At 42.3% G+C, this 71,634-nt stretch overlaps 2 protein-coding genes across 6 annotated transcripts; both read right to left on the bottom strand.

Moving 5' to 3' along the window:
• Window positions 1-11,507: 11,507 nt before the first annotated feature.
• On the bottom strand, window positions 11,508-46,251 carry LOC112132108 (sulfotransferase 1C1-like). The gene is made up of 4 exons (XM_054547872.1): window positions 46,029-46,251; window positions 40,778-40,897; window positions 38,652-38,749; window positions 11,508-13,133 (listed from the first exon to the last, which is right to left on the bottom strand). Exons 1-4 carry the CDS (start codon window positions 46,204-46,206, stop codon window positions 13,098-13,100), a joined length of 432 nt encoding a protein of 143 aa, XP_054403847.1. The 5' UTR covers window positions 46,207-46,251; the 3' UTR covers window positions 11,508-13,097.
• A 777-nt stretch (window positions 46,252-47,028) lies between these two features.
• On the bottom strand, window positions 47,029-67,604 carry LOC100460941 (sulfotransferase 1C2). 5 transcript variants are annotated; one of them, XM_054547869.2, is made up of 10 exons: window positions 67,326-67,574; window positions 66,877-67,037; window positions 65,854-65,979; window positions 64,159-64,331; window positions 63,622-63,753; window positions 56,696-56,793; window positions 52,899-53,025; window positions 52,325-52,419; window positions 51,996-52,176; window positions 48,782-49,243 (listed from the first exon to the last, which is right to left on the bottom strand). In XM_054547869.2, the coding sequence occupies exons 4-10, from the start codon at window positions 64,307-64,309 to the stop codon at window positions 49,131-49,133; spliced, it is 897 nt and encodes a 298-aa protein (XP_054403844.1). In that variant the 5' UTR covers window positions 64,310-64,331; window positions 65,854-65,979; window positions 66,877-67,037; window positions 67,326-67,574; the 3' UTR covers window positions 48,782-49,130. The 5 variants fall into 5 exon arrangements, with proteins under 5 accessions (XP_002811793.5, XP_054403844.1, XP_054403845.1 ...); XM_054547870.2 differs by lacking the exon at window positions 65,854-65,979; XM_054547871.2 differs by lacking the exon at window positions 66,877-67,037.
• Window positions 67,605-71,634: the final 4,030 nt, after the last annotated feature.

The following is a 71,634-nucleotide window of genomic DNA, read 5'->3' as shown; positions in this document are numbered from 1 at the left end:
CAAGTTACGTTAATTATCTATAAAATATTAGTTAGAGAAACTTTCTATAGTAAAAAGTGAAATCTATAATGGCAATTTTAGCAAAAGATGAACAGAAAAACTAGGTTATAAGTGGGAATAAGGAGCAAGGCTAGCAAAGATAACTAGAAATTTGCAGAAAATTTGTAAGTCTAATTTTAATGATTGTATTATGTTGGGAATGGGTGCTTGGTATCGCAAAAATCAACACTGAGACAAAGGATCTCTCAGCAAGCCTAGTTTACTTTCTGCAGAAAGGGTGCTGCTCTCTGGCAGTCTTGCCATGAGAGCACACATGAACAAAGGAGACGGGGTCGTTTATAACCTGACATGTCCACCCTACTGCTGTGTCTGGTTTCCTTTGGCTGGAACAGGACCTCACATTCTATACTCCACTCGATTGGCTAGCAACTTAGAACTTCCCAAAACAGGCAAATTGCAGAATGCTGAGAGAGGCAAAAACACTTCCAAATAAAGAAGAGAAATTGGCTATGATCTAATGCTTGCTTGGAGCGGTTCAGGCATGCCAGGGCAAATATCTAGGCTAGAATGTGGGAGCTAAGAACACAGAGTATATTGATTTCTTTATTATGGCTAGCAGATATTTAAGAATATTAGCACAGGACTTTGACTAAATTTTGCTTCTAAGAGAGGTTACTATCCATTCTCAATTAGACTGGGAGGAAAGTACCTTTGAAGAGGAACCTCTACTTATTTCATTTTCTACATTTTAGCAAATAGTAAAACAGATCTGAGATTCCCCTTGCTTTTCTTCCTCTGTCCTCTCCTTTAGATTACTGCCATGGTCAAATGAAGGGAAAAGAAGTGATTCATGTTAGAAAAATTGCACATATTGGAAAATAATTAACATTTTAGGGGATGAGAATTTGCAAATCTTTCTTATTAAAAGCAGACTTTAAAAAAATTAGATAATGAAGGATAACAGGATTAGGATTCTGAGGTATCCTCTAAGTGAGAACAACTTTTGGTAGTTTTTAGGTGCTTGCTTTTTCTCTCTATAGGTTCTTTTATCAGAATCACTAAAGAACTATGAATATGAAAAAAAAAATCCAAGAATGTTTCCTATTCAACTAAGTCTTCCTGAAGCTTATTTATTTATATTATAAATTGATAAGTGGTAGTTATATATATATTTTGGGGATATAGCAGTAATCAGACACTCTTGGGTGCCTGAACATTAAAGATTTTTGGGCAGGAAAAAGGCAACAAGGCAGTGCTTAAACAATAAGCCTTTCAAAGAATTGGAGAAAAACCTTGGAGGAAGGAGAGCCAATGAAAAGACAATTGTTAAGGCACGCATCAGTGAGGGCCTGGATTTGACTTTTGACAATGGAATTGAAAGGAAAGAGAGATTCAAAAGACAGGACACAAGAAAAACAGACAGGATTTTATGACTGACTGACTGTGGAAAGAAAAGTAGATGTTGCTAACAGAGCCGGTTTAGAAGCCAGCTTCATGGAAAAAGGAGAAAAGGAGAAGCTAGCACGAAGCTTTGAAAGCCAAGGCAATGAAAATATCATGAAGACCAAAGCAGAAGTGGTTTTCAGGAAACTGTAGTGAAACACTTTAAAAGCTGCAGGTAGGTGATATGAGCAAAATGGCAGAATAAGAGGTCCCAGGCTTCACTACTGCCAACAGAAAGTTCAACTAACAACAAAGAACACCTTGGTAAAAATCCCAAACTTTGGGTATAAGCTGGAGTTTCCTGCATTATCCACAGAACTGAATAAAAATGACATTAAAGAGATAATAGAAATAGTTTCACATTAACCATGTCACCCTTTCCACTCCCCCAAATTGGCACAGTGCCACACAGAGGGGATTCCCCAGGACCCATGATTTCTACAGTGAGAAGTAGAGCCAGAGGAGGACATCCAACTTCCCTAGTCTTCTGAGATGCTTCCCAGAAAGCCCATTCCAGTTTTACTTCATGGGAAATACAGTGGGAAACAGCATGGCCAGAACACTTGGGGTTAGGTAGAAACAAAGCAAGGAGGTGGTAACAAAGCAGTATTGGTGGTAACTCTGTGTACCTGTCAGTGGTGGAGCCCAATCAGAGATACCAGCTAACAGATGTGATGTAATGCTCTACCTAGCTTGAGTCTCTAGATGGTCAGCCTCTATGACCCGCCTTAGAACCTACCCAGGGATTCCACTCAAGGAGGAAGCTGATCACTGCAGCAAATTTCAGTAAAGGGTAGGGAGTAGTTCTGCCACACCCAGAAGTTCAAACAGCATTTGAAGCATCCTCAAAGCCCATCCCCAAACCCCACCCACAGAGGGGGACAACTGATGCAGCAAACTTTGGCAAAGAGCCAAGGCTAGATCTGCCACACACAGGAGTTTAAACAGTTCTCAGCCCAACCTCAAAGTCCACCCCAAGGACTCATTTAGGCAGGGCAGCAAACCTCGACCATCCATTGCTATTAAGCATAGCAGCTGGTCCCATCCATCCCAATCAGTGACTCCACCTAATCTCAGGGTGGACACTATTTAGCTGCTGAACTCAAATATCAGTACCATCTGACCAGGGAATACACCCTGTGGCCCTGCTTGATTAGAAGCCATTGTAGTGCCAATTGACCGGCTCAGCTTGATGGCAGAGCTCAGCCAGTAGTTTTGCCAGATAGCAGAGCCTAGCCATCTGTCCCATTTAAATTCAGAGCAAATACAGGAGTCCAGCCATCTGGAGAAGCTGAAAGTAAGCTCCGCCTTCCCTGAGTCATTACCAGCTGACCCATCCAGGGATGGGTCCTTTTCTAATTTTTTTTTTTTTTTCAGAATGGAGTCTTGCTCTGTCACCTAGGCTGAAGTGCAGTGGCACAATCTCGGCTCAGTCCAACCTCTGCCTCCTGGGTTCAAGCGATTCTCCTGCCTCAGCCTCCTGAGTAGCTGGGACTACAGGCGCTTGCCACCAGGCTCAGCTAATTTTTGTATTTTTAGTAGAAATGGGGTTTCACTAAGTTGGCCAGGCTGGTCTCAAACTCCTGACATCAGGTGATCCGCCCACCTCGGCCTTCCAAAGTGCTGGGATTACAGGCGTGAGCCACTGAGCCTGGCCCTAATTTTGAAAGAGTTTGAGAATAATTGGTGTTAATTCTGTGAATATTCGTTAGAATTCACTAATGAAGCCCTCTGAACATGAGTTTTTCTTTGTTGGAAGTTGTGTCACTACTGACTTTTTCTTTGCTTATTATAGATTTATTTAGGTTTTTTATTTTTTCATGAGTCAGTTTCAGTAGCATGTGTGTGTCTAGCAATTTGGCCATTTCTTCTGGGTTATCTAGCTTGGTATAAATTTGTTCATAGTTTTCTCTTCTAATCCTTTTATTTCTGTGAATTCAGTAGTATGAAAGATGTGGGACCTCTTTCATCTCTGGTTTTAGTAATTTGAATCTTCTCTCTACTTTTCTTGGTCAGTCTCTCTAAAGGTTTGTTAATTTTGTTGATATTTTCAAAGAATCAAATTTTGGGTTCATTGATTCAATTGTTTTTGTATGGTTCTATTTCTTTTATCTCCACATTAATCTTTACTATTTTCTCCCTTCTTCTTGCTTTAGGTTTGGTGTACTCTTATTTTTCTATTTTCTTGAGGTGGGAGAAAGGTATGTAATGATGCAGAGGTGATCCACCAGTGGTGGTGGTAGGTGGGAAGGAGGAGGAATAGACTGAAGGAGTAGGGTCATGCTGAAGCATTTTAACTTCATCCTAAGGAAAATGGCAAGCTACTGAAGGGATTTAAGTGGAAAAGTGAGAAAATCAGAGTTCTGATTTAGACAAATCATCCTAACTATAGTGAAAAAAAAAAAACACCAAAAAAACAAAAACAAAAAAACTGTCGGAGTGGGGGAAGATGGGAGCCAGAGTCCAGCATCTTGAACCTTAGAGTTGGAAAGGACATTTGCAAGTGTTCTAATCCTAGTCCTACTTCCCAGATGGTGTAAGAATCTCCTCTACCACATCTCTATAGTTGGTGTTATACTTTTTCAGCCTAGTTATCACCACCTAACAGGTTGTCTATTCCATTTTTATCAGCTCTGTTTTTAGAACTTTTTTTCTTATCCTGAGCTAAACTCCTCACTGCAGCATCCATCCATTGTCCAACTCTTGTTCATTGGAGCCATACAGAATAAGCTCATTCTGCTTTTCATGACAACTTTTTAAACAGTTGAAGAATTATATCTTCCCCAAGTCTGCTTTTTTCCAAGATTCTTTAAATGTTTCTTATGCTACATAATTTTAAGATCCCTGTCACTTCAGTTATCTTCCTCTGGACACACCCTGGTAGGTCAAGATCTAACTTATTCTGACGTGCCAAGGAGCTTTCTGGAGGAGTCTTAAGGATTTTCAAGGTAAACAATCCTATCATCAGCAAACAGTGACAGTTTGACTTCCTCTTTACCAGTTTGGATGCCCTTTATTTCTTTCTCTTGTCTGATTGCTCTGGCCAGGACTTCCAGTACTATGCTGAAGAGGAGTGGTGAGAGTGGGCATCCTTGTCTCGTTCCCATTCTCAGAGAGAATGCTTTCAACCTTTTTTCCATTCAGTGTTACATTGGCTGTGGATTTGTCATAGATGGCTTTAATTACATTGAAGTATGACCCTTCTATGCCAATTTTGCTGAGAGTTTTAATCATGAAGCGATGATGAATTTTGTTGGATGCTTTTTCTGCATCTATCAAGATGATCATGTGATTTTTGTTTTTAATTCTGTTTATGTGGTGTACCACATTTATTGACTTGCATATGTTAAGCCATCCCTGCATCCCTGGTGTGAAACCCACTTGATCATGGTGGATTATCTTTTTGATATGTTGTTGGATTTGGTTAGCTAGTATTTTGTTAAGGGTTTTAACATCTATGTTCATCAAGGATATTGGTCTGTAGTTTTCTTTTTTGGTTATGTCCTTCCCTGGTTTTGTTATTAGGGTGATGCTGGCTTCATAGAATGAATTAGGGAGGGTTTCTTTTTTCTCTGTGTTGTAGAACAGGCTCAATAGGATTGGTACCAATTCTTCTTTGAATGTCTGGTAGAATTCTCCTGTGAATCCATCTGGCCCTGGACTGTTTTTTGTTGTTAATTTTTAAATTACCATTTCAATCTCGCTGCTTGTTATTGGTCTGTTCAGGGTATCTAATTCTTCCTGATTTAAGCTAGGAGGGTTTTATTTTTCCAGGAATTTATCCATCTCTTCTAGGTTTTCTAGTTTATGTGCATAAAGGTGTTCATAATAGTCTTGAATGATACTTTATATTTAAGTGGTGTCAGTTGTAATATCTCCTATTTCGTTTCTTAGTGAGGTTATTTGGATTTTCTCTCTCTCTCTCTCTTTTTTCTTTTCTTTTTTTTTTTTTTTTTTTATGAAGTCTCGCCCTTGTTGCCCAGGCTGGAGTGCAATGGCTCAATCTGAGATCACTGCAGTCTCCACCTCCCGGGTTCAACTGACTTTCCTCCCTCAGCCTCCTGAGTAGCTGGGATTACAGGCACCTGCCACCATGCCCAGGTAATTTTTGTATTTTTAGTAGAGACAGGGTTTCACCATGTTGGCCAGTCTGGTCTCTAACTACTGACCTCAGGTGATCTGCCTGTCTCAGCCTCCCAAAGTGCTGGGATTACAGGAATGAGCCACCACGCCCGGCCTTCTCTTTTCTTGGTTAATCTTGCTAATGGTCTATCAATTTTATTTATCTTTTCAAAGAACTAGCTTTTTGTTTCATTTATCTTTTGTATTGTTTTTCTTTGTTTCAATTTCATTTAGTTCTGCGCTGATCTTGGTTATTTCCTTTCCTCTTCTGGGTTTGGATTTAGTTTGTTCTTATTTCTCTAGTTCCTTGAGGTGTGACCTTAGAAGGTCAGTTTGTGCTCTGTCAGTCTTTTTGATGTAGGCATATATGGCTATGAACTTTCCTCTTAGCACCGCCTTTGTTGTATCCCAGAGGTTTTGAGACGTAGTGTCATTATTGTTGTTCAGTTTGAAGAATTTTTAAATTTCCATGTTGATTTCTTTTTTGACCCAATGCTCGTTCAGGAGCAGGTTATTTAATTTCCATGTATTTGCTTGGTTTTGAAGGTCCCTTTTGAAGTTGATTTCCAGTTTTATTCCACTGTGGTCTGAAAGAGTGCTTGATATAATTTCAATTTTCTTAAATTTATTGAAGGTCCCTTTTGAAGTTGATTTCCAGTTTTATTCCACTGTGGTCTGAAAGAGTGCTTGATATAATTTCAATTTTCTTAAATTTATTGAAGCTCATTTTTTTGCCTATTATATGGTCTAACCTTGGAGAAAGTTCCATGCACTGTTTAATAGAATGTGTATTCTGTGGTTGTTGGATGAAATGTTCTGTATATATCTGTTAACTCCATTTGTTCCAAAGAATATTTTTAATCCATTGTTTGTCTGTTGACTTTCTGTCTTAATGACCTGTGTAGTGCTGTCAGTGGAGTATTGAAGTCCCCAGCTGTTATTGTGTTGCTGTATGTCTCATTTACTATTATTGTGTTGCTGTCTATCTCATTTACTAACCCTATTAGTAGTTGTTTTATAAATTTGAGAGCTCCAGTGTTAGGTGCATATATGTTTAGGATTGTGATATTTTCCTGTTGGATAAGGCTTGTTACCATTACATAATGTCCCTTTTTGTCTCTTTTAACTGCTGTGCTTTCACGTTTGTTTTGTCTGATACAAGAATAGCTACCCTGCTCACTTTTGGTGTCCATTTGCTGGTGTCAGAGTATTCCCTGACATCCCTTCAATCCCTGGTCACAGAAGTGTGTGGAGTGCAGGTATAGAAAAGGAAAAATAGGGCCGGGCCCGGTGGCTCATGCCTGTAATCCCAGCACTTTGGGAGGCCGAGGTGGGCAGATCACGAGGTCAGGAGATGGAGACCATCCTGGCTAACATGATGAAACCCCGTCTCTACTAAAAATACAAAAAATTAGCTGGGCATGGTGGTGGGTGCCTGTAGTCCCAGCTACTCAGGAGGCTGAGGCAGGAGAATGGCATGAACCTGGGAGGTGAGGGTTGCAGTGAGCCAAGATTGTGCCACTGCACTCCAGCCTGGGCAACAGAGCGAGACTCCATCTCAAAAACAAACAAACAAACAAAAAAATATATATATATATTTGCACCTAACAACAGAGCCCCAAGATACATGAAGCAAAACCTGACATAATTTAGAGAAAAAGACAGTTCAACAGTGATAGTTGGAGACTTCAATATTCTATTTCCAGTAATGAACATAATAACTAGATAGAAGATTAGTTAAAAAAAAAAAATTAGACTTGAAAAACACTATAAATCAATTAGGCCTAACATATCTATAGAACACTCTAGCCAACAACATGATGCACATTCTTCTCAAGTGCACATGGAACATTCTCCAAGATAGACTATATGATAGATAACAAAAAAAGCCTCAGTAAATTTAAAAGGATTGACACCAGGTAAATATATTCTCCAACCACAATAAAATGAAATTAGAAATCAGTAACAGAAGGAAATTTGGAAAATTTACAAGTGTGTGCGAATTAAACAACACACTCTCGAATAACCAATGGGTCACTGAGAAATTCACAAGGGAAATTAGAAAATACTTTACTATAAAAGAAAGTGAAAACACAACATACTCAAACTTTTGAGATGCAGGAAAAGTAGTGATCAGAGGGAAATTTATAGCTATAAATTCCTACATTAGAAAGGAAGATCTCAAATCAAATTACCTAACTTTCTACCATAGGAAATTAGAAAAACAAGAGCACACTAAACCTAAAGCAAGAAGAAGGGAGAAAATATTGAAGATTAGTGTAGAGATAAATGAAATAGAACATAGAAAAACAATAGAATCAATGACCCCAAAATTTGGTTATTTGAAAATATCAACAAAATTGACAGGCCTTTAGTGAGACTGACCAAGAAAGAAAGAGGGAAGACTCAAATATCCAAAACTATGAAAAATTTTGTGCCAAGTTAAATAACCTAGATTAAATGGTCAAATTGGTAGAAACACACATCCTCCTGAAACTGACTAATGAAGAAATAGAAAATCTAAATAAATCTATAATAAGCAAAGAAGTCAGGCATGACAACTTCCAACAGAGAAAAAAACTCATGTTCAGATGACTTCAACAGAGAATTCTACCAAATATTCACAGAATAAACACCAATTCTTCTCAAACTCTTCCAAAAATTAGAAAGGGAGAGAACACTTTCTACTTCATTCTATAAGGCCAACATTACCCTAATACCAAAGCCAGAGAAATAAATAATGTGCAAAGAAAACTATAGACCAATATTCCTTATTAAATGCAAAATTCTCAAAAAAAATAAACTGAATCCAGCAGCATATAGAAATGATTATACACCATGATGAAGTGGGATTTATTCCAGAAATGCAGGATTGATTCAACATGTCAAAATCAATGTAATGTACAATATTAATAGAATTATTAATAATTTGAAAAACATAATTTTCTTAATCAATGTAGAAAAAGCAATTGACAAACTCCAACATCTTTTCATAAACAAAATAAAACAAATTAGTAATAGAAGATGTTCTAGACTGAATAATGATCTTCTTAAAGATATCCATGTTCTAATCTCTGGAACCTGAAAATACTACCTTGTGTCCCAAAAAGGAGTTTGAAGATGTGATTAAATTAAGGATCTTGAGAAGATTTTCCTGGATTCTGGGTGGTCACTAAGTGCAATCACATGTATCCTTATAAGAGGGAGACAGAGATTTGTCCACAGAAAATAAGAAGGCAATGTGACCATGGAGGCAGATTAGAGTGATGTGGCTACAAGACAAGGTATGCCAGTAGCTACCACAAGCTAGAAGAAGCAAAGTACAAATTGTCTCCTAGGGCCTCTGGAGGGAGCCCAGCCCTGTTACAACCTTGATCTCGGCCCAGTGAAACTGATTTTACACATCTGGCCTCTGTAAAAGAGTAAATATGTATTGTTTTCAGCCACCAAGTTTGCGGTAATTTGTTGAGGGTTTTGCGGCCATAAGAAATGAATGTAGATCTATTAGTCACATTACAAAATCCAACATATTTCCATGATAAAAACACTCACCCATGTCGGAATAGAAGGGAACTTGTTGATTCTTATAAAGGGCACTTGTGAAAGTCCCACAGTTAACATTATACTTATGGTGAAAGAGAGATATTTGCTTTTAAAATCTGGAATAAGGCAAGGATGTCTGCTCTCACTATTTCTAATCAACATTGCACTTGACGCCCTAGTCACAAAACTTGCATAAGAAAAAGATATCCAGATTGGAAAGGAGGAAGTATAACTATCTCTATTTGCATATGACATGATCTTATATCGTCATGAGCCATATGACATCTTGGTCAACAATGGACTGCATATATGAAACTGGTTCCATAATATTATAATGGAGCTATATAATGGAGAAGGGTATACCATCCAGGTTTATGTAAGTACACTCTGATGTTCACTCAGTGACAAAATTATCTAATGACAGATTTCTCAGACATTTCCCCATCATTATGCAAGGCATGACTGTATACAGAAAACCCTAATGAATCCCTTCAGAACTATTACAGCTAATAAATAAATTTAGCAAAGTTGCAGATTACATGATCAATATACAAATATTCATATTTCTTTACACTAATAATGAACAATCCAAAAATGCAATTGAGAAAATAATTCCATTTATTATAGCATTGAAAAGAATAAATATTAAGAAATGAAACCATAAAACGTTGTTGGCCAGGCGCGGTGGCTCATGCCTGTAATCCCAGCACTTTGGGAGGCTGAGGCAGGCGCATCAGGAGGTCAGGAGATCGAGACCATCCTGGCTAACATGGTGAAACCCCATCTCTACTAAAAATACAAAAGATTAGCCGGGCCTGGTGGTGGGAGCCTGTAGTTCCAGCTACTCAGGAGGCGAGGCAGGAGAATCACTTGAACCCGGGAGGCGGAGGTTGCAGTGAGCCGAGATTGTGCCACTGCACTCCAGCCTGGTGACAGAGCGAGACTCCATCTGAAAAAAAAAAAAAAAAAAAGAAAAGACCTCTAAGAAGAGCCTGTGGTGTGTGTGTGAGGACGGGTCAGCAGAGCAGCTGCACTTCAGCACTTTCTCCTGACGAAGTTTGATCACTCCTTTAGTCTCTGCATTTTCTCCTTAATGGCTATCATCATACCAAATTTGCCTTTCTCTAACTTAAGTTGAGAAAGTTTTCCAAAACTAACTTTATTAAAGGGAAACAAAAATCTGAAATAAAATAAAATAAAGTACATGGAAATGGGTGATTTTATTAATCTGAAGATTTTTATTCAGTAGTCTGCCTCCATGGGCTGGCCCAATTCCCTGGCTCTAAGGCTTTGGATCGCCTTTCCTGCATGGGTCCTGTTAAAGTCTGTGTCCTTCTAGATAGGATTTCTGCATTTCAATCACGAACTCTGAGCCACATAGTTTGTTAGAGTCGCAACCCCAATGCCTGCAGGGGCAGGGCAGTAAGCAGGTGGAGTGAACTTGTTGGCATCTAGTGAGTACCAGCCCCATTTATAGCAGGAGGCCATGGAGCTCTGGGGGCCATTGGTGCCAGAAATTGGGAGTTTATGGAACATCTCCTGACTTTTACATGTTGACAACTAATTCAAAATTTTTTAAAAACAGCACATCTGCAAGCCATATTCAACCTAAAAGCCACTAGTTGGAAACCTCTGCTCTAAGTGGAGAGCTAGGTGGAATTTTGTCTTTGAGACCAAGGTATTTTCCCTAGGTGGAGTTTAGCCTGGCTCCCACAGCCATGATGTTACTCCAAGCAGTATTAGTTTGCTATTTCTGGGTCCAGAGTTTGAGCTCCTTAAGGGCGGAATCTAGAAGCTTCTCACCTTTATACTCTCCTCAGCTCCTAAGGCATATGCTTATTTATCAAAATCATGTAATTGTGCATTAAGAAACAGACCCAACATGTGGTGAGAAGACTCATATTCATTTCTCTGTAAGGAGAGACCAGCAAATTGCCACATGCTCCCCCTTCCTGAGGTTTTCAAAACAAAACAGTTATATGTGAGAATGTGTGTTGCAATTCCAAAGTTCTGTTTTGAGACAATCCTTAGTAACACAGGACTTGGTGTCAAAAGATTTTAGTACCCACATTGGGTTACATAAAATTAGAATTCTGCATGTTGCCTAACCATTTCAATGCCCAGTGGTCAGAGGAAAATAAACGCAAGAACAAGACTTATAGTTCATTCTGTATCTCCCCACAGAAGCACCTTGAGGGTAGGGGCTGTGTCTGATTCCTCCTTTCCTCTCCAGTATCTGGCACTAGGTCTACAGAGTCAGCTGTGAACCTGTAATACTCATTATTAATAGTATTAATACTTTTAATACTCATTATTAATAGTATTAATACTTTTAATACTCATTATTAATACTATTAATATTTTTAGGTCTCATTATTAGAAGTATTATCTTAGGCAAGTGTTCTTAATCTCTTTTTGACCTGCCTCACAGCACCCATGGCCATAGAAGCCTCCAATTGGTCTCAAAGCCCCCCCATCTGACTTTGTATAGATCTTCAAAGCCCCCCCATCTGACTTTGTATAGATCTAGAGATGCTACAGTGTGTGGGTAGGCTGCCATGACCAGGGGACTCCCAACACACAGAAGACCACAGTCCTTTCCTTAGATCAGCTTTAATCAGAAGTTAGCTCAGAGGTGGAGCCAAATGTGGATAAGACAGCCCCACCTTCCAGGTTAAGACAGGTTTTACATTTTGCTGACTGGTCTGCTGCTTGCTCCCTGGACGTGCTCGGTCCCCAGAGGGACACAGGGAGGGATGAAGAAAACCTGACTTACTCGGGACCTGTTGGTGCCAACCTGATCTTTGGATACTCTGAGAACAGCTTATAATGTCCATTTCTGAGTTAAAATTTACAATTCTATAAATAGCAAGAACAAATTTTACTGCCTATTCAGACTTGTAATTAGGTTTTGCAAAGAATTTGGGCATCCCTCAAACAGGGAGGCTATCATTGACTTACCGTGAAGTGAGAACAGTCTATGACTAGGGTTAGGGGTCAGTATCTCTTGGCAGATTTCTCCCCCTAGAAGCAACCTATAGCATCAGCCTATCCACACACTTTAACATTCCTAGATCTATACAAAATTAGATAGGGAGAGCAAGCTTCAAGATTAATATAAAAAAAAGTAGGAATCTGAGGAAGTTAGGTGGGTGATGACTTTTCAGACCCAACCTTTCATGTCCTACTGATATTTATTTAAAGCAGTACCATTTGCCTGAGATGGAGGTGTTTGTGGTTGGGCAGGCTGGCTTTGCTAATTTTAAATCCACCAAAATATATCATTTTGGCATTGACAGGTGTATTAGTCTGTTCTCATGCTGCTATAAGGACATACCTGAGACTGGGTAATTTATAAAGAAAGGAGGTTTAACTGACTCACAGTTCCACATGGCTGGGGAGGCCTCAGCAAATTTACAATCATGGTGGAAGGGGAAGCAAACATGTCCTTCTTCATGATGGCAGCAAAAGGAAGTGCTGAGCAAAAGGGGAAAAGCCCCTTAGAAAACCATCAGATCCCGTGAGAACTCACTATCATGAGAACAGCATGGAGGTAACCACCCATGATTCCAGTACCTGCCACTGGGTCCGTCCCACAACATGTGGGGATTATGGGAACTACAATTCAAGATGAGATTTGGGTGGGGACACAGTCAAACCATATCAACAGGAGCAACCAATTTTTCTGACATGGCAGTAACTCATTACACCCATTGTTCCAGGCCCTGTGCTCACACAGTGGCCTCCTTCATGTCATGGTGGGGTTGAGTTGTTTGCACATCCAACTTCGCCCAAACCCCTCTTCATCTCGGGGTATGCCTGCTACACCCTCTTGGTGCTTTCTCCTCTATATTCCTTCCATTGTTGACCTCCTGGGTGAACAGGATTTGGGTTTTTTTTTTTTTTTCCTCTGGTGTCTCTTCTCCTCCATCCCTCTGCCACAGCTGCCATACCATACCCCTGATAAGATGGGATGGGATTGGATGACCTCAGGAAAGTGGGACTCGGAATCTCCCTCTTGGGCACTGGAGCAAAAATACAGAAAGAGATTGTCAGTTTGTAGTGAAAATGGCCCATCTAAGGAAAGTGTCGAGGAGGCAGAAAATAGGAAAAAATAGAAGAAATGCTGGGGAGGAGCAAGAGGAAAATGGAATCCCTACTTGGCTGGAAGCAGCAGTGAAAGGGAGCCAGGCAGACCACAGAGAAACGAAGTTTCATCAGCCTAGGCTACCACTTCCAGTTGAGCTGCTCTTGTCCTGTCTCCTCCCATGAGTGCCTCTTTTGCCAGGATAAATTGAGAAAGTCTGTAGCTTGCATCCTGTCTAAGCAGGGCAGCTGGGTGTAAACCCTGAGATTTGTTGTGGGTTCTCTCTTTGCAGAAAGATGTTCCCACATGGGTCTGCTTATCGTAAGAGATCATATTTTAAATAATCTTTACTTTCTCTGGGTGAAAGCCACCTTCTCTGGAATCCTCTCCTTTATATTTTCCAGCCTTTGGCCTTGTTTCTGTTGTATATAATTAGCCATAGACATTTTACCTTACCTCAAAGTAGTCTAAGAAGAAAGGGAGAAGACTGGGGTCCTGAACTTGGGAAAGAAACAATGGAGAGAGGGTCTTAGCAGAGCGAGAGAAACAGCCGCAAGCCAGGGACCCAAGAGGAAGAGGACTGGGTAAGGAATTTCCCAGCAATTATTGACTGATAAATTGAAGAATAATGAGGTCTGTGTTAGATTTTATTTCTTCTTATTTGATGCAAATACCTTAGATTTGTCCCAATCTTCAGCAAAGGTCAGCTATAATAGTTTTGCATTTGTGGTTCCCTGGCAGTGTGGGGAGGTTGTTCTCTATTTGGCTTAAGAGGGGCAAACATGTGGTCCAAAATATGTAGGACAAGTGGCAGGCAGGCAAAGGGGATTTGGGATTGAATCAGCTGCAAGACTTGAGAGCAGGAGGTGAAGAGCCACCTCCAGCAGAATAGTAGCTCCCTCCATCTCCACTTCTTCTTTCCTCCACTGGAGTCCTTGGAAGTCTCAGAGAGGTTTACCTGTTGAGCATCCTCCTTTTCTTTTTCTTGGTATTTTATTGTTGGAGACAGGAGTAAATTGTGGGTTTTGAAACATCTTCATAGGGGGCTGTTTAGACCAACCCTGGGCAGCTAAATCTGGATTTAATATTAGAGATTAATAAACTTCTATCAAACTTTTATCTTGTTTTAACCACTGGATTTTCTGTTAACTACAGACAAACCCAATACATTGAGGAGAATACTGGAACTCCTGTCATGTGTGACAGGTGCCTGAGTTATTTTCTTTTACGTTATTCCAAATTTAAACCCCATGTATTAAGCAGTGTTATTTAAAATAATGGTTAAGTAATTTTCCAAATTCAAAAGAGCCTTTTAATGGCAGCTTTATTTCAAACCAAGGAATGTCAGCTTTAAACCTACAGTGTTTCCAGCATGTGAGAATGTCTCTGATGAATAAAATATCTGATGCTGGGCACAGTGGCTTACACCTGTAATCCCAGCACTTTGGAAGGCCAAGGTGGGTGGATCATTTGAGGTCAGGATTTCGAGACCAGCTTGGCCAACAGGGTGAAACCCTGTCTCTACTAAAAATACAAAAATTAGGCTGGGCGCAGTGGCTCACACCTGTAACCCAGCACTTTGGGAGGCTGAGGCAGGTGGATCACCTGAAGTCATGAGTTCCAGACCAGCCTGACCAATATGGTGAAGCCTCGTCTCTACTACAAATACAAAAATTAGCTGGGCATGGTGGCGCATGCCTGTAATCCCAGCTACTCAGGAGGCTGAGACAGGAGAATCACTTGAACCCAGGAGGCGGAGGTTGCCGTGAGCCGAGATTGCACCATCGCACTCCAGCCTGGGTGACAGAGCGAGACTCCATCTCAAAAAAAAAAAAAAAAAAAAAAAAAAAAAGCCGGGCATGGTGGTGCACACCTATAATCCCAGCTACTCAAGAGAATCACACTCTGACTTAACCTGGGAGATGGAGGTTGCGGTGAGCCAAGTTTGCACCCCTGCACTCCTTCTCAAGAATAAAAAAATCTGGCAATAACTAAATAACTATACCAATTAAGCCCATATTACGTGCCAGGCACTTTATACACATTAACTTATTTAATGCCTCCAACAACCCAGTGATAAGGTAAACCACCAACCTACTTCTCCCAGATGGTATAGAAGGACTACGAGGTGGATAATCTAGCCAAAGATGCCATCTAGTGGGTAAAGACAACTGGCCTGGAGCCTGGAAGGCCGGTTCAGCACCATGCCCTGCTGCTTCTGAGGGCCTCAGCCTGGCCACAGACCCACAAGACCCCCATGGATTTTTGTCCTTTTGTATTCCTGTCTGTGGAACTGTCTGCTGAGCCTGTCTGGAAAACAGGGCAATTATTTGCCCTGGATTTTGCTCTCTTTCTCTCTGAGGAGAATTAGAAGGTGAGTTGTTTTCTCTGGCTCTTTCTGGGTGTACCATGGGTGGAAAGTGCCAGAAACTGTGCTGATTCTAAGAGTTCCTATATATTTTGACTCAAGCAAAGATCCTAAAATAATAATATTTGCTAACATATCTTGTGTTATTCATGATATTTCTTTCTTCTTCTCGTCATCATTTTTTCTCGAATCAAGATATAGTGAGGACCTAAGTCTACCAGTCTAAATGATGACAAGTCTCACTTGTTTCTGTGTTCTAATGGGACTACTTGAGTGACTTGCATTTTGCTGGCTTTGGCTTCTACCTACCCCGCGGTGAGAGCGCTGCCTTCCACAGGGCTCTTGGTTGAGTCAAGCTGGGATTTAGTGGGACACACTTCTGAATGTCAGACACCACACCTTCTATGGATGGCTCTGCTGCTCCTCTGCCAGAGGCACAGTGACAAGATTATGTTCATCCATGAGATGTCTGAATTCTTATGTATACAGACATCTGATGTGCTGTCTCACTAACTCGCCCATGAATTCATTAGGCATCCCTGCATCCATCCATCCATCCATCCATCCATCCATCCATCCATCCATCCATCCATCCATCCCTCCATCCATCTATCCATCTGACAGGTGCTTGCTGAAAACTTACCAAATGCAGCGGACGATAAGTGAAAAGGCAGTGAAAAGGCAGACACAGTTCCTGCTTTCTTAGAGTTCACAGCCTTTTGGCAGAAAGCATGGCCAAGGAGCTCATTTGTGGATGAGAAACCTAGGTGGAGAGACAAGGTAACCTGCCAGCATCCTCAGGCTCTTGGCCGCACTGCGATGCCCATCCTTAGTCTCCTCATCTCATGCCCCTTCCCCATGCTGGTGTTTCCCCAGTCTGCCTGAGCATGGTAATCCTCTCAGGTGCTTAGGTGCATGCCCAGGCTGCTGCTCTGAGAGTCAGATTCAGTCTGTCTGGAGGGAGGCAAATGGGTGAGAATTAGAAACCGACCAGGTGCATCTGGAAAATGCTGTGTCACACCAGAGTTTATGAGAAGGTCATGTGTTGAAGACACAATATCTGAAATGATAAATAGTGAACTTCTCTTTCTCTTCTGCTTATGCTGCCACAGATGCCTTCAGCTTCTCCCATAGTTCCTTTCTTAGAAAGATGAGGGTAAAAACTAAAAAGGCTTTAGCTTCCATGGAGATACTGCTTTGCCTCATTCTATTCCAGATTAGATAACCTTGTGTTGTATCCTAAACTTTGATTAAGGAATTTCAAGTGAAATTTGTATAGAATCTCTAACTGCATGAATCTCCCTGCATGAGTGACTTTTCCCCCCTCTCTTTTTTATCATATGTATTTAAGGTATACAACGTAATATTTGATATACATAGTGAAGTGGTTACTACAGTCAAACAAATTAACATATCAACCATCTCACATAGGAACCTTTAAAAAAATTATTGTGGAAAGGGTACCTAAAATCTGTTCTCTTAGCAAATTTATAGTATACAATACAATATTACTAACTATAATCCTCACTGCATGAATGACTTATTGGCTCTATCCTTGGCTGAATGTGGGCAAATTAGAGAATGAGAATAGAGTGAACTCATTGGTACAGTAGAAGAGGGGTGGTAAGTGTTTGAAGTAAGTATTTGTAGTTCTGTAGACCCACAGGGTGGTACCATTGGGAAAGACCCCTGCTTACATTCAGGCCACCAGATATTGCACAGAAATGAGAAAACTAGGACTGGAGATGCTAAGGCACCAGGTGAAGAGTACATATCCAATGTTGGGGAGTCCATACTAGAACCCAGCTGTCTTCTACTCTATAAAGCAGGTTCATCAAGTTTTACTGCAGTAGACAAATAAAGGTTGACTGTATGAATGCCATTTTCTTTTTGTTTTCATTTCACCCTTTCGATTTCTCTTCATTACCAAAAAGACAAAAAATAACAAATGCTGGCGGGGATGTGGAGAAAGGGGAACCCAAGCTGAGGCAGACTGGGGAAAATCCAGCATGGAGCAGGGGCAGGAAGCGAGAAGACTGGGGTGGGGATGGGCCTCGCAGTGCTACCAAGAGCCAGGGGAGTTCCCCGTTCTCCACACCTTCGGCGGGAATGTAAATTAGTACAGCCATTATCAACAACAATATGGGGGTTCTTCAAAAAATTAAAAATAAAGCTACCATATGACCCAGCAATCCCACTGCTGGGTATGCAGCCAAAGGGAATGAAATCAGTATGTTAAAGAGATATCTGCACTCCCATGTTTATTGCAGCACTATTCACAATAGCCAAGAGATAGAAGCAACGTAAGTGTCCTTTAATGGATGAATAGATTTAAAAATGTGTTATATATACACAATGGAATATTATGGAGCCATAAAAAGAATAAAATCTTGTCATTTGTGACATCATGGATTAACTAGAGGATGTTATGTGAAGTGAAATAAGCACAGATGGACAAATACTGCATGATCTCACTCATATGTGGAATCTAAAACAGTTCATCTCATGGAAATAGAGTTTCTCACCAGAAACTGGTGAGAAGGTGAGGTAGGGGAGCTTGGGGAGAGATTTGTCAACGAGAACAAGGTTGAAGTTAAATAGGAGGAATAAGTTCTGGTGTTCTGTTGCAGAGTAGGGTGATTATAGTTGACGATAACGTATTGTATATTTCAAAATGTCTAGAAGAAAGGATTTTGAATGTTCTCACCACAAATAAATGACAAGTGTTTGAGGTGATGGATATCCTAACTACTCTTATTTGATCATTAGATAATTATTCATATATTGAGATGTCACACTGTACCCCATAAATATGTACAATTATTGTCAATTAGAAACAAAATAAAACTTAAAAACTCAGATGATTCTTTTTCCTTTTTAACCTTGTTTCTCCCTTTTATCTATGTATTACAGTTGTTCTGTGTGTTTCTCCTTCTCCTCCCAAATCCCTTGTTCTTGTCAGTGGCACCGTGTGAGATACTCCCTTTGGACAGATGACTGAGCTGCAAAAGAGGCAGAATGAGTGAAACCGTTATCTGTGAGGTGGGTCTATTGTTCATTTTATTAATCTTGGGTCCTGCTTAGGATCCTTGACCTCATTCTTTAGTGCCCATCTACCTCCTCCCCTGCCTTTTCTACGTGGTCTGAGGATTCTTCTGTTACTCCAGCATTGGCTTTAGAGCAGGGGTTTCCTTTCTCAATTTAGGAAGCTGGAATCCCAGATCTTGTTCTGCTCATTTCCTCTAGACTTCCTTCTTCTTTTGAGTTGTGGCTATTTATTTTCTGCCTTTTCCACAGTTGGATGCATAGAGGAATATGAGTATAGAAGGCACCAACTCTTTTATTTATTTATTTATTTATTTATTATTATACTTTGGGTTTTAGGGTACATGTGCGCAATGTGCAGGTTAGTTACATATGTATACATGTGCCATGCTGGTGCGCTGCACCCACTAACTCGTCATCTAGCATTAGGTGTATCTCCCAATGCTATCCCTCCCCCCTCCCCCCACCCCACAACAGTCCCCGAAGTGTGATGTTCCCCTTCCTGTGTCCATGTGTTCTCATTGTTCAATTCCCACCTATGAGTGAGAATATGCGGTGTTTGGGTTTCTGTTCTTGCGATAGTTTACTGAGAATGATGATTTCCAATTTCATCCATGTCCCTACAAATGACATGAACTCATCATTTTTTATGGCTGCATAGTATTCCATGGTGTATATGAGAAGGCACCAACTCTTAGTAGGACTCCCCTGTTGCTCCCCTCAACCTCCTGTCGCTCCTCCGTTGCAACTCCTCACCAAGATGTTTTCCTGATGGCTGTTCAGCAGTGCTTTATTTGCTTGTTCTGGCCAAATGTTGCCTCCAGACTTCTTTTGCTTGCTTATTGGTTTGACTCTTTCCTGGATCTTCCTGATTCTCATTGTCCTCAGTTGCCTCTTTTGTCCATGCACATTTTTCCAAGTCCTCACCATCTTCATTCTCCAGATTTCCACTTCCTCTTCTTGGGCCCTTCTGCCTAGTGCCACCACCATCTCTCTCTTCATCTCTGTCTATTCTCTCTAGAAACCAAGCCTGCTTCCCTGAGTTTTTAGCCTAATATGCCAAAGGAGAGCCAAACCTGTGACCCAGATGTAAACACTTTGTTTTCATTTTTGGAGCATTTTATCACTAGTAGTCTACCTAAGTAGCCTGTCCACATGTTGATCCTATAGCTCTGGCATTCGTGCCTTGGCCTTTGCTCAGAGGAATAACCCAGTGGTCACACTGGTAGATAGGTGGGCAGGATGTCAGTGTAAAATGTGCACTTGAATGAGGAAATGGCTAAACACTCATTTGTTTAAAAAAAATCTTTGTTGTGGTTTCTAGTTTTATGAGGCTAACTGGTAGCAACATAGTATTTTATTTTGTACTGAAACCAGTAGTTCCATTTCAAAACAACATCTCTATGTGAATTTCCTCCTATATTTGTGATGGATTTGTGGTCCTCAGTAGTGGCTTTTTTCCCTGGATCTACTAAGCAGAATCCTTGTTAGCTAAAGTGTAAGGCTGCGTCTCCATGTCTTCTATTCTAAGTTGAGGTGAAAGGACCTAAGGAACGGGCTCCTCTCTGAGTTTTTCTTCCTCTTTTGTGACCACAGATGTTGTGTCCTCTCTTTCCCAAAAGGAAAGAGTCAGGAAGCATTATTGCTGATACCACTTTCTCAACTCTGGCTTCTTGTTAAAACCTCTGGTGGGGGAGGGGCCAAGATGGCCAACTAGAAACAGCTGTGGTCAGAGGCTCCCACTGAGAAGAATGAAAATGGCAAGTGAATCCTGCACTGGCAAGTGAGGTATCCATGTTCTCTCATTGGAACTGACTAGGCAGTTGGCATGATCCATAGAAAGTGAGGATAAGCAGGGTTGAGCAGTGGCCCACCTGGGAGCTGCATGGGCAAGGGGAGCCCCCACTCCCAGCCAAGGGAGGTGGTGAAGTGATTGTGCTACCCTGCCTGGGAAACCAGTTTTTCCACAGATTTGTGCAACCCACGGATCGGGAGAACTCATGAGCCCACACCACCAGGGACTTGGGACCTAAGCACAGAGCTATGCAGATTCTTGGCAGTCACTGGGCTGGAGACTGCCTAAGGCTACCGAGTTCCTGCGGGAAGGGGCCACAGCCATCACTGCAGCTCCAGTCTGCCATTTTCCCCTCTTGGTGCCTGGGAGACTGGGCAGTTTGAACCCAGGAGGAATTCCCCACAGCGCAGCACAGTGGCTGTGGCAGATTGTGGCGAGACTACCTCTTTAGGCTGGACCTGGACCCATCTCTCCTCACTAGGCAGGGCCTCCCTGTGGGAATTTCAGCAACTTCAGCCAGAGGTTTACAGACAGAACTCTGATCTTCCTGGGACACAGCCGCTCAGGGGAGGGGTGGCTGTGATCTCAGTGGATCAGCCGACTTAGTCTTTCCCCCTGCTGTCTCTGAGGAATCTGGGCCGTTCAGATAAGTGGGATTCCCCCCAGCACAGTGCACCCCCTTTGCCAAGGGGCAGCCAGGGTGCTTCATTAAGTGGGTCCCTGATCCTGTGCCTCCTGACCGGGTGAAATCCCCCAACAGGGTTCACCAGACACCTCATACAGGACTGTTCCCACTGTTATCAAGTTGGTGCCACTCAGGGATGGAGCTCCCAGCGGAATGAGCAGGCAGCCATCTTTGCTGTTCTGCGACCTCTACTGGTGACACCTCCAAGTGCAGGAGGGACCCAGGAAAATAGGGTCTGGAGTGGACCCCTAGAAAACCACAGCAGCCCTATGGAAGAACAATCTGACTGTTAAATGAAAAACAAATAGAAAGCAATAACAAAAACAGCATCAACAAAATAGTCCCCACAAAAACCCCATCCAAAGATCAGCAGCCTCAAAGATACAAGTTAGATAAACTCATGAAGATGAGAAAGAATCAATGAAAAAACACTGAAAACTCAAAAGGCCAGAGTGTCTTTCTTTTCTTCTGCAAATTATTGCAACACCTCTCCAGCAAGGGCACAGAGCTGGGCTGAGGCTGAGATGGATGAACTGACAGAAGTAGGCTTCAGAAGGTTGGTAGTAATGAACTTCACTGAGCTAAAGGAGCATGTTCTAACCCAATGCAAAGAAGCTAAGAATCACGATAAAACATTACAAGAGCTGTTAACCAGAATAACCAGTTTAGAGAGGAACATAAATGACTTGGTGGAGCTGAGAAACAGAGCATGAGAACTTCACCATGCAACCCCAAGTATGAATAGCAGAATAGACCAAGTGGAGGGAAGAATTTCAGAGCTTGAAGACTATCTTGCTTACATAAGAAAGGCAGACAAGATTAGAGAAAAGAGAATGAAAAGGATTGAACAAAACCTCTGAGAATGATGGGATAATGTAAAAAGGCCAAACCTATGACTGATTGGGGTACCTGAAGGAGACAGAGAGAATGGAACCAAGTTGGAAAACATATTTTAGGATATTATCCAGGAGAACTTCCCCAGTCTAGTAAAATAGACCAATGTTCAAATTCAGGAAATTCAGAGAACCCCAGTAAGTACTCCATGAGAAGATCAACCTCAAGTCACATAATCATCAGATTCTCTGAGGTTGAAATGAAGAAAAAAATGTTAAGGGCAGCCAGAGAGAAAGTCCAGGTCACATACAATGGAAAGCCCATCAGACTAACAGCACACCCCTCAGCAGAAACCCTGCAAGGCAGAAGGGATTGGGGACCAATATTCAACATTCTTAAAGAAAAGAATTTCCAACCCAGAATTTCATATCTGGTCAAACTAAACTTCATAAGCAAAGGAGAAATAAAATCCTTTTCAAACAAGAAAATGCTGAGAGAATTCACCACCAGGCCTGCCTTGAAAGAGCTCCTAAAGGAAGCACTAAATATAGAAAGGAAAAACCATTACCAGCCACTACAGAAACACACTGAAGTACAAAGACCAATGACACTATAAAACAACTACGTCACAAGCCTGCAAAATAACTAGTTAGCATCATGATGACAGAATCATATTCACACATAACAATATTAACCTTAAATGTAAATGTGCTAAATTCCCCAATTAAAAGACACAGAATGGGACTCTGGATAGAGACAAGACCCATAGGTGTGCTGTATTCAAGAGACCCATCTCACATGCAGAGACACAGATAGGCTCAAAATAAAGGGACACAGGAAAATTTACTAAGCAAATGGAAAACAGAAACAAAAAACAACAACCAGGGATTGCGACCCTAATTCCTGACAAAACAGACTTTAAACCAACAAAGATCAAAAAAGACAAAGAAGGGCATTACATAATGGTAAAAGATTCAATTCAACAAGAAGAGCTAACTATCCAAAAAATGTGCAACCAATAAAGGAGCACCCAGATTCATAAAACAAGTTCTTAGGACCTCCAAAGAGACTTAGACTCCCACACAATAATAGTGGGAGATTTTAACACCCCACTGTCAATGTTAGACAGGTCACTGAGACAGAAAATTAACAAAGATATTCAGGGCTTGAAATCAGCTCTGGTTCAAGTGGACCTAATAAATATCTACAGAACTCTCCACCCCAAAACAACAGAATATATAACACATTATTCTCAGCACCACATGTCACTTACCCTAAAGTCAATCACACAATCAGAAGTTAATCATTCCTCAGCAAATGCAAAATTAGGAGAAATTGTAACAGTCTCTCAGACCACAGTGCAATGAAATTAGAACTCAAGATTAAGAAACTCACTCAAAACCACACAACTACATGGAAATTGAACAACCTGCTCCTGAATGACTCCTGGGTAAATAATAAAATTAAGGCAGATATCAAGAAGTTGTGTGAAACCAATGATAACAAAGAGACAATGTACCAGAATCTCTGGGTCACAGCTAAGCAATGTTAAGAGGGAAATTTGTAGCACTAAATGCTCACATCAAATAGCTAGAAATATCTCAAATCAACACCATATCATCACAACTAATAGAACTAGAGAACCAAGAGCAAACAAACCCCAAAGCTAGCAGAAGACAGACAACCAAGATCGGAGCAGAACTGAAGGAGATAGAGACATGAAAAACCATTAAAAATCAATAAATCTAGGAGCTGTTTATTTTGAAAAAATTAATAAAATAGATAGACTGCTAGCTAGACTCATAAAGAAGAAAAGAGAGAAGAATCAAATAGACACAGTAAAAAAAGATAAAGGGGATATCACCATGACCCCACAGAAATACACACAACCATCAGTGAATACTATAAACACCTTTATGCAAATAAACTAGAAAATCTAGAAGAAATGGATAGATTCCTGGACACACACACCCTTCTAAGACTGAACCAGGAAGAAGTTGAATCCTTGAACAGAATAATAACAAGTTCTGAATTTGAGGCAGTAATTCCTCCCTGAATAGAATAATAACAAGTTCTGAATTTGAGACAGTAATTAATAGACTGCCAACCAAAAAAAGCCCAGGACCAGATGGATTTACAGCTGAATTCTACCAGAGGTACAAAGAGGAGCTGATACTATTTCTTCTGAAACTGTTCCAAACAGTTGAAAAGGAGGGACTCCTCCCTAATTCATTTTATGAGGCCTGCATCATCCTGATACAAAAACCTGGAAGAGATACAAGAAAAAAGAAAACTTCAGGCCAACATCCCTGATGAACATTGATGCACAAATCCTCAATAAAATTACTCAAAAAATACTCCTATGTGGGTTTTGGCAAACCAAACCCAGCAGCACATCAAAAAGTGTATCCACCGTGATCAAATCTACTTCATCGTCGAGATGCAAAGCTGGCTCAACATATGCAAATCAATAAACATAATTCATCACATTTACAGAACTAAAGACAAAAACTACATGATTATCTCAATAGACACAGAAAAGATCTTCAATAAAATTCAATATCCCTTCCTGTCAAAAACTCTCAATAAACTAGGTATTGATAGAACATACCTCAAAATAAAAAGAGCCATTTATTACAAACCCACAGCCAATATCATACTGATTGGGCAAAAGCTGGAAGCATTCCACTTGAAAACTGGCAGAAGACAAGGAGGCCCTCTCTCACCACTCCTATTCAACAGAGTATTGGAAGTTCTGGAGTTCTGGCCAGGGCAATCAGGCAAGAGAAAGAAAGAAAAGAAATAGAAGGAAGAGAGGAAGTCAAACTGTCTCTGTTTGCAGAGGACAAGATCCTTTATCTAGAAAATCCCATAGTCTTAGCCCCAAAGCTTCTTAACCTGATAAGCAACTCAGCAAAGTCTTAGGATACAAAATCAATGTGCAATAATTACTAGCATTCCTATATACCAACAATAGAGAAGCAGAGAGCCAAATCATGATTGAAATCCCATTCACAATTGCTATAAAGAGAATAAAATACCAAGAAATACAACTAACAAGGGAAGTGAATGACCTCTTCAAGGAGACCTGCAAACCACTTCTCAATGAAATCAGAGAGGACACAAACAAGTGGAAAAACATTCCATGCTCATGAGTAGGAAGAATAAATATTTTGAAAACGGCCATGCTCCCCAAAGCAATTTATACATGCAATGTTATTTCCATTAAACTACCATTGACATTCTTCACAGAATTTGAAAAAGAAGTGTTTTAAAATTCACATGGAACCAAAAAAGACCCCAATTAGCCAAGGCAATCCTAAGCAAAAAGAACAAAGCTGAAGGCACTGTGCTACCTGACTTCAAACTATACTACAAGGCTATGGTAACCAAAACAGCATGGTACTGGTACAAAGAAGAAAATCTAGACAATACCATTCAGGTATTTCCTGTAAACAAATTTACAGGAAAAAAACAAACAACCCCATTAAAAAGTGGGCAAAAAACATGAAGAGACATTTCTCAAAAGAAGACATTTATGCAGCCAACAAACAGATGAAAAAAGTTCAACATCACTGATAATTACAGAAAAGCAAATCAAAACCACAGTGATATGCCATCTCATGTCAGAATGACAATTACTAAAAAGTCAAGAAACAACAGAAAGTGCAAGGCTGTGGAGAAATAGGAATGCTTTTACACTGCTGGTGTGAACATAAATTAGTTCAATGATTGTGAATGACAGCGTGGTGATTCCTTAAAGACCTAGAATTAGAAATATTATTTGACCCAGCAATTCAATTACTGGTTGTATACCCAAAGAAAGATAAATCATTCTATTATAAAGATACATTCTTGCATATGTTCATTGCAGCACTATTCACAATAGCGAAGACATGGAATCAACCCAAAAGCCCATCAATGATAGACTGGAGAAAGAAAATATGGTACATATACATAATGGAATACTTCTCAGCCATAAAAAGGAACAAGATCATGTGCTTTGCAGGCTCATGGATGGAGCTGGAAGCCATTATCCTCAACAAACTAATGTGGGAAAGAAAACCAAGCACTGCATGTCCTCACTTATAAGTGGGAGCTGAATGATGAGAATACATGGACACAGGAAGGGGAACAACACACACAGGGGCCTGTTGGCAGGGCATGGAGGGAGAGCATCACGAATAATAGCTAATTCATGCTGGGCTTAATACCTAGGTGATGGGTTGACAGGTGCAGCAAACCACCATAGCACACATTTACCTATGTAACAAACCTGCACATCCTGCTCATGTATCCTGGAACTTAAATAAAGAAACTCATCTGGTGAGCTTCAGAAAAGCATCTATGTCCAGGCCCCATCTCAGATGATTCTAATGCATGGCAGGGTGAGTACACTGCCATAAAGGGGTGCCTGATTTCTCCTGGGATCCGACTCTGACTCCCTTTATCCTCATCTTAATCCTAAGCCCATAGGTGGCCAGAAAAAATGGAAGTGGGTTGTGTTCACCAGTTCACATGCCTATGAAGTTGGCCAAAGTCTCTAATGTGTGCATATGAGACTCCTCTGAGAGTTCTGTGCCAAAACAACAACCAGAAAGTGAAACAGGACAAAATGGATCAAAAAGTCTTATCTCCCTTAGTGACCTAGAGTTCCTATTTGTTCAAAAGTCCCTGGAAACTATTTCCCTTTTTGCCTTGATTTCCATAAGCCCAGAGCTAGATTTTGACCAATCACATGAACTATTCTTAGCCTTTGCTTTGTGTGTTATTATATTTCCTGCTTCACCATATGAATTTTGAGCTTTTATTGAAACACACAATAATATTGTGGAAACAACTACTCCTGTGTGGGTTTTGGACATCACATAGGAATATGCATTAGGGAAGAGTGTGGGTTATAGGGTTGGGGGGAAAATGTACCCACAGGAAGCTGGCAGGACTTGCCAAACAAAGGGATGACTTTAGTAGAAGAGATGAAGAAATATGACAGTAATAACAGAAAGTTTTCTTGATACACTAGAGAGCATTCCTCCTGTAATTCACTGTGGTTAAGGTCAGCTAAAATGGACATGCCCATAGTTGAAAGCTGCTAATGACTATGGATGTCCCAGCTTTGAATTCTAGGGCTGGCAGCAGTTGAGCCATGAAGCTTATACCCTCTCACACCTGGCTCATTCAGAGTCTCTTGCCATTTCTCTGCGTGGGGTTTATTGTGTACCTATTTATAGATTCAGAAAGCTTACAGGGTCCACTTTATTTTCCTTTTTACTGATATACTTTTCCCTTTCTGATCACAATTCTTCCTTACACTTTATTTTCTTTATTTTATTTTATTATTATTATACTTTAAGTTTTAGGGTACATGTGCACAACATGCAGGTTAGTTACATATGTATACATGTGCCATGCTGGTGTGCTGCACCCATTAACTCGTCATTTAGCATTAGGTATATTTCCTAATGCTAACCCTCCCCCCTCCCCCAACCCCACAACAGTCCCCAGAATGTGATGTTCCCCTTCCTGTGTCCATGTGTTCTCATTGTTCAATTCCCATCTATGAGTGAGAACATGCGGTGTTGGGTTTTTTGTCCTTGCAATAGTTTACTGAGAATGATGATTTCCAATTTCATCCATGTCCCTACAAATGACATGAACTCATCATTTCTTATGGCTGCATAGTATTCCATGGTGTATATGTACCACATTTTCTTAATCCAGTCTGTCATTGTTGGACATTTGGGTTGGTTCCAAGACTTTGCTATTGTGAATAGTGCCGCAATAAACATATGTGTGCATGTCTTTATAGCAGCATGATTTATATTCCTTTGGGTATGTACCCAGTAATGGGATGGCTGAGTCAAATGGTATTTCTAGTTCTAGATCCCTGAGGCATCACCACACTGTCTTCCACAAGGGTTGAACTAGTTTACAGTCCCACCAACAGTGTAAAAGTGTTCCTATTTCTCCACATCCTCTCCAGCACCTGTTGTTTCCTGACTTTTTAATGATCGCCATTCTAACTGGTGTGAGATGGTATCTCATTGTGGTTTTGATTTGCATTTCTCTGATGGCCAGTGATGGTGAGCATTTTTTCATGTGTTTTTTGGCTGCATAAATGTCTTCTTTTGAGAAGTGTCTGTTCATGTCCTTTGCTCACTTTTTGATGGGGTTGTTTGTTTTTTTCTTGTAAATTTGTTTGAGTTCTTTGTAGATTCTGGATATTAGCCCTTTGTCAGATGAGTAGGTTGCGAAAATTTTCTCCCATTTTGTAGGTTGCCTGTTCACTCTGATGGTAGTTTCTTTTGCTGTGCAGAAGCTCTTTAGTTTAATTAGATCCCATTTGTCAATTTTGGCTTTTGTTGCCATTGCTTTTGGTGTTTTAGACATGAAGTCCTTGCCCATGCCTATGTCCTGAATGGTATTGCCTAGGTTTTCTTCTAGGGTTTTTATGGTTTTAGGTCTAACGTTTAAGTCTTTAATCCATCTTGAATTAATTTTTGTATAAGGTGTAAGGAAGGGATCCAGTTTCAGCTTTCTACATATAGCTAGCCAGTTTTCCCAGCACCATTTATTATTAAATAGGGAATCCTTTCCCCATTGCTTGTTTTTCTCAGGTTTGTCAAAGATCAGATAGTTGTAGATATGCAGCGTTATTTCTGAGGGCTCTGTTCTGTTCCATTGATCTATATATCTGTTTTGGTACCAGTACCATGCTGTTTTGGTTACTGTAGCCTTGTAGTAGAGTTTGAAGTCAGGTAGCGTGATGCCTCCAGCTTTGTTCTTTTGCCTTAGGATTGACGGGCTCTTTTTTGGTTCCATATGAACTTTAAAGTAGTTTTTTCCAATTCTGTGAAGAAAGTCATTGGTAGCTTGATGGGGATGGCATTGAATCTATAAATTACCTTGGGCAGTATGGCCATTTTCACGATATTGATTCTTCCTACCCATGAGCATGGAATGTTCTTCCATTTGTTTGTATCCTCTTTTATTTCACTGAGCAGTGGTTTGTAGTTCTCCTTGAAGAGGTCCTTCACGTCCCTTGTAAGTTGGATTCCTAAGTATTTTATTCTCTTTGAAGCAATTGTGAGTGGGAGTTCACTCATGATTTGGCTCTCTGTTTGTCTGTTATTGGTGTATAAGAATGCTTGTGATTTTTGTACATTGATTTTTGTATCCTGAGACTTTGCTGAAGTTGCTTATCAGCTTAAGGAGATTTTGGGCTGAGACAATGGGATTTCCTAGATATACAATCATGTCATCTGCAAACAGAGACAATTTGACTTCCTCTTTTCCTAATTGAATACCCTTTATTTCCTTCTCCTGCATAATTGCCCTGGCCAGAACTTCTAACACTATGTTGAATAGGAGTGGTGAGAGAGGGCATCCCTGTCTTGTGCCAGTTTTCAAAGAGAATGCTTCCAGTTTTTGCCCATTCAGTATGATACTGGCTGTGGGTTTGTGATAGATAGCTCTTATTATTTTGAGATACGTCCCATCAATACCTAAGTTATTGAGAGTTTTTAGCATGAAGTGTTGTTGAATTTTGTGAATGGCCTTTTCTGCATCTCTTGAGATTATCATGTGGTTTTTGTCTTTGGTTCTGTTTATATGCTGGATTACATTTATTGATTTGTGTATATTGAACCAGCCTTGCATCCCAGGGATGAAGCCCACTTGATCATGGTGGATAAGCTTTTCGATGTGCTGCTGGATTTGGTTTGCCAGTATTTTATTGAGGATTTTTGCATCAATGTTCATCAAGGATATTGGTCTAAAATTCTCTTTTTTGGTTGTGTCTCTGCCCGGCTTTGGTATCAGGATGATGCTGGCCTCATAAAATGAGTTAGGGAGGATTCCCTCTTTTTCTGTTGATTGGAATAGTTTCAGAAGGAATGGTACCAGTTCCTCCTTGTACCTCTGGTAGAATTTGGCTGTGAATCCATCTGGTCCTGGACTCTTTTTGGTTGGTAAGCTATTGATTATTGCCACAATTTCAGAGCCTGATATTGGTCTATTCAGAGATTCAACTTCTTGCTGGTTTAGTCCTGGGAGGGTGTATGTGTAGAGGAATTTATCCATTTCTTCTAGATTTTCTAGTTTATTTGCATAGAGGTGTTTGTAGTATTCTCTGATGGTAGTTTGTATTTCTGTGGGATCGGTGGTGATATCCCCTTTATCATTTTTTATTGCATCTATTTGATTCTTCTCTCTCTTTTTCTTTATTAGTCTTGCAAGTGGTCTATGAATTTTGTTGATGCTTTCAAAAAACCAGCTCCTGGATTCATTAATATTTTGGAGGGTTTTTTGTGTCTCTATTTCCTTCAGTTCTGCTCTGATTTTAGTTATTTCTTGCCTTCTGCTAGCTTCTGAATGTGTTTGCTCTTGCTTTTCTAGTTCTTTTAATTGTGATGTTAGGGTGTCAATTTTGGATCTTTCCTGCTTTCTCTTGTGGGCATTTAGTGCTATAAATTACCCTCTACACACTGCTTTGAATGTGTCCCAGATATTCTGGTATGCTGTGTCTTTGTTCTCGTTGGTTTCAAAGAACATCTTTATTTCTGCCTTCATTTTGTTATATACCCAGTAGTCATTCAGGAGCAGGTTGTTCAGTTTCCATGTAGTTGAGCGGTTTGGAGTGAGTTTCTTAATCTTGAGTTCTAGTTTGATGGCACTGTGGTCTGAGAGACAGTTTGTTATAATTTCTCTTCTTTTACATTTGCTGAGGAGAGCTTTACTTCCAACTATGTGGTCAATTTTGGAATAGGTGTGGTGTGGTGCTGAAAAAAATGTATATTCTGTTGATTTGGGGTGGGGAGTTCTGTAGATGTCTATTACGTCCGCTTGGTGCAGAGCTGAGTTCAATTCCTGGGTATTGTTGTTAACTTTCTGTCTCGTTGATCTGTCTAATGTTGACAGTGGGGTGTTAAAGTCTCCCATTATTATTGTGTGGGAGTCTAAGTCTCTTTGTAGGTCACTCAGGACTTGCTTTATGAATCTGGGTGCTCCTGTATTGGGTGCATATATATTTAGGACAGTTAGCTCTTCTTGTTGCATTGATTCCTTTACAATTATTTAATGGCCTTCTTTGTCTCTTTTGATCTTTGTTGGTTTAAAGTCTGTTTTATCAGAGACTAGGATTGCAACCCCTGCCTTTTTTTGTTTTCCATTTGCTTGGTAGATCTTCCTCCATCGTTTTATTTTGAGCCTATGTGTGTCTCTGCACGTGAGATGGGTTTCGTGAATACAGCACACTGATGGTCTTGACTCTTTATCCCATTTGCCAGTCTGTGTCTTTTAATTGGATCATTTAGTCCATTTACACTAAAAGTTAATATTGTTATGTGTGAATTTGATCCTGTCATTATGATGTTAGCTGGTTATTTTGCTCGTTAGTTGATGCAGTTTCTTCCTAGTCTCGATGGTCTTTACATTTTGGCATGATTTTGCAGCGGCTGGTACAGGTCGTTCCTTTCCATGTTTAGTGCTTCCTTCAGGAGTTCTTTTAGGGCAGGCCTGGTGGTGACAAAATCTCTCAGCATTTGCTTGTCTGTAAATTATTTTATTTCTCCTTCACTTATGAAGCTTAGTTTGGCTGGATATGAAATTCTGGGTTGAAAATTCTTTCCTTTAAGAATGTTGAAGATTTGCCCCCACTCTCTTCTGGCTTGTAGAGTTTCTGCTGAGAGATCCGCTGTTAGTCTGATGGGCTTCCCTTTGTGGGTAACCTGACCTTTCTCTCTGGTTGCCCTTGACATTTTTTCCTTCATTTCAACTTTGGTGAATATGACAATTATGTATCTTGGAGTTGCTCTTCTCGAGGAGTATGTTTGTGGCGTTCTCTGTATTTCCTGAATGTGAATGTTGGCCTGCCTTGCTAGATTGGGGAAGTTCTCCTGGATATTATCCTGCAGAGTGTTTTCCATCTTGGTTCCATTCTCCCCGTCACTTTCAGGTACACCAATCAGATGTAGATTTGGTCTTTTCACATAGTCCCATATTTTTTGGAGGCTTCGTTCATTTCTTTTTATTCTTTTTTGTCTAAACTTCCCGTCTTGCTTCATTTCATTCAATTCATCTTCCATCACTGATACCCTTTCTTCCATTTGATCACATTGGCTCCTGAGGCTTCTGCATTCTTCACGTAGTTCTCGAGCCTTGGCTTTCAGCTCCATCAGCTCCTTTAAGCACTTCTCTGTATTGGTTCTTCTAGTTATACATTTGTCTAAATTTTTTTCAAAGTTTTTAACTTCTTTGCCTTTGGTTTGAATTTCCTTCTGTAGCTCAGAGTAGTTTGATTGTCTGAAGCCTTCTTCTCTCAACTCAGCAAAGTCATTCTCCGTCCAGCTTTGTTCTGTTGCTGGTGAGGAACTGTGTTCCTTTGGAGGAGGAGAGGTGCTCTGCTTTTTAGAGTTTCCAGTTTTTCTGCTCTGTTTTTTCTCATCTTTGTGGTTTTATCTACTTTTGGTCTTTGATGATGGTGATGTACAGATGGGTTTTTGGTGTGGATGTCCTTTCTGTTTGTTAGTTTTCCTTCTAACAGACAGGGCCCTCAGCTGCAGGTCTGTTGGAGTTTGCTAGAGGTCCACTCCAGACCCTGTTTGCCTGGGTATCAGAAGCGGTGGCTGCAGAACAGCGGATTTTCGTGAACCATGAATGCTGCTGTCTGATCGTTCCTCTGGAAGTTTTGTCTCAGAGGAGTACCCGGCCGTGTGAGGTGTCAGTCTGCCCCTACTGGGGGGTGCCTCCCAGTTAGGCTGCTCAGAGGTCAGGGATCAGGGATCCACTTGAGGAGGCAGTCTGCCCGTTCTCAGATCTCCAGCTGCATGCTGGGAGAACCACTGCTCTCTTCAAAGCTGTCAGACAGGGACATTTAAGTCTGCAGAGGTTACTGCTGTCTTTTTGTTTGTCTGTGCCCTGCCCCCAGAGGTGGAGCCTATAGAGTCAGGCAGGCCTTCTTGAGGTGTGGTGGGTTCCACCTAGTTCGAGCTTCCTGGTTGCTTTGTTTACCTAAGCAAGCCTGGGCAATGGTGGGCACCCCTCCCCCAGCCTTGCTGCCGCCTTGCAGTTTGATCTCAGACTGCTGTGCTAGCAATCAGTGAGACTCCGTGGTTAGCCAGGTGCGGGATGTAATCTCCTGGTGTGCCGTTTTTTAAGCCCGTTGGAAAAGCGCAGTATTAGGGTGGGAGTGACCCGATTTTCCAGCTGCCATCTGTCATCCCTTTCTTTGACTAGAAAAGGAAACTCCCTGACCCCTTGCGCATCCCGAGTGAGGCAATGCCTCACCCTGCTTTGGCTCGCACGTGGTGCGCTGCACCCACTGTCCTGCGCTCACTGTCTGGCACTCCGTAGTGAGATTAACCCGGTACCTGAGATGGAAATGCAGAAATCACCTGTCTTCTGCGTCGCTCACACTGGGAGCTGTAGACCGGAGCTGTTCCTATTTGGCCATCTTGGCTGAAAGTCCAACTAATGCAAATCTTGGAGTCATCAGCAGATAGGTGACATCTGAAACCACAAAGTGAGTGATATTGACCAAGGAATGATGTAGGTAGAAGAGAGAAAGGAGCCAACTGTAGACATCTGGGAGATAAAGAGAAACCAGCAAAGGAGACTGGGAAGGAACAGAGACGTAGGAGGAATGTCAGGGGAGGGGGAGGGGTCCTGGTCCTGGGAGCCAATAAGGAAATCATTTCAAGGAAGAGAGAGTGTGACCAATTGCGTTAGATGATGTTGATGGCTTAAATGAGATGAGGACAGAGGATTGATCATTGGGTTTAGTGATGTGGAAGTCATGATGACCCTGGCAGGACAGGTTTGGTGGTGTTGGGAGAGAAATTGAAGATAATAGTGTAAGCTAGTGCCACAAGGTGTTTGTAGTAAATGGAGGGAAAGTTGGGGGAGATAACTGGGGTTGGGGAGGTAGGGTCAACAGAGTGGTTTTTAAATGTTATTTTATTTTAAGGTGGGAGAAATAATAGCATGGGCCAGTGCTAAGACATGTGAAAGCAATAGTCTGGTAGTGCCTAGGACACAGTGTAATAGTAAGTGTCTGACACATAGTAGCTACTCAACAAAAGTCACTTAAAAATTTAACTAAAAAATTCAGTAATATTTTTCCCCTTTCTTCTATTATATTATCCCTTCTGCCAAAATTTGCCCTTCTTATGTTTCATTTATACAGCGTAAAGATTAGGTAGGATGTGTCTGAAAGTCTCTTTGTTACTAGCATGTCTAAGAGCACTTCAGCCCTACTCCCAGTGATAGCTTCCAATCATTAGGGAGTATCTATTCAACCCTTTTCTCTCTTTTGGCATGCAGCGTAGTCATAGGGTGACCAGCCATTCTATTCTGTCTTGGGCTGTGTCAGTTTAATTACTGAGAACCCTGTGCTGCAGGAACCTGCTTAGGTCAGGGCAAGCTGTATGGGTAGATGACCGAGACATAGGGCCAGTCTATATGCACTTTGGCAGAGAGAACTTGTGCTACTCCAGCTGGGTGAAATGCCTCAGCATGGCACTGGTACTAAGACCCTCATAAATAGGGGGAGCTGCTATTGTTCTACTTCTTATTCTTGATTCCTTCTACCCATGTTCCATGCTATTGGCCCTGAAGGTGCTTCTTCAGGACTTCGTGTGTGTGTGTGTGTGTGTGTGTGTGTGTGTGTGTGTGTGTGTGTGGGTAGAGGAGTAGCCCTAAGGCTTTGTTTGACTTCAGTGCTTCTCTTCTCTGGTGCGCAACTTGCCTGATGCAGGGCAAGGAGTTGGAACTATCCTCTCAGCTCTCTGATTTAGGAACAGCCGTCTACATCAGCCCAGTCCTGGCCTTGCACAAGCCCAATGTCTCAACCTGTCAACAACGTCACTTTCTTAGGGATCACTCTTTGTCCAAAGACATTCTGACATCATTGTTAGAACACCTACAATCAAATTTACTAGAGACATTCAACCAGTGAAAATACCTTGGGGTACAATGGATCATTTTCAGAGTGTATCTCATAAGGAGAAGACTATAATAATAATAATAATAATAATAATAATAATAATAATTTTTGTTATTTAAAATTATGAAAGTCAAATGGCAATCAAAGGTATATTTTCATGCATTACTGGTGGTTTGTTACTAATGGGAAGGACTACTTTATTACATTTATTTATAATTATTTTAGAGGAAAAAAACTTAAATATAGGCGACAAGGCAGTTGTTTCTCCATAGGACTATATAAATAATTGTTTCAGTTATAAATTTTTAACTTGAATAATGAAGTGCTTTGGTGCAAATATTTAGGTTTTAATCATGCAAAGCTGTCAATTCAACTTCATCGTGCAAACCAATTTGATATTATATTTATATTGTACTTCTCCAAATGTATAACCTTGTAAAAGCTTGCTTAAATTACCATTTTTAAAAAAACTTTTGAGAAATCTTTTTATTATGAAAATATTCTTCAGGAGTTCCTCTGTGTGTGTATGTGTGTGTGCAGGGTAATGATAGGCAAGTTACTCAAACTCACTGAGCCTCAGTTTCATCACCTACAAATGATGACTATTGTTACCAAGCTTATAGGGTTGCTCTAAAGATTAAACGAGTTAATGCATGTAAAACATTTAACATAGGCTTAGAGTTGGGACCCTCTCTTATAGCTGGCTTGCCTATAATACTGGTTTGACTTCATTCAGAGGATATATTGCAATTGGAAGCAAATCCACTGACCACAGATGACAGCCAGGGCTAGCCACATCTCTCAGGATGTTGCCTCTAGTCCTTCCCTCCAAGAAAATCTGAGCCGCTTCTACGGATGAATTTTGTTTCCCCAGGAGAATTTGATGGGGAAAGCTTATCCTCTGCAGACATAAGTGAAGGCTGGTTTCATGCACTTGGCTCACCATTGCCTGCCAGGAATGTTTCAAAGTAGTCATCCCAGCTTCCCGGGTCAGGGAGTGCTTTGTTCATCCTTTGAAAATGGTAGTAGGACACCAGGCTATCCTTGGCATTTCTTGACACATAGATTATCTAGAGTGGTGAGAGGAAACAAAATAAATGATACAACAAGTTAGAAATTGGGCATTCAGTGTGCATAGCATATCTGTTCTGGTAACCATGTGCTAAAGGTCATGAATGCATCTTTGTTCTCTTCCACTCATCATCCAGCAGCCAGAATGATCTTGTAAAAATGCAAATCAGATGACATTGCTTCCCTGTGTAAAACTTGTCAATTTCTGTACCTTGGTCTTATGATTAAGTTCAAAGTTCTCAACCTGGTGTTCGGGGTCTGTGTAATCTCGCCCTCCGATTCCCTTTGCTTACCCTTCCCTGATCTCACTTACCTTCCCTTCTTCTGTGGTAGTGCTGATTTCATGGCTGTCCTATAATGTTCCTGATTCTCCTTCTTTAGTGTGTCCTGCTCTGCCACTCTACTCTTAAATCAGGGTGTCTTAAAATGATGACCTTCAAGAGGTCTGTCCCTCTCTCTAAAAGTGTATGCAAAATTGTTTATAGATGTGTACTTTGTCAGGAGTGGAGTCACAACTTTCTGTAGATTCTCGATGGGGTTTATGATCACTAAAAGTTTGAAATAGTTAAATGTTGGCCTTCTTTAGTGCTCTGCCTGGGGCCTACTTTTATTTTCACTATATTTGCTTTTCCTGTTTTTTTTTTTTGTTATCTGTTTCTATTGCGATACATTTCATATGTTTATGATTCACGAATTTGTTTCTAGTACATGTCTGTCTCCCGAGCTAGAGACCCATGTATCTGTATCCCTACCTGAATGTTCTGCATGCATTTTAGACTCGATGGGTTCAAAATTCAATTAATCTTCACACAAACTAACTGCTCCTCTTTTATGATCTCTTTCCATTAATGGTACCACGATCAACAGTTACAGTGACAAAATCATACAAGATGTTTCTTTTTCCATGTCTTCTATAGCAGGTCCTTGAGAGATCTTGTAAATTCTGCCTGTTATGTACATTTGGAATTCATTTTCTCACTGCCTCTGCCTTAACCCAAGCCTTTTAAATTCTTTTCCTGGACTATTGCCACCATCTCCTCACTGATATCCTGTTTTCAGTCTTGCGCCAGTTCTGTTCACCCCTCCCTACCACCACATCCCCCAGGGGAGCTTTCTAAAATGTAAATGGGATCATGTCACTTCCTTGTTCATTTCACATTCTTCAGTGGGATCCAAGTAGCCTACAGGTTAAGTCCAAACATCTTAGCAGGCAAGGCTGTGCAACAGGGCATCTCTGGCTCCTTCCCACCTCTCATGCTTCTTTTCCGGCGTTGGACCTATTTTCTTAAGTCTTGGCTTTTGCTCTTTCAGTCACATGGAATGTCCTTCCCTCTCTTATCACTTGACAAATTTATGTCTGTTCTTTATGCCCTGACTCCTCTGTCACTTTTGTTGACCCTCCTTTTCAAGAAGTTTCGTGCTCCCCACTTTCTGCTCCCATGACACCTTTCCTGGTTCTTAATCTCTCATTGATAAGGGTGGGCTCAGTATATACCTACTTCAAGAAGAGAGAACCAACATCTACTAGGTTCAGTTCTGAGCCTCTTAGCCTCTTAATAATGCTATAAGGTGGAGGTACCTGAGCATGCTTTTGGTACTTGCTAGATTGCTGTTATAGTTATTCTTATTTTACTGATCCTCCTAGCCCAGGCCTGGCTCTATTTGTACTAACAATATATTTCCATTTGCTTTCAGTCATTCAGCACCCCCTGCCCCCAGACTCCAGATCTACGTAGGAAGATCCACTAGGGTCAGTAAGGTAGAGTGAGTAAGACCCTGGATGTACTCTAGAGAACCAGAGACAGTAAAGGTGTGGATCTTGGCAAGCTGTCAGAGGGAACAGAATGCCACATGCAAAGGGAGGGTGGGGACTGCTTTGGCTTAGTGCCAAGGCCCATTTATAGACCCTCCCTGTAGAGGAGCACTTTTTTAGATTGAAAGGCAATAAATGGTCTCTTGGTGCTCTGAAAGAGTTAAAAAAAATTCCTTAGTGACCAATTTAAGACATACATGAAAATGCATCTGCACCCTTGTAGACTTCAATATGGAAAATAAATTTGATGTTTACAAAAATTTGACTTTCATCAAGTCTCAGAATGACTAGGGCTTGCAGCTTGTAGGCACCTTTAGATGTTTGCAAGAGACAGTTTAGCTACAAGTGAGATAAAGTGAGAGGATAGTAGAGCATATAGTTTTTAAGATTCCTTCAGTGCCACTTTCTGATCATTTAAATACTCATTACCTTAAGATTGGCAGGAGGCCAACCATATAGAAGCTTTAGAAGAGTTCTGTGGTTATAGGAGGCATAGAGTAGGTGGTATAGAGTAACAGAAAGAGCATGGGCTGTTGGGTAATGAAGAGGTGGATTTGCAGCCCATCTCTTCCACCTTCCATGTGTTTGTCATTAGACAAGTTATGTAACAGCTCTGAGCTACAATATGCTCAGGTACCTCTACCTTATAGCATTGTTAAGGGGCTAAGATGCTCAGAAATGAGCCTAGTATATGTTTATCCTCTCCTTCTTGATATAGGTGTATGCTAAGCACATCCTTATCAATGAGAGATTAAGAACATGGAAGATGATAGTAGGTTCCATAATCTGCTCCTGGCAGACACAACGTAGGGATGGCTGGGCAATGGTTATGACACAATAAACTGCTCCCTATGTTCTCATGAGGAAAATTTGTCTCTAAATATTTTCTGTTTTAAGCTTACCTTACAGTTTTCCTCCCAGAAGGATGGAGGCAGTAGTTGTACAGGAAGATGAGTTTTCAGGGTCCTTGGGGAAGGCATTGCGTTAGCCTGGTCAATCCCTGCAAAAATTTTCCTGGCTTATTCTTTAATTTTTAAAAAAGTTTTAATTTTTATGCAGTTGATCTTATCGGTTTTTTTCCTAATGGCTTCCGGGTTTTGTGCCATGTTATGCCTTCTTCACCCCTAGATGATAAGAAACCATTTCTCCCTATTTTCTTTTAGTACTTAGCACTTTGTATTTCCTTTCTTACCTCTGATTTTTTGCTACATTGGCCTTCATTTGGTATGTTATTTACTGTTAAGTGTCCTCTCCATTTCTCATCGCATTAGCCTTCAGAAATTACCACAGTTCCGCTTGGCAACAAGGGATTGTTGGCACCAATGCAAATGAGGAAAATGAGACCACATTGGCAGAATTCAGATTCCATGGTGATCATCCAGGTGACCCAGAATGAGTTTACTTTATATTTTTTTTAATTACCATGAAAATAAAGTCATAATTAAGAAATTGTTTTAGAGGTCTTGAGGACTCTCAAAGATGTGTCCACAGATGGCCTCCAGGGTAAAACCCAGATCACTTAGTATGGACTAGAACACTTTTCAAAACCTGTTCCCCATTATATTTAACCCTTATTTTGGCCATTTTTCTCAAGCACTCTGGTATGACACCAATGAGCGGTTTGGAAAACCCGGCACATGTTAGTCTAGTTCCCCCCATCCTACCCCTGCTCCCACAAAAAGGGAATGAGAGAGAAGACAACGAGCAAATTTGGTTTTAGGCAATTTGTTTGTTCATTCATTTCCCAGAGATGAGGTCAGAAGTCAATTGTTCAGATGGAACTAGAATGGATTTTTGTAGAAAAAGTCTAATTAAAGATGACCAGGTAGCAACGCTGGTCCAACATGGACTATTTAATTCCACTCTATCCCTCAGATACGTATAGCTGGAGTCCATATAGGAGACACACACACATTCATGCACACTGTATAGCTTAGTGGTTGAGAGCATGAACTTAGGAAACAGAATTCCTGAGTCCAAATCTTGGCTCTGCTACCTATTAATTGTGGACCTTCAACAATCATAATCCCTCTGTATCTCAATTTCTTCACATATAACCTGGCAACCTGGCAGCTACCTCACAAGTTGTGAAGAATAAGTGATTTAATATGCGAAAAGTATTTAGAATAATGCCAGCCATTTAAATGCCCATCAATGATAGAGTGGATAAAGAAAATGTGGCAGATATACACCATGGAATACTATGCAGCTGTAAAAAAGGATGAAGTTCATGTCCTTTGCAGGGACATGGATGAAGCTAGAAGCCATCATTCTCATCAAACTAACACAAGAGCAGAAAACCAAACACCACATGTTCTCACTCATAAGTGGGAGTTGAACACTGAGAACACATGGACACATGGAGGGGAACATCACACACTGGGGCCTGTTGGGGGTTGGGGGGCTAGGGGAGGGATAGCATTAGGAGAAATACCTAATGTAGATGATGGGTTGATGGGTGCAGCAAATTACCATGGCACGTGTATACCTATGTAACAAACCTGCGCATTCTGCACATGTACCCCAGAACTTAAAGTATATATATATATATATATATATATATATATATATATATAAAAGAATAATGCCTGACACCTGATATGTGCTATGAAAGTCTTAGCTATGACTATGACACTTATTTTTTCATGGGAAGTGCATGGTGCACTCCAAATTTGAATCTGTGGTCCTTGGTGCCAGACGTCTTTGGCACTGACACTGGGGTGCCGCATGAGCAAGCAGGGACTCTGTTGGGTGAGAACTGTGTAGCTAATGCTTGGCACTTGTAACTGGTTGAACACTTTGTTTAATTGAGAGATTGTACCTCTCTATTGTTAAGTGTTGAAGAGAAATACGTTAGGCGAAAGGATCTATCTAGATTTGCACAAGAAAAGTTATTTTTCATCCAGTACTTAGAATTAGGGATTAAAGGGAGTTTTTCCCCACCAGAATATGTTTGACTTTCAGACTGACTACTTTTGAATTGTTAACCTTTATGTGAGGACTGTGGGTTTGTAAATGGAAGACTTACCACAGTGTGTCCTTCTTATCCACTCCAGGAAAGGGTGTCGAAGTTGAATGGAAACGTGCCTGCTTTTCTCAATATCTCCATCATTTTGTATCAGATCTACAATTTCCTGTGTCCAAGTTCCTGAAAGAGAGTAGAATAAAGATCTGAGAAACTGATTATTGATTTTCCACAACTTAGAATTTAGAAAAATGCTATAAAAAATTAATTTGCCTGTTAATACCTCACTTATGTTGCTTACGACATTGAATTAAAACCAACTATTAAGATAATCTTTTCCTCACCAGAAAGCTTAAGGGTTGAAATGTGACTTCTTTATTTTTGTAATCCAATGATGTACTTAAAAAAATCTGAATATGCATTGGTATTTCTATAAAACGATAATACAAATAACTATTATATGTAACAACAGGGATTATTTTAAAAATTTCCATTTGAAGAAAATTGCAGAAATTCCCAAACCCTAACTTTTACCATTAAAAGCTCTGGCTGCTAATAAGTAGTCTAGTTTCTCTTCCTTGGGTTACTTTTATTTTTTTATTTTTTATTTTTTTTTTAAGAACCAAGGAACTGACACAGTGTCCATAATAAGAAAAAGAAGGAAAAGTAAGAATTTCAGATAATCCACAAACTGAAAAAATGAGATTGAATGAATTCCTCTTTCAAAGGCAAAGAAAAGTTAAACAGTGGCTTCTACAAGAAAGGTGAACTCCTTATAAATGAAAAAATGACCTTTGCTGAATTTGAGAGTAAAATTTGTTTCTCTTCACGGTCTTGTCTGAGATCTGCTTCCTGATTCTGGGGCTTCCTTGGACTGGGTCCTGGCTTCTGCAGTGTCTGTCCTCAGAAAGTGCATCCTTATTTCGCTTCTGGGACACTTGGCTGACCTGGTCCTGTTTTTCTGTGGGGAAGCATGGATTGGATGTGTGTGGGGCTGTGGAATCAAATGGACTCGACTCCTATATATGATGTATGTGTTGGGTGGTTTTGGATGAATTATGTAAACCTGATATATATTAATGATTCTCATGTGGTTTTGAGAGTTGGAAGAGAAAATAGGCAGAATCCAGCTTGTCATAGGCACTAAAGAAATGGTAGCTGTCTTCATGTTTTGACGGTGTTGGCGTACATCCCGAGGGCCAGAGCTAGAACAGATGGAACCACTGTGCTCGGGGAAGCCCTGGGGAAGAAGGTGCCATTCTCATCGTGGCTTCCCCATACCAGTTTTCTGTGATCCTGGTCTCCTTTCCCTAGTACCCTGATGGAGGTACCTGGGTGCAGTGCCATGGCTCTAGCTCCGCCTCTAGACTATGCCCTTGTGCCAGCTGCTCAGCTCCTGGTCAGTTCCTACTCTGTACTAAAACCAATTTATCTTTCTGCCCTTCTGGGGTCAGCACTGTCTTCGTCTTTGAACCTTTGTTGCCTCCTGATGATGTGCTGTCCTAATTCCCAATCCACACTGCTTTGGCAGTTCCAGAGAGCCCTTCTCCACAGAGGCTAGCTCTGCTTTTTCCTCTCATCTCTGAGCATGGAATTTGGGCCTTGCTTGCCTGCAGCCTCTCAGAGGAAGTCATGGGTGCCTCTACCTCCAGACTCCACCTTTGTAATTGGCTCTGCTGTCGTAGATGCTGTGAGCATCTCAGGAAACCTGGGCTCCCTCAGTGGCCCTGACCCTATTCCTGTTTGGCCCACACTGTGCAAGGGCTTCTGCCAGACCTCCTTGCCGCACATTCCAGACTTGCTCCCAACTCAGCCTGCTGACAGGGCACCTTGCATCATGAGTCGTACTCACCAGTAACTGCCTCCCTCTTGCCCCGGGGAGCTGAATTCCAGTAGATTATGCTTCTCAGTCACCACTATGGACTGGTTTCCAGCACAGGTTGATGTCTGCTTTTCCGTGGACTCCACCAACAAGGTGGCAATTCCAGGCACAGTTGTTGACCTGAATGGCAACTCAGAAAGCCATGGCATGGCTCAGGCAAGCTGTGGCAAGGGCTGTGCTCTACAGCTATTCATGGATATTGTAAAAGGCGATGGATGCACAGCCCAGAGTTTGCTTCTGAATGGAAGTGTTTATTCCATCAGCTGCTGGGGATGCTGCTGGCAGATGGCCCCCAGCTATTCAGCCCTCTCCAGGTCCCTTCCTGGGACATCTTCCATCCAGAGACTGGCTGACACTCTGCTCCCCTCTCCCCAACTGGGATGGAACCAACTTTGCAGGGCCATCCCAGCTTCAGATCATCCTGTAGGAGGCTTTTTGCTAGGACTGAGTTGAAGCTCAACTTCTCCCTCTGGAAAATCCTGCTTGCTTCCCTTTACTTCCAGGGGGAGTGATCCCAGGAGCACTCCCTAATAAACATCTCACATACTTACCTTCAACTCAGAATCTGCTTTCTGGGAAGAAAAGGGGCTGGTTTGGGAGTGAGGATCATGATTTCAGATTATGACAGGCTGACTCACTTAGGCAAGTAGTAGATGGGGCCTGGAACCTAGCATCTGGGATGGCTTGTGTTTTATAGGGTCACTGTAACCTTCCAACTTACCCAGGGCAATACAGCTTGATTCTGTTGTCCCAGATTAATTACTAACAGTGTTTCTTTCTGTATCAGATGACTTAGTTTTGAGGATAAATGATGAAGTCACCACAGCATCAGGTCAGCTGTTTCCCGCATGTCTCAAGTATCTGTCATGCCCTGTAGCTAGTCTCAGAAAAAATGTTCTTTCTCATTTTCCAAATTTGAGCTGGGAAAATGCTCAGTTCTCACGAGTCTCAAGGAGGTAAACTTCTTAGTCAAATGAAATTTTCTTTTCATAATTATTTCCCACTTGTAGCATAGTATTTCTTCTTCCACATTGATAAGTGTTATCCTAGAGGGAAGTTACTAAGAATGTGACCCTGGATAACTTGCCTTGCTTTGTAAAAAAGGCTGTTCAAGTTTTCAGGGGATAATCCTGCCTCCAGGAGAGTCAAATAGAATCTGTGTTGATAGAACTGACAACTTGAGGAAAGAAAACCCAGTAGTCACTCCAGGCTGTGGCTGGGGCTGTTTACAAGTACCAAGTGCAGTGCCCATCTGACAGCCATGTGATTAATTAGATCAAAACAGGCACTCAGTTCAGATCTTTCTGGCTCAAAGATTCACTCCACTGGTTGCCAGGACACTACCCACTTCTGACTTCTCTGTCCAACATCTAAGTGGGAAAGCTTCTTGGGGTTTGGTCCTGTGCCCTCTTTTTCCTCTATGCTTTCTTCCCATGTGATTTCGTTCATTCCCATTGCTTTGAACACCATCTTTAGTAGACACTGTTGGTGGCTTCCTCAGATCCCCTGTACCAGCCTCTTGCACCCCCTCACCTCCTCCACGGCTGTGAGCGTTGGCCACTCATGTCTCTCAGCTACCTGCTTTGCTAGAGAAGTGTCCTCCTCTGAAGGGAGGCTCCTAATAGAGAAAGTCTCCATTCTTCCACACCTTCCCCTCCTGCCCTAACAACATCAGGGCAAGGCTTTACCCAATGCCACATTTTTACTTGGCCCCTTCCCCTCCCCTATCCTATACATACCCTTACTGTTTTTTTTTTTTTTTTTTTTTCCTAAAGAGCACCCTTCCAATAAATCATGTGTACCTGAATCCTTGCCTCAGGCTCTTCCGTAGGGCATTTAACCTGAGATTTCACTATCTATAGCAACTCCAGTTATATCTTCAGCCAGAGTGGGCTTCCCTCTGTGCTGTATTTCTGACAGCCCCCTGACGTCAACACTTAGTGGTCTAAAGGTCACCTCAAACTTAACATGTCCCAAACTGAGCTGTAGTTTAACCTGCCTACCTTCTGCGCAGGCTCCATGCCTCTCCCTCTCCCAGGCTTTCCCATCCCAGTACAAGAGGCCACTCAGTTGATAAAGCCAGAAGAGAGTCACCCACAAGTCATCACTTCCTCTCGGATCTCAAGTAATTCTACCTCCAAAATACATCTCAATTTTTCTCTGACTCTTCATTTGCACTCTCACCTCCTTAGTCCAAGCTACTTTCTTTCTCATCTGGAAATGGCAACACATAACATCTTGTGTTCCCCAGTCCATTTTTGACTCCTTTCAATCCATTCAACTGCCTAATAGATGTCCCGGCCCCTCTCAGACCTGGTCCTCTCTGGACTTCCCTGAGTCAGTTCTTGGCACTGGCATCCACCTGATCATTCCAGCCCCAAAGCTTGTCTCCTCTCTTTCTCTCACCCCCCATATATCATCTATCAGTAAGTCCTACTGCTCCTGTCAGCATATGGAAATCTTCCTCTCCATGCTCCCTGTTATGGGCTAACTTATGTGCCCCCCAAATTAATATGTTGAAGTTCTAACCCACAGTACCACAGAATGTGACCTTATTTGGAGATAGAGTCTTTATAGAGGTAATCAAATAGAAATGATGTCATTACGATGGCTCTAACCCAGTATGACTGATGTCTATATAAAAAGGCAGGATTTGGAGGTAGATGTGCACACATGGAGAGTGCAATGTGAATGTGAAGATGCCATATACCTGCCAAAGAGAGAGGCCTGGAACAGTGCCTTTCCTCACAGCCCTCAAAAGAAACCAAGTCTGCTGGTACCTAGATTTTGGACTTGTGGCCTCCCAAACTGTGAGACAATAAATATCTATTGTTTAAGCCACTGAGCTAGTGGTACTTTGTTTCATAGCCACAGCAAACTGATAATACATTCCCTATATAATAATCACAGTAGCTGAGAATTTCAGAGTACTGATTCCTTAATCTGAATTAGGACCCCCAATATTCTTTCATTACACCCTCTACATTTCTTTCTAAGATCTTATCACAGGTAATCAAAATTCTGTGAAATGATTTGTTTAATGGTTTAATGTTCTTCTCTAGACTGTACTGTAAATCCCTGCAGGACAAAGATAACGAACATTTTACCGATCACTATGCTTGGTGCCAGTCTCTGGCATTTAGAAGATTCTTGATAGGTAATTGTTGAATGAAAGAAAAAAAATGAATAACATGGATTTTTTTAACCGGAAGAATCTGCTTTGACTAGTTATATATTTTTGATATACCAACAACTCTATCTCTAAAAAAATCCCTATAGTTTTATAGAAAAATCTTAGATCCTTTGCCATTCTGTCTGATTTATAGACAAGGACACTTCCTTCCTCTGCTGTTTGACTTTACTACATGACCCCATAAGGTGCTGATACATGCTCCAACTTCTACTTCCCTCTTCTCATGTCCATGTACATACCTGCTTTGGGGTAAGAAGCAATGAGCAGGTCATCAGGCTTGGCTTGGAAGTTCCAGACCTTATCCCAGAAATCGCATACTTTCTTTTGAAGAATGATTCCATTCACTTGGGAAAATTCTTCTGGGGGTAACAAGCCGCATTCTAACTCACTTGTCTCCTCCACCTTATACTTAACCATTTCTTCCACCGTGGTCTTGGGCACCAGCAGGGGAAAGTAAAAAGTAAATGAAAGTCGAGATTCACACGGGTTTTATGTATTCAGTGCTTTGGGCACAGAGCTGTGGTCATTCATTACAGGTAAATATGTTCAGGCAAACAAAGAGACAATTTGAATGGCTCCTGGGTAGAACTGGAACAAAATCTTCAGCACTGTGCCAGAATAGGCCTTACTCTTTCTACTGGTGAGATTCTGGCAGGGCTGTACCTCCATACTGCCACGAGGAAGAACAGCAGCAGGGCACCAGTCCAGGGGCCTGCGCAAGTCCAGGAGGTCACTTCCTGGTCCTGTGGATGCCCATGGAGATGGGGAATTGAGAGAAAATATTGAAGGAATGCCTGGAGCAGGCCTCCAGGAATTCCCTTCCTTCTTCCTTGTCTTAACCTGGAGTTACTCTCCCTACAGAAAGGAAAGTGATTCTTCTGGGTTTGGTTATCCATGGAGATTTGGAGAAACACCTTCCCTAGACCCATGGAGACCCATGCTTCTATTGAGGCATATCACATCCTAGGTGCCCATGTTAGGTGCACATGTTGCCAGCTTGGACAGTCCAGCTGAGAATTCCATCCCAACTTCCAAGACTTACTTAGAGAGTTACCTAAATCTCAGGTCTGTTTCTGTTCTGTGAGAGGTTAGACTGCAATATTTGAGGACTGTTATTACAACAAGTTTTTTTTTTATATTGAGGCACAGTTTACATGCAGACAAATGCACAAAGTGTAAGTTTATGTCTTGATTAATTTATACTTCTATATGTACCCACATAACTACCATCCAGATGAAGATATAGTACATTCCCATTGCTTTGGACAATTCCCTCATGCTCCTTCCCAGTCAATGCTGCACCAGTGCCCCACACTCAAGGCAGAGGCTTGACTTTTGCCACCATAGTTTAGTTTTTCCTATTCTTAAACCTCATATTAATGGAATCACACATTATGTACTCCTTTGTGTCTGGCTTTGTTCTTTCAACATAATGTCTTTGAAATTCATCAAGTATCAGCAGCAGGTATCAGTAGTTCATTTATTTCTATTGCCATATACTATATCACTGAATGAATATACCAGAATTTTTTAATCCATTCTTCTTTTGATGGACATATAGGTTGATATCAGTTTTTGGTGATTATGAATAGAGCTTCTATGATATTTTCACACTTTTTATCTTGGGGTGGGGGACAGATGAATTCTCTTTTGTTCTCTTGGGTGTATGACTATGATTTGAATTGCTGGATCATTGGTATATTTAACCTTAGTAGAAACTTCCAGTTTCTCCATACATAGACAATGACACTTCAGTTAATGACATCAAAAGAGCTACCTGAACACCTGTCTGAATGATCTCTAAATGCTTTTTCTAATTCTGAGATTCTGGCTCCCTTGTAGTGTAGGAGGACTGGCAGCACCTTATTTATGTCACTTAGCTGCTGGCTCAGCCAGGAGTCTGCTTTATCGGGCCTGTAAGTTCCACTCAGTTTGAAGAGAGTGGCCGCTGAACAATGGGCCGCTGAACAATGGGCCCCTGTCACTGTGTTGGAGAGGCAGGTTTTTCCAGGGACTACCTCTGCCAGGATTTCTCTCAGCACTTAGATTGACTCAACCCAAGCAAGGGTGCTTCCCTCAGTCACGTTGAAGGGATTTTAGAGCTCATACTACTGTTCATTTACTTTCTAGACTGTGTCATCTGGCACGCTGGGCATTGGCATTAACCACACATTTCAAACAAACCATTATAAAGGCCATCAGATAAACATTGCCTCAGTTGGTCAGATGGAGAGAATTCTACCAAGCTCCCAGGGTGAACTGCTCCTACTACCCTCAGCTATGGAATGCCACTATTTGGGACTAAAAGAAAAGGGTCAAAGCTGAAAATCTGTGATTTGCTGCAGTCATTTATCCATGCATTTTTTTACTCCCTCTACAAGTTCTCAAGGGCACTTACTGTGTGCCAGGCACTGCATTAGGTACTAGGAGTAAATACGGCATGAGACTGAACCCAAAGAATTAACAATTGAGTGAGAGGTATAGATAAGAAATTGAAGAGTAAATACAAAACAACAGGGCTGCAACTGGGACAAATATGGGAAGCAAGGGAAAAGAACACCTCACTTGGTTTAGGGCTTCTCAGAAGGGTGGCACTGAAGCCAAGACCCAATTACCTCCATGCCTGGGAGCCATGCCCATGCTGACATTGTTGACAGCCATCCTGTCTCCTCCTTTCTGCTTTCACCAGGACAACTTGGGTTCCCAAAAGGCCGCTATCATGCTTTCTCTTTCCTATATGACCTACCACTAGGACTATTAACCAGGTTTTGGTCTTCTGACATCTCCTGTGTGCACTTCCATTTTATTCCCACCCACCAGTGAGGGCACTCAGGCCATGTTTCCTCAGGGCTGGCTGCACCAGGGTTTCCCTCAAAGTGTTCCTTCTGATAGTGACCAGACAGAACTCCAGGACTCAGCCTAGGCTGGAGTTGCCTGAATGGCCAGGACAGATGCCAGAAATTTTGTTATTAATATAGATATAACCTAATATTTGGACTTATACTCAAGATAGTATGATATTATAGACTGGGAGACTAGGACACACTTTCCAGAATAATGGGGATTAAAACAATCCTTTTGTATTCAAGTGATATGTTTTACTTAGTTTATTAATCTATCTTATATCTTACTTAGGAAAGAATACTTGGGAAAATGGGCATTAGACATGATCCCTTTTTAAAAATGAAGTGGTGACATACTGTTAATCATCACAGAAATCATTTGTACTACATCGTATACATTCACAATATGCTTTCAGAGATTCTTCTGGCTGGGACTGAAGGACTGAAGATAGTATTTGCACTCTTGCCATCCACCTGTTAATTTTATTTACATCTTGCTCAGAGTTCCATGCAGAAGTTTATGGCGGTTCCTTCCATCTTTTTTCTATAGATTTCATCAAACCTCTCATTCTGGGCAACAGTGAAGTGGTTTTTCCAATCCCCCACAGTTCCTAGGAAAAGGAAGGCCAGACAGGAGTGTCACTCTCTGATTGAAAGATGTGGTGTCCCTGAGTAAAGTGGTGTAGTGCCCATACTGAATCTGGCCTGTCCACATACCTGACTCACCCAATTCTCCCTTCAGTGGACACCTGTCCATGAGCAGCTCTCCTCTAAGAAGCAGTCCTAGGGGACTCTGTGCAGGGGGATGGACTTCTAAGTCAGCTGGACAACTGACCCAAGGCAGCTAGTGGCCTGCATGACCTGGTCCCACCTATAGTGTATTTACCTGATGGATTACTACATAGACACAAAAGAAGGATGAACTACAGACACACAACCACATGGAGGAATCTCAAAACATTATGTTGAGCAAAAGGCACCAGACACAGGAAAGTAAATACTGTGAAATTCCATTTATGTGAAGTCCAGCAACAGGCAAAATCAATCTAGAGTAATAGAAATTGGAAAAACGGTTGTCCCTGGAGGTAGACGTTGACTGAAAAGGGGCACAAGAGGGAACTTTCTGGGGTGATGAAAATGTTTCATATCTTGATTGGGGTGCTGGTAGTGTGGGTGTATACATTTATCAAAATGGGTTGAACTGTATACTTAAGATCTGTGCATTTTTGGTATTTTGATTATATCTCAATAAAAAACTATTTTGGAAAAATATGAATGAGATACTATTTTTCACCAAACAACAACTTAAACTAATTTTAAACAGGAAATTCTCTTTTCCCCACCAATGCCTCTTCCAGAAAATTATGCAACAGTAATAAAAGCATCTGGAAATAATAATTTATGCACAAAGATATTTACTGTAACATTATGCATAAAAACAAACATTGAAAACAATAATAACTATAGTGTCTATCATTAAGGGAATAGTTGGATGAATTATGATGTATCCTTAGCTTGGTATAACATGGGACCAAAAAAATCAATGAGGTGTATGAGTCTATATGCCTTGCCCTAGAGGGGTTTCTCATATCCTGGTAAGTAAAGGTATAAAATATGACCTCATTCTGCATTTTAGGGAGCAAGCTTTCATTATGGTTACATATCTTTGTGTCTGTGTGAGTCTGAAGAAGGAGGGTGTATAGAAAGATGGTTATGTATGAGCCTGAAGAAGGGCACCTTGACAAATCATTACCACTGGTTATCCAAAGAGAAAAGGGGTAGAATATTTTGGTTTGTTTCATTGGTATGGAATACTGTTGTAGATTGGAAAATGCAACAACATAAATTCAAGCACATGCAAAATCAAAGAGGAAGAAGAACAGATGTTTCGAAGCAGTGTGTATACCATGATTTCACTGTTGTGAATAAAAAATCTGTATGTTATAAATGAGAGAGAAAGGGACTTCCATACTGTTGGTAGTTACTTCTTAGGGGTGGAGTTTTGGTGGAGAGACTTTTAAAAAATATAATTTTATACTGATTTTATTTATTTATTGAGACAGAGTCTCACTCTGTCACCAGGCTGGAGTACAGTGGCACGATCTTGGCTCACTGCAGCCTCTGCCTCCTGGGTTCAAGTGATTCTCCTGCATGAGCCTCCCGAATAGCTGGGACTACAGGTGTGCACCACCATGCCCAGCTAATTTTTGTATTTTTAGTAGAGACAGGGTTTCACCATGTTGACCAGGATGGTCTTGATCTCTTGACCTCGTGATCTGTCTGCCTAGGCCTCCCAAAGTGCTGGGATTACAGGTGTGAGCCATCGCACCCAGCCGATTTAATTTATTTTTTAAGAAGAGCTGGTGTCTTGCTCTGTCACCCAGGCTGGAGTACAGTGGCAAGGTCCTAGCTCACTGAATGCTCAAAATCCTGGGCTCAAGTGCTCCTCCCACCTCAGCCTCCTGAGAAGCTGGGAATACAGGGATGCATCAACACACCCAGCTAATTAATTTTTTTTGTAGAGATGGGGTCTTGCTGTGTTGCCCAGGGTAGTTTTGAACTCCTAGCCTCAAGCAATCCTCATGCCTCAGCTTTCCAAAATGTGGGATTATGGGCATAAGTCAATCTGCCCAGCCCAATTTAATATTTAACAATGACATGTTTTGCTTTTTAAATTAGAAAGTGATAAAGCTTTTTCTTAAAAAATGTTATATGGGCCAATTAGAATTCCTCCTTTGGGAATTGGAACTAAGAAATACTGAGGATGAGGCAGTTCTCAACGGTAGTTGTAGTTGAAACTCATGAAGTAGAGCAGGTTTGGGCAAGGGTCAAGACCAAGTTATGAGCAGAAACTGAGTCATTGGAAGTTATAAAGTGGGAGAAAGTTGTAATGGGTGGAGAAACGGGAAGCTGGTCAGTAGAGGAAGCCATGCCTAATAGATATATGAAAAGCAGCCGAGTCCTGTAGTGGTGGAGCTTTGGAGCAAAGACACATCCCTCCTGCTGCTGAGTCCTGGACCCTGAGATCCAGCGGCCCCTGGGAGGTCTGGACCAGTGGTGGCTGCTCCTCTTAGTTTTCTGTGTGATTGCATTTCCTTTATTGTCCAGTGTGAATCTTCACAGTAAGCCCCTTTCTTCGGGTCTAGCTTGAGGGACTCTCTGTTCCTTGCAACCAAATACTGGAACAATACCCTAGAAAGCTCTCTTCTACAACAGGATCAAATCCCTGGTTTTATTAGAAATGTATATTAGGAATAGTTGAAGTGCATTGTCTTGGAATTAATAAAACTCAATATTGTCTGCTAAGAGGCAGGCAGGATGTTACGAGACAATCTGAATGTATGATAAAGAGGCCCCACACACCTTTTCTCATGAAGGAGGAAATTGACTGGTCCATGATAGATTTGGAAACTGTAGAACGATTTGTCATGGGATTTTCTTTCATTTTCTCAAATGACGTCTCCTGGACAATTTTATCTAGCACTGTTTCATCCACGTTCTTTCCCATGAACTGCATCACCTTTCGAATTTCATGCTTTGGGTCCTGCGGCAAGGGTAACATTGGACTAGAATGAATGAGAGTATCATAAAGAAATACTACAATTCTCTGGGATGTCCTTTGAAACAACTTTGAATTTCTCTGCACCTGAAGAACCACTTTAAAATGGTTCTTCTGCAGAGCCTTCACTCACCCTCTTTATGTCCTCATAGAATAGGAAGAGAATCTGGTGTCTGTCTTTCATCTCCCACCATCCTTTCACATGGTCAAACCAGGAACCCCAAACCACTGAAATAGACACAGGAAACAGAATGGTCTACATAGGCATCGCACAAAACCTTCTGAGTATTAGGGATTTTCCTGAAGTGAGTTAGAGAGAGAAAACCCAAATTCTGAATTAGATATGTCCTAAGGGTTCTCATCTGTTTGATTTTGAGGGTGGTATAGATGGGGACAGCCTTGGGGTTACTTGCCCCAACATCCTCCCTAAAGTGGCTTCCTGTCTATTATGTGCAATCACATAGGGACAAGGACACCCTTTGGAAGAGAATGGCTCTAATTAAAGGCTTTGAATCAGGTGGAAGATGTTTGCTGAGGGCTGTGGGCATACACTCAGAAAGTGGTCACCTTGCTCTGCCCAGTCCCAGTCTGTGGTAGGACACACCTGATGAAGTACAGGCATTCTAGGGGATAAAATGCTACCTGAGGTTCCCTAGACCCAGCCTAGCTGGAGTGAGAATGCAAGGGTGTGAAGGATGTTCCCGTACCTTTTCCATTGATGAAGGTTTCAAAATACTCTTCCCAGGTACCAGGGTCAGGAAGCATGTGGTTCATCCTTTGGAAATGGTAGTAGGAAACCATACAGTCTTTGGCATTTCGAGCTACATAAAGGAACTTTGGGGTAAGAAAAGAGGTGGGTAAAAGATGGTATAAAAAGTGGACTTTCACAGAGTTCCCTTAGGCGGAGCCATCCTGAGGGTTGCTGTGCACTCTGGCTCAGTTCTGCAGTGCTGGCCCTGTGGCTTGGCCGTGTGACCTCTCTCTTCTTTCTGTCTCTGCTTCGTCGCCAAGTCTGCTCTCTACTTGAAACTCAGTCTTTTTCATTAGCTAATCAATTAGGGATTGGTGAGGATTAGATTGCCTGATTGCCCCTTTGGTATCAGGAGCAAAATCTTTCTCTATAAACTACGACCTGCCATGTGAACAGGAGTCTTCCACGGTGTCAGCGTAAACTGATGACCCCTCACGCACCCTCCCAAAGATGCACAGAAGCTTCATGTTTAAGAGTTTGAGCCACGCAGCAAGAAAATAGCTCCTGTTTTTCTCCTGGCCTCCTCAGCTTGAATTATTTCCATCTCTAATCATTTCAGCTCTGCCCCTACAGACATCCCTTCAAGTTCCGCTTTGCCCACAACTTCACAACCCTCTACCCTCCCAACCTTTCATTTTACCAAATCTGACCTTTTATCCAGTACTCAGTTCACATTTTAACGGTATCCATTCCAAATGGGCCTCTTGACTACGCATCTCAGATCTATGACCAACTATTTCAATGCTGTGCTTTTTTATTCTTTCACTTTTAAGTGGTTCTCAACTGGGGATGATGGGATGATTGTGTCCACTAGGGGACGTTTGGCAATGTCTGAAGACGTTTTTGGTTGCACAACTTGGAGTCGTGGTGCTACTGGCATCCATGCAGGGGCCAAGGATGCTGTTCAACATTCTGCAATACACAGAAGAGTCCCCCTGCTCCCACCCACAAGAAAGAAAAATCTGCCCCAAATGTCAGGAGTGCTTTATTAATTATGTCTTTTATATTCTGTATCTGATGCTTTGACATCCTGGGGCTTTGCTGACTCTGGAGGAACTGCCTACAACACCCCAGAGCCTATACCCCCAACACCTCCACTGTTGGGCTTTTAAACACTGGGCCACTATTCACCTGCCCTGACCACCCCAGGGTCAGATACCAGACCACTAGGCCAAGCCCCTGTGGCTGAAAGCCTGCTGCAGTGGTTCAAATTGGCCAATCCCAAGCCTGCCTACCTCGCCTCATCTATTCCTTCCCAAAGAAACCACATCAAGGCTCTTGCCCATGTCTTCTACTCACTGTCTCTTCCTCCTGACCTATCCCATTGCTTCCCTGTGAGGCTGTGTGTGACATGCCATGCCTCCTGTTCTAGGGATCTGCGAGGACACACTTCTTCCTTATGACAGTCACCACTGTACCTGCATGTCTTTCCATGCCTGATTATATCAAGTCCCAGGCCCTTTAGAGCAAGTGCTAAGGTTGAGAAACCCTGCTCCTGAAAGCATTGACTCTGTTACTGTCTACTAAGTCCTACTGCCCTTAGTAGGACTTCTCTTCTCCTACTTCTCTTCTCCAACTTACCAAGCTGCCAAGCACCAGTAAAGAAGGTTTTAAGAAATGCTGATTTAAAAAATTCCCCGAGTTTCTAAATTTTTTATCCTCAGTTTTCTTCCTCTTCATTGCTGCTTGATAATCCTTTTATTAATCCCTCCCATGCTCCATCTCTTGGCTGTTAGCTCCAGCCACAGGTCTGTCCTCTCTTCTCAAACCTTTACCCTCAAACCTTCCTGTCTGAGTTCACTAATTTTCTATGCAGCTGTTCTGCACTTTATCCTATGCTTGAGTTTTTAATTTCCATGATTTTATATTTTTGTTATAGAAATTCCATTTATTTACTTAATACTTCTGTGTCTAAAAGTAGCATCTTATTTCTTTATTTTATTTTTGATTCACTTTTTCATTTATTCACACAACTTGAACCTTCTCTTATTTCTAGAGCTGATAATTACATTGTCTGAAGTTCTTGAGGTCTGACTCTTCCACGGGTTCTTTCTGAAGACTGCATCTCATGGTGGCTTGTTCTTTTGTGTATTTTGTAATGTGGGATGGTGAGCTCAAGTGGGGATCCTATGGGGGTCTGAGTTGCAGCTGTGTCCCTCCAGAGAGGACCTGGGAACACTGGCTGTGGGGACCACCTTGTGTAATTTCTCTGCTTGTAGTTTCTTGGAGAATGCAAGGAGTGCAATTTTGAATCTCAAACCCTGAGAGAGTAAACCTATGGCTATACATTCTCAAGGGAGCTGAGCGCCTAGGTCAAGGCAGAGTGGTTCCCTGAGGTCTTCCTCTGCCTCCTCCACCCATCCATTGAGGATGTAGCCCTTCAGTGGTCCCAGCTTTGGCTCCTCATTCTTCTGGTTCCTTGTGCTGTGGGCTTTGACCCTGTCCCTGTGCAGCCATTAAAACTTAAATTGCTGGATTATCCAGGTCATCAGATTTCCCCAGGAGAGTCCCAGTCTTAATTTGCCTCTCTGAGTTTCAGTTTCCTCTGCAGTTTCTAAACTTAGGGACTTTATTTCGATCTCAGTTATGCATTAAAAGGAAACTTGTGATTTTTTTATGCAGTAATCCTGGATGTTCTACATATAAGGGCTTCAGGGGTTCAGAATACCTAATTTGCCATAATTCTGGAAATGGAAGTTTTTGTCCCCTTATCCAATATTATTACTAAAAGGACTGAAGTCATTTATTTGAGTCCTCCAACTTCACTCCAGTCCCCTAGCAAGATATCTTTCTTAGCCCTTCTTTCCCCTTCATTCTTGCCTTTAAGGAAACAGTGCCCCACTTTCTCATCAAGGCTGGCAGCTTAGTTTGTACCCTTGACTCCACCTGCTCTACAGCACCTTCCGTATTTACTCAGCAAGGACGTGTCTAATGCCCTCTATGTGCCAGGAACTTATAGGCACTGGGGTGCATACAAATAAAGTCACAGAATAAATAAAACGAAGAACGCAGAGTCTACCAGAGGCTGAGGTGGGGTGTCCTCAAGAGCGTTGCTCTGCCTGTTCATCTGTTTACCCTTTGGGGAGAATTTTTTTTTTTTTTTTTAATGAGACAGTGTCTCGCTCTGTGGCCCAGGCTGGAGTGCAGTGGCGCGATCTCGGCTCACTGCAAGCTCCGCCTCCCAGGTTCACGCCATTCTCCTGCCTCAGCCTTCCGAGTAGCTGGGACTACAGGCGCCCGCCACCGCGTCCGGCTAAGTTTTTTTTTATTTTTAGTAGAGACGGGGTTTCACCGTGGTCTCGATCTCCTGACTTTGTGATCCACCCGCCTCGGCCTCCCAAAGTGCTGGGATTACAGGCGTGAGCCACTGCGCCCGGCCCCCTTTGGGGAGAGCTTTAGCTTTTTTCCTCTCATTCTTCCCTCCCTGGTCTGTTAGAGAACCTCCCCATGGCCTGCAGCCTGGGACCACCATCTTCTCACCTTCATTTCACAGCCACGCTTACTGCACTCACTGCCTCCCCATGTCTCTAGTTCCCTCCAAAAATTCAGTCTGGATCCTGCCTTTATGTCCTATTTGAAACTGTTCAGGTGAATGTCCTGCTGAGTGTAGAACTTTACGTTTTCTCTTTGCTGGTAAGCATCAGAGACAGTGGAGAGGCAAAGGTGATGACGAATGCTCTGCGTTGGGGTCTGCAGGACTCGCTTTGGTTGGCTTACTTTCCCTTCTGTCACAGGGAGCTGTTGGTATCTTACCTTGCAGTTGTTTTCCCAGAAAGACGGCGGCAGCAGCTGAGTGGAAAGGTGAGTCTTTAGTATCCGTGGAGAGGGCATTGCTTTGGCTTTTTCCACACCTTTAAAATAGTTCAAGAGGAAACATCTGCGTAGTACAAGCACTACACGGGGACCTCATGATCCAGGCTCTGTCCAGGATATCCCATCACCCACCTATCCTTCTGCTAGTCTCTTGACTTTCTTTTGGGATTTTACAATGGGATTATTGATATAATTTTCATTTTTGTAGAATCACACAGCTTGAGTCCTGGATGGGGCCTTAGAGTTAATTTACTCTGTCACTTTAAGGATGAGGTGATAGAAGCTGAGAATGGGCAAGTGATGTCTTGCGGAGGCAGAGTCAGCCAGGACCAGAGAAGAGAGGACTCCCTCACCTTCCTGCCAGCCAGAGATGACCCCCATGTGCCTGCATCAGGCTGTCTCATGTACCCGGCCTGTTTGCAATCACTTGTGTCATCTCTAAAAACATGTATACTTGCTGGCCTGTGAGTCATGATTTCTACTTTCTCGTTTTTTTTTTTTTTTTTGAGACGGAGTCTCGCTCCATCACCAGGCTGGAGTGCAGTGGCGTGATCTCGGCTCACTGCAACCTCTGCTTCCCAGGTTCAAGCAATTCTCCTGCCTCAGCATCCCGAGTAGCTGGGATTACAGGTGCGTGCCACCACGCCCATCTAATTTTTCTATTTTTAGTAGAGACGGGGTTTTACCATATGGGTCAGGCTGGTCTCGATCTGGTGACCTCGTGATCCACCCGCCTCGGCCTCCCAAAGTGCTGGGATTACAGACATGAGCCACCGTGCCTGGCCTCTACTCTCTGATTTAAAAGCCTTAATGAGCACTTTGTGCAATCATTGTGTTAAGCTGAGGTTAGGGGAAAAGGCAACAAAGACAAGAAAAACACAGACCTTCTCCCTAAGGAGCTTCCACTCTAGTGTGGGAATCAGAGGCTCATGCAAATCATGTCAGAGGAGCTGGGTCAAGTTAGTGCAGAAAATCTCCTTCCTCTTTAAGACTGAATAATGTTCCATTGTATATCCACATTTTGTTTATCAATTCATCCATTGGTGGACACTTGGGTTGTTTCCACCTTTTGGCTATTGTGAATAATGTTATTTTGAATGTAGATGTACAGGTATCTGTTTGAGACCCTGTTTTTATTTCTTTGGGATATATACCCAGAAGTGGAATTGCTGGATCATGTAGTCATGGTAATTTTTGTTAAATAAAAATGTGTTTTGGTACCAAAAGAAAAGTTGGAAAACCACCTTTAACCATTTTTGAAGTCCATATTCCTTAGAAGAACTGCAAAGCTCTCCTGCCTCTAGTCTCTTTTCTCAGCTCCACCTCTACGCCAGCTCACACTCTGTCCTTCCACATGCCCTGGTCCTGCTGCCCCACGCCCCTGTGCCTCCCTCAGGCCCTCATTTCTACACATCTGGACAGTCCCACTCACTCTTCAAGGGTCTCTCCAAGTACTTTCACTGCTGGAGACATGGTGGCCTGAACATTATGAAGATCTTTCCTGTTAATCACACACCTGCAGGTTCTGATTAAAATACCAAACATATCATTTAAGTGCATAATCAGGCTCGTAAGAAAATAAGGGTACCCTCCAGGGACCAAAGTGAAGAGGGAGGGAGCTACAAGATGGAGAAATGGGCAAAGGCTTTGATGACAGCTGCCCTGAGTGGGTTCACCCTCTGGACACCCAGTGTTCAGTTCAGTGACCTCTGCTCAGGGAAGAGGCTGGTAGGCCTGGACTTCAGTGAGGCACAGATTAGGAACAGAGACCGATGCATTAGCCGGAGAAACTCAAATCTGCTACCTCAGTGAAAGGTGAGAGAGAGAAACATCACCTACTGACAAAGAGAGGTAAGGTAATTTCCTTGCCTCGCCTCTGGGTGCAGAAAAAGGCTTTCTTGAGAACTCATAACCACAATCCTGTTTTCATACTACATGCATGGATATGAAATCATACTACCAGCTTGTACCAGAAGTTAACTTAAACTATTCTAGATTGGAAATGTTCCAATGTAGGTGTGAGATCAAGACAGGGAGGAAAGAGCTTTTTATACAAAATTACAAAACAAATCAGGGAAAAGCCCTATGAACAAGAGCTAGAAAAAAAAGGTGGAAGAACTAAACCCCTAGTGACCTCAGTTATTGGGTGCCTAATAGGGAATATAAATAACTATGTTTAAAATATGCAAAGAAGACCAGGGGCAGTGGCTCACGTCTATAATCTTGGCACTTTGGGAGATTGAGGCAGGTGGATTGCTTGAGCTCAGGAGTTTGAGACCAGCCTGGGCAACATGGTGAAATCCTGTCTCTAAAAAAAAAATACCAAAATTAGCTGGGCATGGTGATACGCACCTGTAGTCCCAGCTACTTACTTGGGAGGCTGAGATGGGAGGATCGCTTGAGCTCAAGAGATTGAGGCTGCAGTGAGCTGTGTTTGTACTACTGCACTCTAGCCTGGGTGACAGAGTGAGACCCTGTCTCAAAAAAAAAGTGCAAAGGAATAAAAGAGAAAGTTGAAAATATGAGCAAGGAAACAAGAGACTACTAAAAAGACTGGGAAAATTTATAAAGTGGTTGGACATGAAAACCTACAATGAGTAGGGTTAAATAGCAGAGCATACATAGCTGAAAAGAAAAATAGTGGCAGAGCTAAAGAAGCACAATGTAGAGAAACACAGAGATGAAAACTAGAAGAAACCTTAGCAGACATAGAGGACAGAAGGGAAGGTTATGGGTGGAGCTGGACTGTCAGTCCCAAGCTGGGGAGCAAATTCAGGGAATCTGCCAGAAAGTGAGATCTGCAGGCCAGTTGATTTCCTTCCTGGTACTTGTGGTTCTCCTCTTTCCTATTACACCTGATTTAATGCCCTGTGGGCAGTAACCACTTAATGCCTAAAAGAGACCCAGTCTTCTAATTGGGAAATCTGTACTCAGTCATTATGGTCCTCAGATGGCTCACAGTCATCTTTCCTGCCCATGACAAGTAAGAAGGCCCACTCCTACTCCTGATCCAGCCCTGTTGGTGGGCTCAGCCCAGCTCCAACTCCAAATTCTTCTGCCAAAAATCCCCTACAGGAGAGAGATACTGTGGAGTTGGGGCTTTACATAAAGCAGTTGACCAGTGTTTTCTTTTATGAACAAAGGTACATTGTACATTCTGCCCCCCCAACACCCTCGCCCCACCTCTCTCTCATCAATGATTCAGAAAAGCCCTATGGGGTTGCCTCACCCGCCAGGGATACCACGATGGTTGCTCAGACTCAGGGTGGAGAAGCACAGCGTGGAGAGTGTACATGACACAGCCCAGGCTGCAGGGCCCATTCCCAAGCCCACTAGCGGGGAAGAAGGGGGCAAACGGGGTCATTTTTGGCCTTCATCAGTTGCACTAAGGTTATAGCCTTGGGATTTGAGCCAAATTGCATGTGGCTATGAGGGATAAATCAATTCAGCCAATACTGTAGAAACAGCCCCATGGGAGTACAAAGTTAAACAGAACTTGTTTCTTGCCATCAAAGAGTTTGCAGTCTGGCAGGAGGAAGAGGCAGAAAATTAGTAATGACAACAGTTTATCATTTCAGGTGTCACTTCCAGGAACTGTTCTTTGGCCATGTTCCCTTCACCCTGCCAGTAGTGCTCCATGCTTGTTGTTATATCATCTGCATTGGTTTTTTCCATGGGACTATAACTTATTGAGGGCAAGTAGGTGTGAAGTCTTATGAACAGCATAGGCCTTTGAGCATAGATGTTTGCTGAAACTAAGTGGATCATTCCTAGATTTCACCTACATACAGTTCCCACACACACATGCTTGCAAACACATGCACATGCATACACACATGCACATGCACACACACATGCACATGCACACACACATGCACACAGGTCTTTTCAAAGTCTTTCCAAACCAATTCTCTGTGGGTCACAGAGGTAATCCCTTTTGACACAGAACGGCTACGAGGCTGGGAGTTCATGGGAGAGCAGAAGGGGGCCTGGAAGGGAGACTGACCATGCAGGGCACAAGCTCGTCCATTGTCCAGTAGTGCCTGACCACTCCAGAATGCTCCAAGGGTGGTTGAGACCTTTGGCCGACAGCCATGAGTCTATGTCAGCAACTGGTCTCCTCCCACTGGTGCTCCTTACCTCGACTGGCAGGGATTATCTACTCTGAAAGAAAACCACTGGCTGGGCACAGTGGCTTAGGCCTATAATCTCAGCGCTTTGGGAGGCCGAGGCAGGTATATCACGAGGTCAGGAGTTCGAGACCAGCCTGGCCAACATGGTGAAACCCTGACTCTACTAAAAATACCAAAAATTCGCTGGGTGTGCTGGCAGGTGCCTGTAATTCCAGCTACTTGGGAGGCTGAGGCAGGAGAATTGCTTGAACCCGGGAGGCAGAGGTTGCAGTGAGTGAAGACCACGCCATTGCACTCCCGCCTGGGCAACAGAGCCAGACTTTGTCTCAAAAAAAAAAAAAAAAAAAACCAAACAAACAACCACTGCATAGCTGAGTCTCCAGCCAGCGTTCAGCTGTCTGTGGCTGGGCAGATCATAAAGCCTCAGATTGTTTGTTATTCTCACACAGGGCACCTTGGTTCCTAAAGAGGCCAGGGTGACTCTGTATGACATGCCAAGCTGGCCTATTGATTACCATCCTTTCTCTGGATTCTACAGCTCTATCCTGGTTTTTATGCTGATTTAGTGATTGAACACTCTGCTCTCTACTGCTAAGAATACTTCATTAGAAATCTTGCTTGGGCCTCTCCTCTTTCTTTAATCTCTCAAATTGTCAGAGGTAAGACATTGGGCAGCGGCAGGGGCAGGAGGTAGAACAAAGATCAAAAGCTGTTCTTGGGCTGGGTGTGGTGGCTCATGTTTGTGATCCCAGTGGCTTGGAAGGCCAAGGCAGGAGGATTGCTTGAAGCCAGGTGTTTGAGACCAATCTGGGAAACATAGTGAAACCCGATCTCTACAAACAAAAAGTCTGCCAGGTGTGGCGGTGTTCTCCTGTAGTCCCAGCTACTCAGGAGTCTGAGGTGGGAAGATTGCCTAAGCCCAGGAGTTCCAGGTTGTAGTGACCTATGATGGCACCACTGCAGTCCAGCCTGGGTGACAGAGCTAGCCTCCATCTTTAAATAAACAAAAAATGCTGGTTTTAGATAATCAGGGAACACATGGGGTCATGGGGCCTGGAGAAATGGTTAGTAAAGATAGCTAATATGTAGATAGCATCCTCTCAGTGTCAGGCACTGCTTCAAGCTTTTTACCTATATTGAATTTGTTAACACTTACAACTCTTTGAGCTAGGCCTTGATTCTTTTTTTTTTTAAATATATATTTAAATGTAATGTTTATTGAACTTGAGTACTTTCAAAAAACATATTTATTTATTTATTATTATTATTATTATTATTATTTATTATACTTTAAGTTTTAGGGTACATGTGCACAATGTGCAGGTTAGTTACATATGTATACATGTGCCATGCTGGTGTGCTGCACCCATTAACTCATCATTTAGCATTACGTATATCTCCTAATGCTATCCCTCCCCCCTCCTTTGCAGCTAAGGAAACTGTAACACAGAGAGGTTATGTAAACATTGTGAGGTGAGTGACAGAGTCAGGATTTAAACATCGTGAGGTGAGTGATGGAGTCAGGATTTAAACCCTGGTAGTCCTTAACTATTATACTATCCTGCTGCTCAAGGAGCAGAAGACCAGACACACACAAAACAACAGGTCCTGATGGCACATGGAGTGAGATCGTGGTTAAGCAGGCAGAGGCTGGCCTGTTTATGGGGTCAGAGCCCCACAGGTAGTTCAGAGCAGGGTGCGAACAGGCACTGGGTTACAAAGCCAGTGGTTACCTACCTAGTGACCATTTTCTCTTCTTCAAGAGCCAGAGGAGCCAGAGGGGCTGGATGGTAGGATCATAGGGGAAAACGAAATCCTTTAAGGCTATTCTGACTTGGAGACACCTCCTTCCACAGGTTACAAGTGTCTTGCATGCATCAGATCAGGGAATTTCTATCTCAGGACATTTTTAGGGATTTATCAGACCTCTGTCTACAGTTGCTCCAAGTCTAGACTTCATGCTAGAGCTGCATTAACTACATTTTCATAGCTTCAGCTACTGTGCTCCCAGCTTTCTATCACATGGATCTCTGCAATGCTGTAACTTAGGGCAGTAGGCCTTCCTCCTACCCTTGTTTTGCAAAATAGTTCCAGCAGCTCCAGTTACCTGAAATATAGCATTCTGGTTATATATTTTAGCTTCCTTTATTTTTTGATGTGAAGAGAAACACTTCCAGGTTGAGCATTACCTGAAAAGTCTTCTCGATTGAACAGAAATAATTGGTTCCAAATGCAATGGTGTGTGTGTGTGTGTGTGTGTGTGTGTATGTGTGTGTAAATTATCAATTCTTGGATACTCTCCTGGCTGCACTGGGTTTTATCAGGTTGGGGTACAGATAGAGGAAGGAATAAATGGCTTACAGTTTTTCACATCTTCAGTGTGATCTACAGTTGCACATGATCAGAGGGAGGGCTTAAGAAGAAAATAAAGCAGAATCTGACCCTAGCACACATCCTTTTCACTTGGTGATTCACTTTTGGTAAAAAATCTTAAATAATATGTAGACAGAGGATGAGAGGAAGATAAAAGGAAGAAACATATGACAGTGAAAATGAGAGAGAAAGAGAAGAGGAAGGAGAGAGGGAGGGAGATAGCGAAGAGGAAGGAGAGAGGGGAGAGGGAGAGAGAGAGAGAGAGAGAGGAGAGAAGAGGAGAAAAGTGAGAAAAGACAGGGGAAAACAGAAGAGAGAGGGAAAGAAAGCAGGAAGAAAGAAAGAGGGAGGTGCCCTCACCAGAAGGTTGGGGTGGCCGAGCCCACTCAATGAAAGGATGGCGGTGTTGGATGATGGCTCGCTGGCACTTCTCCACGTCCCCATTCTGTTCAATCATATCGACAATTTCCTGAATCCACGTTGTCCCTGAGGCTCAGAAAGGAAGGATAAGAAGCAGAAACCTGTTAGACAATCTTCCCTGAAGAGTCCCTAGTAAACGAAGAGGATGTAGAGCTTGGTGTTTGCATCAACCTCCCCTTGGGTCAGGATCCTGTTCGCCATGAGTGATAGAAGTCCATGAGGGATGGACTTTGGATCTCTGTAGGGAGTGGCACAGCACAGGCAAGGGTCTCTCCACCCAAGACCAGTGCATGGTAGAGCATAGCAGCTTTCCTGGAAAACTCAGGGATATCAGGCATCCTGCGTGAGCCCTGAGCTCCAAAACCCATTGTGGAACAATAAGAAGGAGCAGGTTTCCTATGAAGGGGAATTCTAACTTAAGTGATGAGCCCATGCTGGCTCAGCAGGTCTTTGCTGTCCCTCCTGCCCTGCAATCACCTGCTTTAGGGTAGGTGCAGATGAGGAGATCATCTGGTTTGGCCTCGAAGCTCTGGATCTGGCTCCAGTTGTCCACAGTTGCAGGCTGCAGGAGGGTCCCCTCCACCTCTTTCAGTTTTATCTGTTTCCCCAGCTCTGAGGTCAGGGCCATAGTGTCTCAGGGTTGGGGGTCCCTATGGGAAAAGAATAGAGGAGATTTTTAAAGTAGTTCTGGTAAAATACACATAACATAAAATTGATCATTTTAACCATCGTTAGGTGTACAGTTCAGAGGCATTAAGTACATTCACATTGTTGTGCAACCATTATAACCATCCTTTTCCAGATTTTTTTCATCATCCCAGACAGAAACTCTGTATCCATTAAACAATAACTTCCCATTCCCCCTCCCTCAGCTCCTGGCAACCACCATTTTATTTTCTGTCTCTATGGACTCTATATACCTTATTTAGGTGGAATCACATAATATCTGTCCTTTTGTGAATGTCTTATTAATTAAGCTTAATCTTATGCTTAATTGAAAGCTTGATCCAAAGCTTAATCTCTTCAAGGCTTATCCGTGTTGTAGCATGTGATAGGATTTCCTTCCCTAGTTCACTGTAGATATATACCTTTTTTTTTTTTTTTTTGTGAGACAGATTCTCACTGTTTATCTAGGCTGGAGTGCAATGACATGATCTCGGCTCACTGCAACCTCTGCCTCCAGGGTTCAAGCAATTCTCATGCCTCAGCCTCCTGAGTGGCTGGGATTACAGGTGCCCGCCACCATGCCTGACTAATTTTTGTAATTTTAGTAGGGATGGAGTTTTGCCATGTTGGCCAGGCTGGTCTTGATCTCCTGACCTCAGGTGATCCACCCACCTCGGCTTCCCAAAGTGTTGGGATTACAGGCGTGAGCCACCGTGCCCAGCCTATGTTTTGTTTACCCATTCATCTGTTGATGGAAACTTTTGGCTGTCATGAATTAGGTCTCTATGAACATCGATGTACAAATATCTCTTTGAATTATTGCTTTTGATTTTTTTTGGTATATACTCAGAAGTGAAATTGCTAGATCACCTGGTAATTCTATGTTTAATATTTTGAGGAAATGTTGCTGCATCTTCCACAGCAGCTGCACCATTTTACATTTTTACAAACAGTGCACAAGTGTTCCAGTTTTTCCAAATTGTCATCAACACTTGTTGTTTCTTGTGTTTTTTGTTTGTTTTTTTGGTTTTGATAATAGCCATCCTAATGGTTGTGGGGTGATAAATAGCTCATTGGAGTTTTGATTTGCATTTCCCTAATGACTAATGATGTTGAGCATCTTCTCATGTGCTTATTGGCCATTTGTAGGAGAAGTATCTGCTTTGCCCAGTTACGCATTGTGTGTGTGTGTGTGTGTGTGTGTGTGTGTGTGTGTGTGTGTGTTGTCATTGTTGTATTGAGGGAAGACTTTTAAATGCACCAAAAGGAGAAAGCAGAAGATGTAAATCACTGTTACTCAAGGATAACTGGCCACTGGGGTTCCAGAAGACATTTACTACTACTACTACTAATGAAATAGTAGTTAAAAGCTAACATTTATCAAACATGTCAATTTGCCAACGCTGGGCTGAGTGCCTTGTATACATTAATTTATTTTAACTTTTGCTGAATAGGAGTGATAGAACTTCAGAGCTGAAAGGGTCCTTACAGAAAATGTAACAGTACCTGCTTGCTAGAGGTTGAATAAAATAATCTGGCCCAGCTGCTTCATGGAATGGATGAGAAAACTAGGTGCCCAGATTAGCGAGGCCAGTTTTCATGGTAGCTTCTGCTTCCAGATTGAGCTGAGCCCTTTAAGATAAGACAATTTTTGGAAAATGAAAGACAAATTGTTTCTGAAAATTTTCAAATATGAGAAGCAGCTGAATTTATAATACATCAAAGAAGGTGGAGTTTGGACAGTACTCCTGAGATTATGGTATGATCAAATTCAGGAGAGGAGGGATAAGAACAAACATTTCTTATGTTTGTGTAAGGACACAGTGAGAAAGGTCCTCCATAGGGTGGGGGTGAGGGGATGGTGAGTCCAGTTCTGGGGTTGAGTCTGATGTATTTATGGGACTTCCCAATGCACACCTGTAGGCAGGTGTACATGTGAGCTTAGGGCTCTGGCCTCGAAATAATGTCCTGAGAATCATTCACGCAACACATTGACCAACTCTGTGGTAGGTGTTGTGCCCTGGGCAGGTAGCTGATGACGGAGGGCCTGGGCATGGCTATGAGCATGTGCAGAAGGGCACCTGCTGCTGCTGAGGACCAGGGCGGTTAAGGGCTTGGCTGTCCAGTGAACTGTGGATCCGACTGTATTGCTCTTGTTGGAGGCTTGCACGGGGAGTGATAGAACCCGGCTAAAGCTGGGAGAAGGAGATGCAGCAAGAGATTGAGGCAGCTGGGTAGTGCAGTTGAGCAGAGGGATCTGCCAGTTCCCACAGGAGAAATCTCAAGTCCTTCTCACCTTCCCCAGGCCCCTCATTGCTGGGCCACATCAGCACATGGTTCCTGTCATTGGAGAGTCAGGCATGTAGACACACACATTTTCCCTGGAGCAGCCAGCAGGAACCTTTTCATCTTATCAGGCCAGATCACTATGGCCTCCTTTGTGGAGGCATCCCTGACTCTTAAACAGAAGTAATCACTCCTTTCCATGAGATCCTATAGTATTTTGTATGCAAATTTTATAGTACTTACTCCACGTCCTACAATTACTTGCTTATAAGTCTGGACCCTTGGAGCACAGGATCTGGTTCAGTCCCCTTGCAGGCCCAGCATGTGTCTTAGTCAATGGCTGGCATAAGAGGAGGGCTCTCGTGGAAGAAGAAATAGTCTTGGTCAGAGAAGTTGAGCTGGCCCTGAAGGAGGATGGGACAGGGAGGGTGTTTGGGAAAAGATCAGGGTGGAAGACAGAGATAGTATTACAGGGGAGAGAGCTTGCGGAGGTGATTGAGGGGAGTCCTGAATTTCTAGGTCTGAATTTTTGGCTGGAGGCTGTTACAAAGCTCTTTTATATTATTTTATCAGATTCTTAGGATCTTTTCTGGTTTGAGTAAATGCATCTATAAAGTCGCACCTATGTGGCTAAAGGTTAAAAAGTCAATTAACGAGTTAGGTACAGAATTTCTTTTAAGCCGTATTCTTACCTTCAAGTTCCAGCTGAAAGTCAGCAGCTGAAAGGCCCACTCAAGGGTCAGTGGGCACGGAAAGGACTTTCACAGGAAGCAGACGGCAATTGCAGAGGCTCAAATTGCTACTGTGTCAGAGTTACAGGGGCGCTCAGCAGGTAGCCAGCACTTTGGGAGGCTCTCAGCTTCAGTGTGGGAAGTTGAAGCTTTTACTGGAAAAATCCGGATTGAACAGAAACAAACCCTGTGACCTGGCCCTGGGAGGGAGAACTTCTTGCTGTACCATGATCAGTCATGTGACTCTGACTGCTGTGCAAATACCAGCTCCCTCTAGTTCATATGAACTAAGGGCACACTCTACTCCTCCTCTTGGTCACCAGCTAGAGTTTTTCACATCTTTCTTGGCCCTCAGCTGCCTGGCCCCTCCCTCCTCCTACTGGCTTAGAAGCTTAAACAGATGGGGGCTGGGGGGACATGGAAGGTTGGCTCTGGGACCAGATGCATCAGGCTTCAGATAGGCTCCTGCTTATTTGGTGAACTCCCTTTTCCTTCCTTCTTAGCCTGAGATTTAATTTCTGCATCTATGAAGTGTGGGTAATACTGCCTGTCTCCAGTCCATGCTTTAAGATTGAAAGCAACAATGTTAATGAATGCACTTGGCATAGCAAATAGTGAGTGCTTAAAACTGCTGGTTCTTCTTTCCTTTCTTCCTTCCCAAGCTGTATTCATCCACACTGAAATGCAGAGAGGATAGAACAAAAGTCTAGAGCTTAGGTGTGTACTTATTTATGCCTTGCCTTATTGTACAAAAGGTACCCTTTAGTGGAGGCAGATTATATTCCATTGTGTCTTTGGTTACCTGGGAAATTAAATGGATCAAGTGTCAATGATCTCTGAACTGCTACTCTTCTGCCAGCCCCAACCTTGTATCTACCCCAATGCTTTCCTTTCCGGAATTGAAGCATAATTCTGCACCCCATCTGCCCTTCTTGCCAAAGCTTTCCTTGTCTTCTTTGACCCCGTACCTCCTAATGCTTCTTTGCTGACACTTCTTCTTCCTCCTTGTTTCCAAAGGGCTCTTTTTTTTTCCCCCAAATAAATTGAACTTTCTTTTTCTTTTTTTTTTCTTTGAGATGGAGTTTCACTCCTGTTGCCCAGGCTGGAGTGCAATGGTGCAGTCTTGGCTCACTGCAACCTCCGTCTCCCGGGTTCAAGCGATTCTCCTGTCTCAGCCTCCTGAGTATCTGGGATTACAGGCGTGTGCCACCATGCCTAGCTAACTTTTTTTTGGTATTTTTAGTAGAGACAGGGTTTCACCATGTTGGCCAGGCTAGTCTCGAACTCCTGATCCCAGATGATCTGCCCACCTCGGCCTCCCAAAGTGCTGGGATTACAGGCGTAAGCCACCGTGCCCGGCTGAACTTTATTTTTCTACTTCTGCTCTCTTCCCAGTTCCACTTATCCCAGTGCTGTCAATGTTCAGCCCCATAGGGCTGATTCACAGTTCTTAGTGCAACCTCACATTTTCTCTGCAGTTAAAGTCCCTAAGTCTGCTAAAGTGTCTGCCAGTGCCGGTGCCATGCTGCGCTGCATGCTGCATCTCCCTGCCTTTGCTGTCTGCATGGGTCACAGTCTCTACAATCCCAGAATTTGCAGTTAGTAACCACTGCTAGTATCTGCTTCCTTCACATTTGTGGCAGATGAACTGGGATGTTGCACAGTCTTCTAGCAGTCTCCTTATTTCTGGTCTCTTCCCTACTAGTCTCTTATACTTTCAGCATATAAATTAAGCTCAGCTCAGATCAGGCTATCCTTTGATTGTTAATGGCTCAAATTCTGGATACTTCCACTTGGAATTCAAGACCTTCTAAATTAATTAATTATTTTTTTTGTAAGACAGGGTCTCACTCTTTTGCCCAGGCTGGAGTGAAGAGGCATGATCATAGCTCACTGCAGCCTTGACCTCCTGAGCTCAAGTGATCCTCCCACTTCAAGCCTCCTGAATGCCTGGCTCTCAAGGCCTTCTTTAATATAACACCATCCCCACCGTGGGCCCCACACACCAGGTGAACTGATTGACTTACTGTCCCCTGTATGCATCCTATAATTTCCTGCCTCCCTGCTTCACTCTTGTTTCTCCCTGCTAAAAATGCTCTTACTCTTAGCCTGGCACGCTGCTGTGCACCCGTAATCCCAGTTACTTGAGTCCAGCCTGGGCAACATAGTGAGATCCCATCTCTAAAAAAATGTTGTTACTCTGTTTCCATAGAGTCAAATGCTTCAGCTTCGAACCCATCTTTTCCTTGAAGCCTTTCCTTAGGTTATAGCTGGAAGCAATCTCTACTGTGAACTACCATATGCTTTTTTAAAAATAAGTTTTATTGAGATCAAATTCACATACTGTGCACTTCACCCAAGTGTACAGTTCAATGTTTTTAGTTGTGCAACCATCATCACAATCAATTTTGGAATATTTTCATTACCCCAAAATGAAACCCCATATTTATTAATAGTCATGCCTCATTCCTCCTACCCCCATCTCCAGCTTTAAGAAACCAAAATCTACTTTGTGTCTCTATAGACTTGTCTATTGTGGACATTTTATATAAATTGAGTCATACAGTGTGTGGTCCATAGGATTAATTTGGCCTTCTCTTACAGCAATTTTCTCTTTTTACTTTAATGAGGAAATTAACTACCCTCCCAGTGTGTCGACTGGGGCCTATCTCTAAGACCACCTGTACCATGTACCCATTCAATTGGATTAATATACTTACTGAATGAATAAACAAATGAATGAAACAAAAACTTTAGTTTTCACCAGGACTGGGACTTGATTGAGGGAACTAAGGTGCAAAATGTAAGGAGAAAGTCGTTCCAGGGCTATGCAAGAGAATGAATGCCTCCTTCAATGCTATGCCCTTACCTCACCCTAGTCCCTGCCCTGGTTTATACATAATCCATCCACATGGATATTTCTCTGATTTGTGATTCCTGTACCTCTGGAGCTTTCTGAGCTATTTCTGAGAACCAGGTAAAGCGTGCCCTCTTTGGAGTTAGGGGAATGTCTACACGGCAGCCTCTGTCCCACTAGAAAGACCAAAGTCACCATTGCCTCCTGGAAGAGTTTTGTGAGGGAGCTGATCACGGTTCTCAATTGGGAAAAGTAGCCAAGCTGCTTTGTGCCACTGGTACAAAGTGGAAGGTGCCTGTGTTCCAGCAGGCTGGCTTTGAGGAGCAGCGGGAGCAAAGGTCTCCCCGCTGGATATAGCCATTCCTTCTGGGTGCACTACCTCCTACAGCTGCAACTGCTTCGGGCAAGCTTTGTAACACTTGCCTCAGTCACACAGATCCTTTGACCAAGTCCACAAGTGAGCAGATGAGCTGTATCCTGCAGGTCGTGAGGTACTAGGTGGGCAAACTCTGACTCCTTTGTAACTTCATGGATCTCGCTTATTATCCAGGAAACTGGCTCAGCATTCTCCTGGCTTGTGCTCCCTTGTCATTTAAATTTTTTTCCTTCTGTTTTTGACCATCTGCAATTCACATAATTACATGTCTCTCAAGCCGTTTTTCTAACTTTGCAATGCTCATTGGCTTTAATTCTCCCTTTCTCTTTTCTTGTCTAATTCTTGTCCAGTCACCCAGGGAAAGACGGAGCAAGTCTCTTTCTCCCTCACTTTCTACTATCTCCTTTCTTTCATATTCTCCTACTCATCCTTCCATTTGCTGACCCTGGCCCCACTCCAGCCGTGGCTGATGGCTGTTGGCATGGGCATGTGGCACATTTGTATTAAGGAAGAGAGAAATCCTGAGATGTGATTGACGCAAAATTAGAAATAATGAAGAATCACATTGCATTAGTTTCCCAGGGTTTCTGTACAAATTGGGTGGCTTAAGCTACAGAAACTTCTTGTTTCACAGCTCTGATAAGTAAAAGTCCAAGATCAAGGTGCAGTATGGGCTCCTTCTCGAGCTGTGAGGGAGAATCTGTTTCATGCCTCTTTCCCAGCTTCTGGTGGTTTGCAGGTACCACCCCAATCTCTGTCTTCATTGTGTGTGTCTGTGTCCAAATTTCCCCCTTTTATAAGGATATCAGTCATATTGGATTAAGACTCACCCTAATGATCTCCTCTGCAAATATCATATTTCCAAATAAAGTCACGTTCATGAGCACTGGGAGTTAAGACTTCAACATTTTTGAGGGGTACTCAATTCAACCCATAACACACTAATATCAGTTTTTGGAGCTTTGAAAAAATAGAAGTTTCTTTCAAAATTCCATGGTAGTTTTCAACTTCATTTACCATTTTCTCCAGCTAAATTG

Source organism: Pongo abelii, chromosome 12, assembly GCF_028885655.2.
Source record: "Pongo abelii isolate AG06213 chromosome 12, NHGRI_mPonAbe1-v2.0_pri, whole genome shotgun sequence".
Classification (NCBI taxonomy): Eukaryota; Metazoa; Chordata; class Mammalia; order Primates; family Hominidae; genus Pongo; species Pongo abelii.
Note: the sequence above shows the minus strand (reverse complement) of the source record. Positions and strands in the feature narration are given on the sequence as shown.

Bases quoted from the DNA above. Each gene is read 5' to 3' on its own strand.
- LOC112132108 (XM_054547872.1), bottom strand. From the start codon at position 46,206: ATGGTTAAGTATAAGGTGGAGGAGACAAGTGAGTTAGAATGCGGCTTG. The intron at 38,750-40,777 runs GTAAGTCTTCCA...AAATTTTTGCAG, and splicing joins GATAAGAAGGACACACTGTG to GGATTGACCAGGCTAACGCA. The intron at 13,134-38,651 runs GTAAGCTTAAAA...TTTTTGCTCCAG, and splicing joins TCTGGGAGGAAAACTGTAAG to TGCCCAAGAGGGAGATTCCG.
- LOC100460941 (XM_054547869.2), bottom strand. From the start codon at position 64,309: ATGGCCCTGACCTCAGAGCTGGGGAAACAGATAAAACTGAAAGAGGTG. The intron at 63,754-64,158 runs GTGATTGCAGGG...TTCCTTTCTGAG, and splicing joins CTGCACCTACCCTAAAGCAG to CCTCAGGGACAACGTGGATT. The intron at 52,420-52,898 runs GTACGGGAACAT...TGTCTATTTCAG, and splicing joins AACCTTCATCAATGGAAAAG to TGGTTTGGGGTTCCTGGTTT.